Source organism: Herpailurus yagouaroundi, unplaced genomic scaffold, assembly GCF_014898765.1.
Source record: "Herpailurus yagouaroundi ecotype Mexico unplaced genomic scaffold, PumYag 188, whole genome shotgun sequence".
NCBI lineage: Eukaryota > Metazoa > Chordata > Mammalia > Carnivora > Felidae > Herpailurus > Herpailurus yagouaroundi.
This window is the reverse complement of record NW_024412419.1, coordinates 20,979,696-21,050,039: the sequence shown is the minus strand read 5'-3', so window position 1 is coordinate 21,050,039 and position 70,344 is coordinate 20,979,696. Positions and strand designations below refer to the sequence as shown.

At 48.2% G+C, this 70,344-nt stretch overlaps 1 protein-coding gene across 2 annotated transcripts; it reads left to right on the top strand.

The window, feature by feature from the left end:
• Window positions 1–15,467: 15,467 nt before the first annotated feature.
• On the top strand, window positions 15,468–53,876 carry KIF3C (kinesin family member 3C). Of its 2 annotated transcripts, XR_005797204.1 has the most exons (9): window positions 15,468–17,652; window positions 37,477–37,578; window positions 38,216–38,338; window positions 39,474–39,592; window positions 40,085–40,201; window positions 50,661–50,769; window positions 50,947–51,119; window positions 51,376–52,415; window positions 53,273–53,876. XR_005797204.1 is itself a non-coding variant. In XM_040496247.1 (8 exons), exons 1-8 carry the CDS (start codon window positions 16,096–16,098, stop codon window positions 51,467–51,469), a joined length of 2,394 nt encoding a protein of 797 aa, XP_040352181.1. In that variant the 5' UTR covers window positions 15,468–16,095; the 3' UTR covers window positions 51,470–53,876. The 2 variants fall into 2 exon arrangements, 1 of the variants encoding a protein (XP_040352181.1); XM_040496247.1 differs by having other exon boundaries at window positions 51,376–53,876.
• The last annotated feature ends 16,468 nt before the right edge of the window (window positions 53,877–70,344 follow it).

Here is a 70,344-nt window from a genome sequence, read left to right as displayed (position 1 = left end):
ATAAATAAACATTAAAAACAACAACAAAAATCGCTCCCATTTCTCTTGAATTTTAAAGTTTTCATAGAGGAGCGCCTGGGCAGCTCAGTTGGTCGAGCGTCCGACTCTTGATTTCGGCTCAGGTCCCTGCCTGGGCCTCTGCACTGAGCATGGAGTCTGCCTAAGATTCTCTCTCTCTCTCTCTCTCTCTCTCTCTCTCTCTCAAATTAAACACACACACACACACGAGAAAAGAGAGACTGCTGCTATGGATGCGGGTGCAAGAGGGCCTGTGGCCGGTGACATTCTCAAACAGGACTCTTGCTTTCTGTTCAAACAGTCTTTCCCATCCCCACACCACCCCCACCCCTCCTGTGCCCTGTGGCCTCCTCCAGACCCCTTACAGGCTTCCCACACTGTCTTGCTGACTCCTTTATCATCACCACCAGCCTGCCCTGCTGGGAGTCCTTAGAAACGTGCTAGCGAGGTCTCCAAGGCCTCTCTGGTTGCTATATCCAGGCCACGATCCTCACCGGTTCATTCATTGTTCATTCATTCATTTATTCAGAGAATATTTGTTAGGTGCCAACCACTTGCGTGGTGCTGGCGATATGATACTGAGCAAGATGAATGAGGCAGAGGTTCTCTGTAGAGACAGCGTGAACCCCTTCCTCCCGAGATGTCACACACTCGTCACGCATGCACACGCATGCACGCACACGTGCATGGGCAGATGTGCTTGCCTTTTCTGTTCAGATCCTCCCCAAACTCTCTGACTGGGGACCCAGCTGCTGGGCATGTGATCTATGTAGGAGACACCAACTGGAGAGGAAGTTAGGCCTGTAATCTAAGGGAACTGGGGAGGAAGACGTCCTGGGGCGGGGGCACCCCAGATTACACATCGGCCACTTGGCCATTTGCTAGTGGCCTGGGGAGTGTGAACTCTTGAGTGGCAGACACCCAGTGGAGAAGAGCACACGGCCAGGATCTCAGGTTCTGGGCTATTTCAGGCAGTCCTTGAGGCAAGGCTCTTTCCAGAAGGCCAGGGAGGGACCAGGGGCCTGGTTCCAGCCGTACATGCCTGCTACATCCTACTCCTTCGCTGAATCCTGGCATTGCTCCTGGAGCATGAAGCTTCTAGAACGCCCCCCCCCCTTTCCTCCACCCCAGAGAGCAGAGTCTCTGGGCGGGACCCTGGTGTCCTATAAATACAAGGAGCCAGCCAGTTAGGACTTCAGCTTGATGAACACGCAAGGGTTTTGGGGATGGAAAGTCCCAGAATTTTCCTTTCTTTCTCTTTGTGGGGAATTATACAAAGTAAATGAAGAAAAAAGAGGAGAAGGAGGAAGAAGAGGGAAGAAGGAAAAAAAAGGAGCAGATAAGGAAGAGGTGGAGAAGGAAAGCATTTTTTAACAAAACACAGATCTGATCACAGTATTTTCCTGCTTTTAGTAACTTCCCATTGCTAATGAGATAACCACAGCCTTCTTTACTCTCTCCCCACCCTCCCCACCCCTTCCAGTCACAGGGGGGCTCTGGGGCCTGCTAGGATGTGCTCACACGTTTTGTGGGAAATTGCCCCATGGAGTTGCAGTAACTGAAACAGAGAACACCATAATGGGCCCATCATAAGGAGCATAGAGAGCTATCACAAGGGGGTTTTAGTCCTGGCTCTGTGACTGTAGGACCATGGGAAAATGGCCCTCCTTTTCTTTACCTGCTCAGTGGTCAGGGAGAATAATCCCTGCCCTGCCTTGCTAGGTTGTTGTGAGGCTCAGGTGAGATAAAGAACCCAGAAACCCTTTGTGAATTATCAAGCACTGAACAAATAAAGGATTGTTCCTACTACTGAGTAAAGTACCTTGAGAAATCAGCGGCCTACCCCTTTCATCTGTCCGCGCTTTTCTGTCTAATGACCCTCATGTCAGTACAAAGCTCTAAGCTTTGCAAAGTAATTTTATACACATTGTGTCACTTGTTCTGACTCCATCCCTGTGCAGTGGCTGTGCAGGACTGCCCCTTGCTGGGCATATCAGGGCACAGGCTCAGAGGGGTGAAGTCACCAGGAGGCCGGGGCACACTGTGGCCGAGCCAGGCCCGAGCTCAGGTTTCCTGACTCGGGCTCAGAGCGTGCTCCGAGCCCTGGGGCCACTCTGCTCCCAGCTCAGAACAGCTGTCGTTCCCTTTAGCTTCTAAACCCGCAGAGGGTACAGGCAGGATCTTCCGAGGGGATTGACGTCCCCACGGCAGTTAGCACCGCCTGTGGGTGGAGCTATTGCCGAGAACGCTTGAGCCTTTGCCGGGAGCGTTGGACTTGGGTTTTGAAAGTCTACTTGCTGTGGCCTGTGCGAGTTTGTCCCAGCTCCTTTTTTGTCACTCCTCTGTGACAGCGCTCAGCCAGCAGGGAGGCCAGAGGTGCGCATTTTGGACCACTTTGGAATCCTTCCTCCAAACACCGTCTGGTGGCTCACTCTCACAGCTGGTGAGTATCGTTCCTGGTCCAGCCACGGGGTTGGGGAGGGGCCGAGAAGTGTACGCATGCTTGCTCCCCTGACCTGCGGGTGCTCACAGCTGGAGAGACAGCATCACGTGAGAAACAGCTAGAAGGATGGTGTGAGTGCCCTCTCAAGGCGGGGGAGGGCGGGGCCCATGACCCTCCACTATGAGAGACACAACCAGCTCAGAGAGAGGCAGAGATCCCTGGGGACGGGGAGGCTCTGAGGAAGCTTCCTGGCTGAGGACACCCGCATCCCCCTCCCCTTAGTTTGTCTCCGTGTCCGGCTGAAACATTGTTGCAGTTTGTGAATCACACCAGGAAAACCGCCCCTGCCACATTCCGGGATGTGAAAGCCAGGACCTTGGCCTCACTGCTGATTGGTGGTGGTGGACCAGGGGAAAGGGCACCAGGCAGGCAGTCTGGTGATGCAGGATTCTGTGCCCTGACCTACACACACCGGTCGGATGAGGCAGAGTCGGGTGCTTTTCCAGTCAAGGTCAATGCCAAAGCGGCCAGAGTCAGGTCTCCTGACTTCCAGGCAGGTACCTCCCGAGTTTGGTGACAATGGTGAGCTTGGCTGACGGGCGTTGGGAGAAATATCTAGAATTCAGGAGAGAGAGCAAGGCTAGAATGTTAGTGGGCAATACCTCCCACCACTTCCTTTCCCCAAGTGCCAGAGGGCTTGGAGGAGGCTGTTCTCACAACGTTTAAAATAGTGTTTGGGGGCGCCTGGGTAGCTCAGTTGGTTAAATGTCTGACTCTTGATTTTGGCTCAGGACATGATCCCAGGGTTCTGGTACTGAGCCCCACATCGGCCTCTGCACTGAATGTGGAGCCTGCTTGGGATTCTCTCTCTCTCTTTGCCTTTGCTCCTCTTCCCCATTCGCACTCTCTCTCTCTCTAAAATAAAAATAAATAAATAAAATAAAAATGTAAAAGAAGTATTTGCAAAAAGAAAAACAAAAAGGTCACCCTAAATGTGCAACAATAGAGAGAATGATCTGAAATGAATTATGATCTGAAAACAGTTACAAAGTTAAGTCATCGTTTAAAACAAGGCTCTTAGGGGCTCCTGGCTGGCTCAGTCAGTAGAATACGCTTGATCTCAGGATTGTGAGCTCAAGTCCCACGTTGGGCATGGAGACTACTTTAGAAAGAAAGAAATAGGGGCACCTGGGTGGCTCAGTCGGTTGAGCGTCCAACTTCAGCTCAGGTCGTGATCTCGCAGTCCTTGAGTTTGAGTCCTGTGTCAAGCTTTGTGCTGACAGCTCAGAGCCTGGAACCTACATCAAATTCTGTGTCTCCCTCTTCTGCTCGCGCTCTGTCTCTCTCTCTCTCTCTCAAAAATAAATAAACATTAAAAACTTTTTTATTTTATTTTATTTTATTTTACATTTATTTATTTTTGAGAGACAGAGAGAGACAGAGCATGAGCGGGGGAGGGGCAGAGAGAGAGGGAGGCACAAATTCTGAAGCAGGCTCCAGGCTCTGGGCTGTCAGCACAGAGCCCAATGCAGGGCTCAAACCCATGAACTGTGAGATCATGACCTGAGCCCAAGTCGGATGCCTAACCGACTGAACCACTCAGGGACCCCTAAAAAAATTTTTTTTTAATAAATAAATAAATAAAACAGTAACGCTTTGAGAGTGTAGGTGACGGTTGAGATTTCACTGTCAAGCTGGGAACCGGAGAGATGCCCCAGTCTGACCCCAAGACGGTGCAGGATCTCACCCAGGTGGTACCGACCCTCCTGCAGCAAAGTGACGACATGGGTAGTCCCAGTGACGATCTGGAGAAAACATTGCAGACCTCGAGGCACAGGCTGGGGTGGAAAAACCGGAAGGTGAAAAACACATCTCTGCCACACCAAAGAGTCAAAGGTTGCTAATTTACACTGAAACCTGGAACACCATGTTTACAAGCCAAGAGAAGACCAAATGGCTTTTTGAAAAAATTGTTTTAATGTTTATTTATTTTTGAGAGAGAGACACACAGCATGAGCTGGGAAGGGGCAGAGAGAGAGGGAGACACAGAATCTGAAGCAGGCTCCCGGCTCCGAGCTGTCAGCACAGAGCCCAACGCAGGGCTCGAACTCACAAACTGTGAGATCATGACCTGAGCCGAAGCCGGATGCCTAACTGACTGAGCCACCCAGGTGCCCCCCAAATTGTTTTTTGAAGCAACTACTACGTGTAGACAGGTTTTCTATGATAAAGTGAGTATTCTTCTTATCACATACTGTATAGTGAGTTGATAGAGTGATTCTCCCCAGTTTCTTGAACATGATAACTTTATATCTTGGATTTCAGTCTGTTGTGCTGTTAAATATTAAACTTTAGTGGTTCTTGCATAAAATTGTCAAACATTTTAGTGTAAAAAAATTTCTTTAAGTAACACTTTTAGAAAATAATATAGGAGAATATCTTTGTGACCTTGGGTAGGGGAAGAGTTTTAAAGCAGAGCACAAAAAGTGCTAACCTGAGAAAGAAAGCTGGAGACGTGTGTGTGCATTAAATTTCAGGAATACTGGCTATAAAAAGGTGCCGTGAAAAGAATGAAATGTCAAGCTACAGAGAAAATGCTTGCAACACATATAAGCCACAGAAGGTTCGAAGCCAAAATATAAAAGAAATCTTATAAAGCAACAAGAACGGGACAGGCAACTCAGTAGAAAAATGAACAAGAGATAGAAGGGGCAATTCACAAAAGAAGATATGAAATGTCAGCCAGCCTATGAAAAGATGTTTAGCTTTACTTGTCATCGGGGAAATCCAAATTAAAACCATAACGAGTTGCCAAGTATCTAAAACTAAGAACGCCAATATTAAGTGTTGCTTCTGACGTGAGGCAGCCGGAACTCTCACAGGCTGCTGTAAGTGCAACCTGTTACACCCAGTTTGGCAAACAGTTTGACATCATCAACTGAAGTTGAAGGCTGCATTCTCTATCATTCAGCACAGGATCATAGAAAATATATGCAACGCTCCTAGGAATATATGCAACAGAAATGGGTCCGGGGTACATGGGTGGCTCAGTCGCTTAGGTATCTGGCTCTCGATTTCGGCTGTCACGATCTCATGATTCAGGAGATTGAACCCTGTGTCGGGCTCCCCGCTGGCAGCATGGAACCTGGTTGGGATTCTCTCTCTCCTTCTCTCTCTCTCTCTCTCTCCCCCTCTCTGCCCCTCCCCTGCTCATGCATGCACTCTCACCCTCTCTCATTCTCCCTCAAAATAAATAAATAAAGTTTAAAAAAAAGAAATGGGTTCAAGGTGCACGAGAAACATAAACGAGAATGCTCATAGCAGCATAATGTGTAATAACCTCAAACTGGAAACAACCCAGATGTCCATCAAGAGCAGATGCGAGGTGGTATAGCCATACAGTGAAACGGTATAGGGTAATAACCCTCCACACAACAGACCAACAGCATGGATGAGTCTATCAAATAAACGAAAAAAGAAAAAAGCCAGATACAAAAGAATACACACTGCACGAGTTCCATAAAACCCCAAAATGGGCAAAACTGGGGCGCCTGGCTGGCTCAGTCAGTAGAGGACATGACTCTTGGTCTTGGGGTCATGTGTCCAAGCCCCACATTGGGCATAGAGTTTACTTTAAAAAAATGGGCAAAACAAACCTGTTCTCTTTGTTTTGTTTTGTTTTGTTTTAATTCACTTATTTATTTTGACAGAGAGAGCGTGCATGATGGGGAGGAGCAGAGAGAGAGAGAAGGTTCATGCGGCTCTGTCAGTACAGAGTCCGACTTGCGGCTCAGACTCAGGAACTGTGAGATCATGACCTGAGCCGAAATCGAGAGTTGGATGCCCAACCAACCGAGCCACCCAGGCGCCCCAAAACCATACTCTTTAGATGGTAAAAGGACAAAGAGAAGCAAGTAAGTGACTATCATAAAAATCAGGAGTGGTTACCTTAGAGAGGAAGGAGAGAAATGCGGTTGCAAATGGTCCCGCAGGGGACTTCTGGGATGCCGGCAATGTCCTGGGTTTAGCCTGGGTGTTTGGTACAGGGATGTTGGTTTATAATAATTCTTCAAGTGGTGTATTCATGTAATGCAACTTTCTGAGTGTGTTTTATTCGACTAAACTATGTGAAGTTGCCAATATCAACCATTTTTAATCTACAAAACGGCAGTTTCATAGGGTTCAACCTAATATTTCACGGTAAAGACCAGTTTACATTAAGCTAAGCAGCCGTTCAAAATGATGATTTTAAGGCTATTAAGAACTGCGTTCACTCATTTATTTATTAAACAAATGTTTCCCAGGGGCTTTGATGAACCAGGCATACTTGTAGGCATGGGGATGGGGAATCAAAATCTGTCGGGGTCGGGGGGTGGGGGGGCTGGGTGGCTCAGTCGGTCGAGCTTCCAACTTCAGCTCAGGTCATGAGCTCATGGCTCCTGAGTTCAAGCCTCGCGTCGGGCTCTGTGCTGATGGCTCAGAGCCTGGAGCCTGCTTTGGATTCTGTGTCTCCCTCTCTCTGCCCCTCCCCTGCTCATGCTCTGTCTCTGCCTCTCCATCTCTCTCTCAACTAAATAAACATTAAAAAAAAAATGTAAAACAGACAAATTCTGTCACGGTGCTCACATTCCCATGAAGTGGAGGAGAGAGGCTGTGCCCAGCCATGGAAGGACCGGTCCGCAGGCCGTGAAAAGAACAAGTGCACAGGCCCTAAGTCTGGAATGTGCTTGGCGGGACTGCAGAACAAGGAGGCCAGCGTTATCCAGTCAGGGTGCAAAAAGGGGAGAGGACGAGCACACGAGACGAGAGGTAACCAAGGACCGATCACGGAAGTCCCACACGCCCGGGAGAGGGACTTTGGATTTTATTCCGAGAGTGACAAGAGGCCGCTGGAAGCCTGAGAGCAGGAAGTGCTATGATTCGATTTATAGTTTGGAAGGAAGAGACCGACTGTTCTATGGAGAAGGGAAGTAGGGAAGCTGAAGCAGGGATTCCTGTTACTGTGATGTCTGGGCACGGGATAAAGGTGGCATGGACCAGGGCGGGGGTGATGGGGGCACGCAGGGTGTCGGAGTCAGAGCTGGTAAATTTTATAGGGAGAACCCAGACCGGATTTGTGGATGGATTTGTGGATGGACTGCATGGAGAGTAAGCAGAAAAGGTCAATAATGTGTATGATATATATTTTTTTAATTAGGATACACAATTCTATAGACAGTATGGTCAAAACTCTTCAAAATGTGTTCTTGGGGCACCTGGCTGGCTCCGTTGGTGGGGCATGCGACACTTGATCTCTGGGTTGTAAATTCTGGCCCCATGTTGGGTGTAGAGAGTACTTAAAAATAAAATCTTTAGGGGCGCCTGAGAGGTTCAGCCGGCCAAGTGTCCGACTCTAGGTTTTAGCTCAGGTGATGATCTCACGGTTTGTGGGTTTGAGCCCTGCCTCGGGCTGATGGCACGGAGTGTGCTTGGGATTCTGTCCCTCCATCTCTGCCTCTCCCCTGCTCATGCGCACTCTCATTCTCAAAATAAATAAATAAACATTAAAAAATTTAAAATAAAATAAGATCTTAAAAAAAAACCATACGTGTTCTTAAAAGTATTTCTGTAATGAGAAATTCAAGTATGGGGAAGTAGAAGAAATCCAGTTGGGGAGACAGAATATTTCTGTTGATGGATGGGGGACACCATTTAAAAAGTTGATGCTAATTGCACATAGTGCAAATGACCACAGGAGATAAGAAAAGAAAGAGACACCGAGGCCTGGAGAAGGCAGGAAAGTGTTTCCTGGGGAGGCAGGAGTTGACATGGGAGTTGAAAGAGGGGGCATGTTAAGAGCTGAGACTCCAGGGGCGCCTGGGTGGCTCAGTTGGTTAAGCGGCCGACTTCGTCTCAGGTCATGATCTCACTGTCAGTGAGTTCAAGCCCCGCGTCGGGCTCTGTGCTGACAGCTCAGAGCCTGGAGCCTGTTTCAGATTCTGTGTCTCCCTCTCTCTGACCCTCCCCCGTTCATGCTCTGTCTCTCTCTGTCTCAAAAATAAATAAAGGTTAAAAAAAAAAAAAAAAGAGCTGAGACTCCGGGCCCAGGACGGGTTGATAGAGTTGGGGACATTTGACATAAGTCCCAGGACTGCCAGGTACCACCTGGATTAATGTGAAAGTTAGATAAAACGTCTGTAATCCGCCTATCAGGTGCTCAATAAAGAGTAGCTACTAAGGACAGTGCTTTTTCAATATTCAGATTTTTTTTTAATGTTCGTTTATTTTTGAGAGACAGAGTTTGAGTGGGGGAGGGGCAGAGAGAGAGGGAGACACAGAATCTGACACAGGATCCAGGCTCTGAGCTGTCAGCACAGAGCCCCATGCGGGGCTGCAACTCGGGAACCACGAGATCATGACCCGAGCCAAAGTCCGACACTTAACCGACTAAGCCACCCAGGCGCCCCGCGATGTTCGGAATTTTAATATTTCAGATTTTTCTGTATTTTGAGGGGAAAGGGTGGAGAGTGGACTCAACTCCCATCTACCAGAAAATACAGCAGAGAAAGGAGAAAATAAACTATTAGGAAAAGAAGAGCTGCGAGTAAGCTGGACGTGGACACAGCATCGGCCCCGGGGGGGGGGGGGGGAGGGAGGGGATTGGGGGGGGGGACTCTTGAGTTAGATAATCTAGGGGCGCCTGGGTGGCGCAGTCGGTTAAGCATCCGACTTCAGCCAGGTCACGATCTCGCGGTCCGTGAGTTCGAGCCCCGCGTCGGGCTCTGGGCTGATGGCTCAGAGCCTGGAGCCTGTTTCCGATTCTGTGTCTCCCTCTCTCTCTGCCCCTCCCCCGTTCATGCTCTGTCTCTCTCTGTCCCAAAAATAAATAAATGTTGAGTTAGATAATCTAACAGCGATGGAGAGCCCAGAGATTTGGAGCTCAGCCAGTGATTCTGTCACATGGTCATGTCTCCCTCTGCTGGCAGAATTTGGTTTTGCAGGGTAATCCCAAGTCTTGAAGAACAAGGGAAAATTTGTAGGCCTCAGGATTGCTAAAGACCTAACTCTATCTTCTTGATATAACCTCATCTTGACTGTTACTGGGACCACATTAGAAGAAGATGCCTGTATGGGCATCCTCTGGGAAAGAAGAACTGTCATTGTCACAGAAAATGCAGTGAGGGGAATTTCTTCCTCCCGCCAAGCCAACGATGAATCTGGACGTCTATGGAACTGTCGTTCAAACCAGGACTGAGAAACAACCATTCTGCCATATCCACAACGAGCTCTTCTTGTGGCGTAGGAGAAAGACCACCAGAGTTGAAGGTTTGGAGTCTGAAAACTGACGGTGCCACTTGATGGTAGGATGTCCTTCCCTGGTCAATTAGCCTGAAACTTGGAGTCCTTTTTTTTTTTTTTTTTTTTTTTTTTTTTTGTGTTTTTTTTTTATTTTTTTAGACACAGAGAGAGAGAGAGAGGCAGAGAGAGAGAGAGGAAGAGACAGTGCAGAGCCTGATGCAGGGCTTCATCTCACAAACTGTGAGATCATGACCTGAGCCGAAATCAAGAGTTGGACACCTAGCAGACTAAACCACCAGGCGCCCTGGAGTCCTCCTTTTTATGGGGATATTAATATCTGGCCCTTTTCTGGGGTTGATGTGACGATTAAGTGAGAAATACATGTGATAATGCCTTATTAACCGTAAATCATTCTACAAATATAAAATTTTTTTTTACTACCGCTTCTTGGTCTTGCCTCCCCATTTCCTTGCCCTGAAGATCTCGGAACATTCATTCATTCATTTGCTTAACAACCGATTTTGATTACCTAACGTGTATACAATATCATGCTAGGTATGGGGAAAGGAGACACAGAAGCAAAGAGCATAGCTCCTGTCCTCAGGGGGCACACATTATGGGGAGGGAGACAGACTCAGTTAACCATAACCCATACAAGGGAACCAGTGATGAGTTCTCTAAGGCTAGTTAAACAATGAGCTATGGAATTATGAGGAACAGAGCGATTAATTAGAATAGATAGAACTAGGAGAGTCAAAGAAGTCTTCCCAGAAAAGGTGATGTTCATACAGGACTTTCACTTTTTCTGTTTATTTATAAAAATATTTATTGAAGCACCTGGGTGGCTCAGGCAGTTAAGCATCCGACTCTTGATTTCAGCTCAGGTCATGATTTCATGGTTCGTGGGTTCCACCTGCACACGGGGCTCTGTGCTGACAGTGCAGAGCCTGCTTGGGATTCTCTCTCTCCCTCTCCGCTCCTCCCCACTTGTTCTCTCTCTGTCTATCTCAAAATTAATAAATTAACCTTAAAAATTTTTTTTAATATTTATTGAGCACATGCTATGTGCCAGGAATTGGACTAGTCATTGTGGATACAAGAGTGAACAAAACAGGCACCTGGCTGACTCAGTCAGTAGAACAAGCAACTCTCAATCTTGGGGGCGTGAGTTCAAACCCCACATTGGGTGTAGCGTTTACTTTTTAAAAAATGAGCCAAACAGAGATGTTATATCTTCACAGAACAACAAAGGAGGGCAAATATTTATTTAATTACAATTATGCTAAGTTTTATGAAAAAAAATACAGGAACAGTGAGAACATATTACAAAGGGGTATAAACTAGGTGGGAAAGTCAAGAAATACACCTATTGGAATCAACATTCAAGCTGAGAGCTGAAGAATGAAGAGCGGGTGGGGTGCCTGGGTGGCGCAGTCGGTTAAGCCTCCGGCTTCAGCCAGGTCACGATCTCACTGTCCGTGAGTTCGAGCCCCGCGTCAGGCTCTGGGCTGATGGCTCGGAGCCTGGAGCCTGTTTCCGATTCTGTGTCTCCCTCTCTCTGCCCCTCCCCTGTTCATGCTCTGTCTCTCTCTGTCCCAAAAATAAATAAACGTTGAAAAAAAAAATTTTTTTTAATAAAAAAAAAAAAAAAAAAAAAGAATGAAGAGCGGGTATCTAGGTAAAGATGATTAGGATAAATGTTTTAGGTTGCAGAAACAGGCCCTATGCAAAGGCCCTGTGGTCTTTACAGGAAGCAAGGTGAAGAGTGGCATGAGATGTGACAGGAGATATGGCAGGTAGCAGACTGCATAGGTCTTTGGAGGCTACATTCATGATTTGGACTTCAATTCAAGAGCAATGAAGAACATCGAAACATTTTAAGCATGGGGAGACGTGATCGGACATGTCTTTTTAATTACTTGTAGGATTACTTGTACAGAATGGATGGGTAGAGGCAAGAGAAGACCTAAGGAGACCAGACTGGAGGCTACTGTGGGGCACCGGGCCAGAGAAGATGGTGGCTTGGGTCATGAGATTGACTGTACAAGGGGAGAAGAAGTCCGTAGATCTGACAAATGTTAAGGAAGTTGAGTTGACAGGATTTAGTGTTTGGAAGGATACATTGTGGGTGGGGGAAGAGCCATTTACAGAGCTAGAGACCATTCTTGGAGGACAAAGTTCGGAAGGGAGAATGATGAGTTCAGTGTGAACAAGTAGAATTTCAGGCACATGGGAGCCATCCAAGTGGCTATGTCCATTAGAGAATTGGATACATGGATTTGGAGCTCAGAGAAGGCAGAACTGGAATACCAATTTAGGAATCACTTAGACATGAACTGAAGCAAGGAACTACGGTGATCATTATAGGGTGACACTGAAAGTAAAAGGGGGCTTAGGATCAAACCTTAGTGAACACCATTTGATGTTGGAGTTGAATGAGGTCAACCGGTCAGGGAGACTGAACTGAGCCACCCAAAACTCATGAGAGCTGTAGGAGGAAAACCAGAAAAGTGTAGGGTCATGAAAACCACAGGAAGTGAGTGAGAGTTTGCTAAAGAAGGATGAGGTGGGTTATGCCAAATGCTCCTATTGAAAGGGGTCCACTAGAATTGGCACCTCGGGGCTTCTGATATCCTTGGTAAGAGAAATCTCTATGGAACAGTGGTAGTAGAAGCCATATTGAGTTGCGGAACGAATAGAAAGTGAGGTGGTGTAGACAGGGACAGTTAGGAGAACATTTCAGGCAGAGATGCAGAGTGAGCAAAGGCATGGAGGCCTGAAAATTTATGGTGTGTTTGGAAAACTTCAAGAAAACCCAAATGACTAGAGACTTGAGTGTGGAACAGGGAGAGGGAAGGAAGAACGGCTGGAGAAGATGATGAAAAGGGAAACACAGGATGTGAACACCGTTGACTACAAAGGACAAAAGGAAGGAAAACTACTATTTTTTTTTAATGTCTTCTACATCCAGGGAGTTTTTTTTTTTTTTAATTTTTTTCAACGTTTTTTATTTATTTTTGGGACAGAGAGAGACAGAGCATGAACGGGGGAGGGGCAGAGTGAGAGGGAGACACAGAATCAGAGACAGGCTCCAGGCTCCGAGCCATCAGCCCAGAGCCCGATGCGGGGCTCGAACTCACGGACCGCGAGATCGTGACCTGGCTGAAGTCGGACGCTTAACCGACTGCGCCACCCAGGCGCCCCAGCATCCAGGGAGTTTTCACATCATCTCTCTCAAAACTCATGTAAACCCTGTGAGTAATGGAAACATTCTTATCTTCACTTTTCCCGCTGGGAAAATAGCTGTTCGGAGAAGCTGAATGATTTACTCAGAATCACACATCTTATAGGCGTTGGGATTCCAGGCCCCCTCCCATAGCCGAGGATCTGAGCAAGTGCCTGGCCAGGAGGCAGTGTCACGTGGGAAGAACAGGGCCAGAATCCCTCTTATCCAGCAGAGATGTAGTGTCAGGTGAGTTAGCCAAAGCAGAGAAAGAGTAGTCCAAAAACCAAAGCCAAGCGCAACAAGAAAATAGTTCAAGAGCCAAATGGTCGCTCCATCCAGAAGTCAGGTTGCCAGAGCCAAGAGAGGTTAGTCTACAAAGCCAAAACCCCACCCAGTAATTGGTCCAAAAGCCAAGTTAATCATAAGCAGTAGAGCTTGATCAAAGAGAGGGCCGAGGAAAGCCAGGAGACTTCACAAGTAGGTGAGCCAACAGCTAAGCCTCAAGCTTCCCGTCGAGCTGACATCAAGGTCCCGGGGATTTGAAGATGGGGAGGAGGTGAAGAACTAAACAATTAGGTCCTCCCGAGAATAGCGTCATTGGAAATGTTTTGTGCAAAGATTCTGCTGGTGCCTCTGTGAAGAAGGGCCATGAAGGTCCAGATAACACTGCCTCCTCAATCTGGATCTCAGAGAGAAAGGACAACTTGGGCTCAGTCCACAGATTCAACTGCTCTCTGCAGAGTGGAATATGGGTAGGGCACTAGCTTGGTCCTTGGGCTTGAGAAATTATACTGATTTGTATCCTAGAGGAAAAATACGAAGACCCCTAAAGAGGAACACTAAACACAGACCTAGTCTATCCAGGGTACTCAAGACAGCAAGAGCTGTAGGGCAACCAAGCTAGGCCACAAGCATCTATTAAGGGCTTGCCTAAAAATAAGTCTTCTCAGGGACATGTGGCTGGCTCAGTGGGCGGAGCATGACTCTTGATCTCAGGATTGTGAGTTCAAGCCCCATGCTGGATGTAGGGATTACTTAAAAATAAACTCTTAAAAAAAAAAAAAAAGTCTTCTCACTGGCACAATAGTTTTTCACTGTTTCATTTGAGCCTTGCAACTACTCCATAGAGTATTATTCACCCCTGCCCCTGGCTCGCCACTCCAATTGTTTAAACAGATGAGGAAGCTGAAGCTAGAGCAAGGTAAGTGACTGCCCAAAGTCACGCAGTTGGATGGAGACCAGAAGTGCAAGTTGAGGGGTTCCTGGGGGGCTCAGTCAGTTGAGGTCCAGTTCTTGATTTTGGCTCAGGTCATGATCTCCTGGTTTGTGGGACTGAGCCCTGCATCAGGCTCTGTGCTGACAGCATGGAGCCTGCTTGGGATTCTCTCTCTCCCTCTCTCTCTGCCCCTCCCCTGCTTGCTCTCTCTCTCTTTCAAAGCAAAGAAATAAACTTTAAAAAAAGGTGCAATTTGAGTTCAAGCTTTGTTTTATGCAAATTCTGTCTCTTTCTGCTCCGGAAAAGAAACTGATCAAGGAAGGCTTCCCAGAGGAGGAGGTGCCTGAACTGCTCAAATGGCAGTCCCAAATGTGAAAGGGTGACAGCACCCTCTGGGCAAAGGCACAAAGATGCAACACAGCACATCCAGTTAAGAACACAAAACATGGTTCTTAGAATGTGAGCTCCTTGAGGACAAGAAGGTGCAGCTCCTAGAATGGGGCCTGGGGCTCCGCAGGCACTGTTTGAAGGAATGAATGTCTGGAACACAGTGTACCTGGAGGTGAGGCTCGGAAGGTAGACCTGTATCAGAAGATGGTGGGGCTTGTAGACAATATGGAAGGCTAGTGGAAGAGGCGAGAAGGGGACCTGGGCGCATGTGCAGAGAACACGTGAGGAGAGAATCGGCTGCAAGGTGGTTCCAGGAGACAAGAGGAAGGCCAGAGGTAAATCAGGCTGGGGTAAAGGAACGACAGAGTCAGGAAACGTTTAGGAGTCAAGGTGCCTGGCACCACTCTGAAGGGGAGGGGTGATCTATACGCGTCTGCAGGCAGAAAGGCAGGAGCAGTGGAATGATGGAGGATGGTACCTGTGGAGGGAACAAGTGTGGGTGGTGGATACCCCCCGCCCCGTCCCCGCCAGGTAGGCTGCAACCTCAGCAGTCACTCCGTAGGTTGCAAGCCAGAGAGGGAGGGGCCTCCCGGACGCGAGAAGGCATCAGCAACCTGCCAGAACCCGGTTAACAAAGGCAGGACTACAATTCCCAGCATGCTCGGGCCCAGTGGGGTGACGGCGGGCGGTGCCTGCGCCGCACCCGCCTGGTGGGCGCGGGACCTGGGTCGGCACCCGAGCCTGTCATTCCGGAGGGGTCCGCGGGGGTGCGGGCGGGCGATGCACCCCTGTCCCCCGCGCTCCGGCCGCGCCGGGCTCGCGCCTCCCGCCCCGCGGCCCCGCCCCTTGCCCCACCCCAGCCGGGCGCCTTAGCTGGGGCCGCAGCGCGGTGGCAACATCACTCTCGCCGCGGCTGCTCCGCCCCATCCCCTTCTGTTTTTCTCTCCCATTCTCCGGTGGCAGCGGCGGGGAAGGTGGAAGCAGGGGCAGCGGCAGCCGCGCTGGCTGCAATGAATGATCCCCCAGCGCGGGGGGAGGACCCCAGGTGAGCCTCTGCCCTCGGGAGGGCCGGGACCCCCGGCCGCCCAGGACCAGCAGCCCCCGCCATGGATCCCTAGAAGAGGAGGAGGAGGAGGAGAAGACAGCTTCGCCGCCCACCCCCATCCCATTTTCCTCTTCCTTTATCTCATTGTTGCCGTAGCTGTTTACGGCAGCGCTCCCTCTGCCCCAGCATGGGGCGGGTTCCGGGCACTGCCGTTCGGCCGGTGCGGCTCCCGCGGCTGCCCGGGGATTCTGCCTAATTCTCCCTGCCCGGCCGGTGCAGCGAGGACCGGAGAGCGGTGGAGGCCCGGACTGCAGCAGCGGCGGGGCCACCTCCCAGCATCCCCACCCTAGGAGGCTGCATGCGGATTGAAGAGCGGCGCCTGGGGGCTGGGCCGGCCAGGCTGATCCGGACCTAGAGAGGACAGCAGGACCGCCCAGGCTGCGGAGGGGCCCTGGGGGCAGGAAGGACAGAGCAGCAAGATGGCCAGTAAAACCAAGGCCAGCGAGGCCCTAAAGGTGGTGGCCCGGTGCCGCCCCCTCAGCCGGAAGGAGGAGGCTGCTGGTCACGAGCAGATCCTGACCATGGACGTGAAACTGGGCCAGGTGACCCTGCGGAACCCCCGCGCTGCCCCAGGGGAGCTGCCCAAGTCCTTCACCTTCGATGCCGTGTACGATGCCAGCTCCAAGCAGGCGGACTTGTATGATGAAACCGTGAGGCCCCTGGTAGACTCGGTGCTTCAGGGTTTCAACGGCACGGTGTTTGCCTACGGCCAGACGGGCACTGGCAAGACCTACACCATGCAGGGGACCTGGGTGGAGCCCGAGCTGCGCGGGGTCATCCCCAATGCCTTTGAGCATATCTTCACCCACATCTCTCGCTCCCAGAACCAGCAGTACCTGGTCCGGGCCTCCTACCTGGAGATCTACCAGGAGGAGATTCGAGACCTGCTCTCCAAGGAGCCTGGCAAGAGGCTAGAACTGAAGGAGAACCCGGAGACCGGCGTCTACATCAAGGACCTCTCCTCCTTCGTCACCAAGAATGTCAAGGAGATTGAGCACGTGATGAACCTGGGGAACCAGACCCGGGCAGTGGGCAGCACTCACATGAATGAGGTCAGCTCCCGCTCCCATGCCATCTTTGTCATCACGGTGGAGTGCAGTGAGCGCGGCTCAGATGGTCAGGACCACATCCGTGTGGGCAAGCTCAACCTGGTGGACCTGGCTGGCAGTGAGAGGCAGAACAAGGCAGGCCCCAACACAGCCGGAGGGACGGTCACGCAGTCCACGGGGAGTGGCGGTGGCGGTGGCGGTGGCGGCGGCGGTGGTGGTGGTGGCGGTGGTGGAGAGAGGCCTAAGGAAGCCTCCAAAATCAACCTCTCACTGTCTGCCCTGGGCAACGTGATCGCTGCTCTGGCGGGGAACAGGAGCACTCACATCCCTTACCGGGACTCCAAGCTGACCCGGCTGCTCCAGGACTCTCTGGGGGGGAACGCCAAGACCATCATGGTGGCCACCCTGGGGCCAGCTTCTCACAGCTACGACGAGAGCCTCTCCACCCTGCGCTTTGCCAACAGGGCCAAGAACATCAAGAACAAGCCCCGGGTGAACGAGGACCCCAAGGACACTCTGCTGCGGGAATTTCAGGAGGAGATCGCCCGCCTGAAGGCCCAGCTGGAGAAGAAGGGGATGCTGGGAAAGCGGCTCCGGAGGAAGAGCAGCCGCAGGAAGAAGGCTGTGTCAGCCCCAGCCGGGTACCCTGAGGGGCCAGTGATAGAGGCCTGGGTGGCTGAAGAGGAGGATGGCAACAACAACAACCACCGCCCGCCCCAGCCTACCCTGGAGTCAGCCTTGGATAAGAACATGGAGAATTACCTGCAGGAACAGAAGGAGCGTCTGGAGGAAGAGAAGGCGGCCATCCAGGATGACCGCAGCCTCGTGAGCGAGGAGAAGCAGAAGCTGCTGGAGGAAAAGGAGAAGATGCTGGAAGACCTAAGGCGGGAGCAGCAGGCCACAGAGCTGCTCGCAGCCAAGTACAAGGTAAGGGCCCCAGAGAGCAGGGGTACTCCAGAGGTCCCCAGAGGGATCTGGGTGACAGGCTTTTCTTTGAGGGTCTGTGCCCTGACCTGAGTGAAGCAAGGTGTCCTCCCTCAGCGCCACACACTGCCCTCTTGCCAGATGCTCCCCTGGAGCAGCCAGGCAAATTCCTGCGATTCCGGGCTGCCAGGCAGAACCTTCCAGGAGCGCCTAGGAGGACAGACAAACTCACACGCATACACACACGAAGCAAAGCAGGCAGGTGATCTTTCAAGCCAGTGAACCCGAGCTGGTCTCACCTACTGCTTGTCCATCTCTGCTGGTGCCGTCTGTGTCAGTCGGGTCCATGGGACGACCAGGTCAGCCTCGTTTGGGTGTGGATTGTCTTGCACAGCCTCCTCCCCTGGGACCTCCTCCCTCTGCAGCACCTTCACACCTCACACCATTTTAACCATATCTGACATTCGGACAGCACTTCCCGGTTGACCAAATGCCCCACAAACGCGATCTCATTTGAGCCTTACAGGAGCCATCCGGGGTCCTGGTTCTTAAATCCCCACCGTAAGGCAAGGAACTAAGTAAGTCTCAGAGAGGTGACATGACCAAGGTTCCATCCTACAAATGACAGAGCTGAGCCGGAATGCCTGGACCTCGGACTCTTTCGGTACTTGGATGGCAAGGTAGGACTAGGGATGGATCCAGCTTCCCATGAAAGCAGTCCACGGGAGCCATGCAGTGCAGAGCCTGGTCCTTGGTAGCATCAGGAGGGAGATTCAGGGATCACAGAGAGGGGACGAGAGAGCACTGGGCTCTACCCTGGAGCCCTGGAGTCTAGGCCTAGCTATTCTATAGCTCATTAAGTGACCTTGTATAAGTTGCTTCCTCCTTTTCTCAAACCTCAGTTTCCCTTTTTGTAAAACCGAGGTGGTCTCGGCGATCTCTGAACCTCTTCCAACCTGAGAAGCAAACTGGCCCCCACACTCAGGCCTCGTCCTGGTCCCAGTAAGAGCTAGTTCCCCATTGCCCTGAGAGCTATCTGGGCCTTCCTGAGCCGTTCCCTTCCCGATGGGGGCCTCCAGGCCCTAGGTGGGGCTAAGCTACAGAGGTCCCTGCCAGGCCAGCCACAGACCTGTTAAATTTCACTGCTGCTGATGCCACAACTCAATGGTCCAGGTATTTCCGGGTCCCTGGATTCCTCAGCACTAGGGGTTGGAGGAAGGACACAGGGAACCATGCGCTTGCTGGTTCACTTGCTGGAGAGAAAAAAACATTGCTATTTTTTATGCCCTCTCAAGAGTGTGGGCTGGGGATCAGGGAACCCAGCCCGCGGAAGGAGAGCGGCAGCTGCTGCTAGACGGGCAGATGAGCTGTATGCCATTGTCTGTGTTTATGGGAATGTGTTGCTGCACCCGCGGCTCTGGCCTTGCATGTTTAATATTTAATTCACCTCCGTGAGCTCAGCAAGGGTTCTGCTGAGGTGCTTCCTCAAAGAACGGATCAGGGGCCCGGCACCTTTGGGGCCATCCTGGGAGAAGCAAGATGTTAACGGCAGAATAGTTACACTCAGCTCTCCCTAGGAGGAAGGGAATCCAGGCAGTCTGGTGCTTTCCACTGGGAAAGCTTACATGGGCAGGAGTCTGTCATTGGTTTCATTACCAAGAGTGCCCCCTTACCCCTTACTTTCCCTTCTCCGTCCTCATGTCCCTTAAGGCTGGGAGGCCGTGGAGGCTGAGACGGTGCAGGAGCACACTTCAGCCCTGACGAAATGGGTAGAGGGGTTGGAGTGAAGGATCCAGTGGATTCTTCCCGCTGGGAACAATGGGATCTCCCATTGTTGGCAACTGACTGGCTCCCTCAGTAAGATTCTTGGATCTCAGGCAGTGTGGGCACAGATCAGAGGACGGTCAGGAGATCAGGGCAGCCAGCGCCAGAATTCTTGCTCTAAAGGCATGGTCCACAGAACCCTCCTTCTTAATGCTGGCAGGGCCTTTGGGAAACTGAGGCCTGGACTTGCCCAGGGCCACACAGGTAAGTTAAGGAAATCCTAGACTCTTTATGCTTGATCTGGCCTCTCCATGACAGCAGCATCCTGATGTTACCTGTGCTGCTTGATAATCAGAAAAATTCACTTTTCTGTAACTCTTTGACGTCTTCACCTCAGGCAACCCCAAGAGATGGGAACTACTTGTTCCCATTTGACAGTTAGGAAAACCAAGGCTGGGGAAGTCGAGTGACTCTCTCTGTGCCCTCAGCTGATAAGCAGTGGAGCCAGGGCTGGGACCCAGGTCTCCTAATGCCCCCAGACCTGTGCTCTTCTCAAGTCATCACGGTCCCTCCATGTTTGCTCACTGTGTGATTCAGGGCAAAGGCCTTCGCCTCTCTAGGCCTTAGGTTTCCGTTCGCCTAATGAGAAGTCCCGCATATCTGACACATCTCCCTGGGGACTGGGAGAAACGGTCATTATGTGCCAGGCTTTCAGACATTAGTGGAGGGGGAGGGGTGGCTGGGAAATTCCAGGAGGGGAATGAGTCCATGTCCTGTGACTTCTTATCACACCCAGCCCGGGACAAACAGCAACAAGCAACTCAAAGTGGAGCCTGGACGGAGGACCCCAAGCTCCTCGTACCTCTAAGGCGCTGGCTGGTTCAATGTTGGATGTTTCCGGGATGGAGGAAACAATTTGAGGACTCTTGAGGGATCACCAGGGCAAAGAGGGGAGGAGCGAGGTAGAGATAATCCCGGGCCTGCCTATTCCACGGGCTTGTGCCAAAGATTAAATGAGATCATTAGTGGGTGGGCATTTGAAATACGTTGAAAGAGCCAAATAAATGGAGGGGCATTAGCAGCCACCGGGTGGCTTCTGTCTACCAAGCAGGGGTCCAGTGATCTCCGGGATTGACATCTTTGTTGTTAGCTTGACTCTTTCCTTGCCGGGCCGTCCCCCACGGCCTTGCCATAACCCTGCAGCTCCGGAAGCAGAGCCGGGCAAGAAAGACGTGGGAGAACTCAGAAGGCTGGGAGCTCGGGTCCCTCCTGGAAATTAACTGAGCTTCTGCTCCCCATCAGCCACACTCTCCTCTGGTTCCCACTTCTGACTTACGGCATCAACTCCCCTTCTCGCCTCCCCCCATTCCCTTCTTCCTGCTCACACCACCCTCTGGGGGCAACTAAGCGGTAGCTGATGCGACCTAGTGCCCTCGTTCACTCTCTGACTCATCTTCCACCTCCAGGCTCCCTGCTTCCTTTGTTCTGTCCTCACTGTGTACAAACACAGTGCCTGTCTCCTTGGAGTCTCCTTTCATCTCTCCTTCTGTGTTCACCGTGGGCCTCAGGGGGTGTTAGGTGTGCAAATGTGTGCTTGCTTGTGATTGCGATTGTGACCAGCGCCTGCGCCTGCTTTCTCACGAATCGAATCGTTAGCAACCCTTATGTAGTACCTCCAGGGGGCTTGATGGCTTCCAGGGCCTATGGGGAAGGGGGCGCAGGGCAAGTCACAGACCCACAACTGAGGCTGTGGCTCTGCCGACATGTGTCTGGGCACAGTGCACGGACTGCGGTGAGCACTGGTGAAAGCATATGGATTGGTTGGGAGAAGGCCCACTTTATTCACGTTTAATTGTGCAAGGCGTTTTTGTTTTTTTTTTTTTTATTTATTTTTTTTAATGTTTATTTCTGAGACAGAGAGAGACAGAGCATGAGTAGGGGAGGGGAGAGAGAGAGAGAGGGAGACACAGGGTCAGAAGCAGGCTCCAGGCTCTGAGCTGTCAGCACAGAGCCCGGCGCGGGGCTTGAACTCACAAACCGTGAGATCATGACCTGCGCCAAAGTTGGTCACTCAACCAACTGAGCCACCCAGGCGTGCCCCGCAGACGTTTTTTAAATGACTACTTTAATTTCGCACTGAGTTGTTTGAGGGATTGGACCAGGTAATGTCTAAAACTTTGATCCTAGGTACTTAAGAGAGAAAACAGAAGTGTGTCTCGGGGAGGTCAGGGCTGCAGATGACACAAAATGAGGGTTCCAGTTAAAGAGAGGAGGGGAAGAGGCATGCCTGTTGGTCCCCACGTAACTAGGTCTGGAGGGAGAAGAGCAGGCAGGTCTTGGCCGGAGCCCAGCTCTGTCTGTGGTGGGTGTAGAAAAGAGACCCTGCAGCAGCCGCTCCCAAAGCCAAAGGGATGAGGTCATTGCAGAGAATACAAACTGCACTGAATTTTTATTGTCCACTTTGTAGGTCCCTCTTCTCCCCCTCCCCACCCCCCCCACTCATGAGCACTGGGATTAACCACGAGAAGCTATGCAAAAAGGGAGTTTCAAGCTCCAGAAATAGCAGTGATCACAGTAATAATGCCGTTTACTTAACACTTGCTATGTGCCAAGCACTATACTACATAGTGTATTATAAATTATGCAACTTAATCCACACAAGCACCTTCCAAGAAAGGTGGTGTCACTCTTCCCATTTTATAGCTGTTAAACCGAGGCCCACGGAGGTTAAGTAACTTGCCCAAGGCCTCATATTTTGCATGTGGCAAATCCAGTCGAGCCCGGGTCGGTTTAACACAAAATTTGATCCTCTTTTATGCTTAAAGAGTTAGGAAGATCAGCAACCTGGTTGCTAGGAAGGTGGTGGAAAATGGCAGGAGGTTGTGTGGCTGCATTGAACTTGAGGTGACAAAATCCAATGGGCAGCTAGAGATGGATCGGTGTAGTTTAAGAGGAGGCACAAGACCAGAGATGGAGATTGGGGGCCCGTCTTTAGAAGAGATCTTAAATGGGACCCTCACCCTCTGTTCTTGACACTCTCTCCCTCTGTGTAAATGACTCCCAGACTGGGGTCTCCCGTCCTGGTCTCTCTGCTGACCTTGTTCTGTAGCGTGCTGTATTCAGAACAGGTGCATCAGACACAGACCTGAGTTTAGTGACTTACTAGCTCTGAGACCTCAGTTACCTCATCTATAAAGTGAAACAATAACAGTACCACTACGTCAGTGCTATTGGGAGGATTAAATGAGATAATCAGCGTTAAAGCACTTTGCACAGTTCCTGGCATGGAAGTGTTCGGTAAATAACAACTGTTTATTACTGCCTCGTGGACAGTGTCTCCTGGCTTCACCTTCCTGATAAGTCAGACACACCATGTTTTAGTCTGGCATTCAGGGCCTGCCAGTGGCTGGCTGCCATATATCTCCTCAATCTTGCCCACCCAAGCCAGCTACTCCAGTGGGAGAACCTCACAGCCAGCTGGCCTACCCCCATCTTTTGAACCTAATAGGCACCTCACTTTCTGATGATTGCACCATTTTTTGTTTTTTTTTTAATGTTTATTTATTTTTAAGTCAGAGAGAGCCAGTATGCGCAGGGGAGGGGCAGAGAGAGAGGAGACCCAGAATCCACAGCAGGTTCCAGGCTCTGACCTGTCAGCACAGAGCCCGATGTGGGGCTCGAACTCACAAACCGTGTGATCGTGACCTGAGCCGAAGTCGGACGCTTAACTGACTGAGCCACCAGGCGCCCTGATTGTCCTGTTTTTATATCCTAGATTGTCCTGGTGGCCAGAGGATGGGAATTACAGGAGCAGATTAAAGTCAATATAAAAAACTTCCTAACACTTAGAAATGGGCTGCTTCTAGAGGTAGTGGGCTCCAATCCCTGGGAGGGCTCAAGGAGAAACTGAATGTCAGAGGCGCTCAAAAGGGATTTATGTATCAGCAAAGCCATTGAACTCGATGGTCTTTAAAGTCCCCTCCTCCTCCTAAAAGTCCTTAATTGTTGGAAATACTATTTTTTAGAGCAAAATATAAAATACTCAGTTCATCTTTTTGAAAATTCAGATTAGGGGTGGCTGACTCAGTCAGAAGAGCATACAATTCTTGACCATGAGTTTGGTCCATGAGTTTGGTCCATTGGTCCCCTACCATGTTGGGGGTAGAGGTGACTTAAATAAATAAAACTTTATATTATTATTACTATTTTTTCTAAGTAGGCTCCATGCCCAGCGTGGAGCCCAATATGGAGCCCAACGTGGAGCTTGAACTCATAACCCTGAGATCAAGACCTGAGCTGAGATCAAGAGTCAGATGCTTAACTGACTGAGCCATCCAGGTGCCCCAATAAATAAAACCTAAAAAAGAAAAAAGAAAAAATTAAGACCAGAGGGTTTAAGTTTTAATGTATGCATTCAATCAATAATAAACAATAATTTTCAGTTCTCTATCGTGGCCAGTTAGAAAAAGACGATGAAATGAAGAAAAGAGAGAAGAGAACGGGGAGAAAGACAGGAAAGAAATAGAAGGGGACGGTGAAGACGGGAAAGAGAAGTGGGGTCATCGGGGCGCCTGGGTGGCGCAGTCGGTTAAGCGTCCGACTTCAGCCAGGTCACGATCTCGCGGTCCGTGGGTTCGAGCCCCGCGTCGGGCTCTGGGCTGATGGCTCAGAGCCTGGAGCCTGTTTCAGATTCTGTGTCTCCCTCTCTCTGCCCCTCCCCCGTTCATGCTCTGTCTCTCTCTGTCCCAAAAATAAATAAACGTTGAAAAAAAAAATTTAAAAAAAAAAAAAGAGAAGTGGGGTCATAAAGGCAGGGAGAAAGAAGGAGAAAGTGGATAAAGGGGCGAACAGCAGGACTTCTGGGGAGAAGGAGCCCCAGGAGGAGAAAAAGTGCTGTGGAGGGGGGGAGTTAAATACCCAGTATCGTTCCGCTCTCTGGTCTTCATGTTGGTCTCTGAATAGGGCTGTTACCAGTCTCTGGAGAGACTCCCCAGTAATCTAGGAAGTGTCTACTTCCCCAAAGCTGATCTGGTGCCTTCCACGTCCCCCAGGACACCAGTCCCATGCCAGACACTCGGATTTACGGGGCTGGGTCATCAGGGACTATACAACACACCCCCATCTCAGCTAAGTCCTCCACCATCCTTGAGAGAAGCCTCCTGATAAAAAGTGATGGGTGCCCCGAGCTGCGTCTGACATCTAGGTCAGAGTCCGTGGCCTCTTGGCATTGATGGGATCCGTGTCTTCTCCTCCTTCCCATCCCTGGCAGCAGTGTGATCATTTAACAGAACTACCATGAGCTGGGGCATTTTATAATATAAAGATTTGCCTGGCAAGAAGCATTTAAGACTCATACATTTCCATCAGATGTTTTGGGCTTCGAGTTATGTCGAGGCTCAGCAGGCCTTTTGGTCCAGTGTTGGGTTTCTCCCTACGTGTGTTGACTGGAGGACTGTATTATTGCCCTTAGTCATTTCCAGCCCCCAGATAGCACAAGATTGCATCAAGTGGCTATGATAATGTTCTCATTGTGCTCTGAGGACTAGAGGCAAGTCCTGGAATGCAGCTAGAGAAGGGCACCCTTCTCCTACCATGCCCTGCCAGCCTGTTGCACCTGGCCAGTCTAGGCCGCTTCTGGAGCCTTCTTGGCCTGAGAGCTGTTGAACCAGGTAGCCTGAGGAGATAAGAAAATGGTCCCTCTTCCCACAAAGCTAGCCATTCTGCCATGCAGCTTTGCAAGGCAGATCCCTTTTCCCAGAGTTCAGAGGGCACCTGTTCTTGTGGTTTGGTATATCTAGAATTTGTGATATGCTGAGAAATTCCTGGGCATTAACTCCTGGTCATATTAGAGTTATTTCTCAGTCGTCTCCCTTTCCTGCCAGATGTACTTAACAGAGGAGTACCAGGTCCTGGGCTGATCTGTTTCTATAGCACTAGGTGACGGACCTGCAGGCTTTCTCCTTTCTTGAGGTGAGCCAGCAGAATAATAATGACAACAATAGTAATGATGATGATAGCTACCGTTTCTTTAGTGCAGGTTTCGTACAGCCAAACACACTGCCTGTGTTCTTTATGTGCATTGTTTTTCTTTAATCCGCACATCAGCCCCGTGAAGTAGTACTATTTTAATCGCCACGTGACCAGTGAGGCTACCGAGACTCCTTAAGGAAGGAACAACCCAGGGTCACTTGCCTAGGAAGCGTTAGGGCCAGAACAGGAGCCTCCGTCTGCCTGTCTCCAGAGCCCACGATCTTTACCTCCACACTGTAACACCAACTCAGATACGGAAGATTCATGCCAGATCCCGGGCTAATAGGCCCCAGCGGGAGCTCTTATCTGGCGAGATGCTTAACTCAACCCATCTCTGGCCTTCCGTATGATGCAAACCCCCAACCCCTAACTCACCTGGCTCCATTCATTCGTATCATCAACAAATCTTTTTGAGTACCCATGACCAGGAGCATGTATCAGTAGGTATAGTTGAGTAAGTCTTTAAATTATTTAAATTTCTGGAAGGAATGATAAGAATTCACTAATAGTGGTTATTTCTAAGAATTTTAATGGGGAGGGAGGCTTTCATTTTTCAATTTATACTTTTTTTACCTTTATCTTTTTATTTTTACTGCAAGCATATAGTACTTTGTTAAATAAAAACTAATCTAAAAATTTTAAGGGAGGAAAAATATATAAAAGAAATGTGTTAACACCTGGTTGGAAGATTGGCTTAAAAACAATGAATAATTGGGGCGCCTGGGTGGCTCAGTCGGTTAAGCGTCCGACTTCGGCTCAGGTCATGAGCTCACTGTTCGTGAGTTCAAGCCCCGCGTCGGGCTTTGTGCTGACAGCTCGGAGCCTGGAGCCTGTTTCAGATTCTGTGTCTCCCTCTCTCTCTCTGGCCCTCCCCCGTTCATGCTCTGTCTCTCTCTGTCTCAAAAATAAATAAACGTTAAAAAAAATTATTAAAAAAAAATGAATAATTGAGGGAGATCCGGGTTGATAATCATTCTCAGTGATATTCAGTTATTGGTAATCCTGTGACCGTGGACAAGTCACTTCCCCTCCCAGGGACTGTAAGACATGATCAGTAGATGATTCCTTGCTTTCTATACTATTTGCTGATTCACCTCAGAAGCAGCAGGTCAGGAGCCCAGGGTTAGAGGTCAGCCTGAATCATGGGCAGTGGGGACTGGAGAGGAATGACCAAGCATTGCCTGGGGGCTGGAGGCTGTATGACCCCAGTGACCCACCTAAGCCCTTGGCCCTGTGCCCAGGCTGTCAAATGCTGAGTCTGCCCTTTATGCCTCCTTAGGTCTCATCCAGTTCTGACATTATAGCGTTCTGTAGTTCACTTGCATCCCTGGTGCTGGAGAGACACCCTCTAGAACACTACATGCAAACAAGGGAAGTAGGGGAGAAGGAGGAAGGTAGGGATCAGATGTGAGGTGTTTGTGGTTTTCTGACTGAAGTGAACGGGCTGTTTTTTTTCTTCCCGCTTTTCTCTGAGGGGCATCCATCCCCTGTCCAACACAAAGCTGGGAGCGGAGTCCTTCTCAGTTCACTCCCCAGCCAATATGCTTCCCGATCGCTAATTTTTTTCTTCTTGATGGGAGAATTCCTAGCATTTGAGAGACCAATCCTTTCTGTTGTGTTTTGGGCCATCCAAGGAGACTCAAGGCAGGAAACAGCCTGAGTCTCCTGATTTCTGTCCCCCGGGGCAGAAAATCACTGCAAATAGCACGGTGCTTCCCTTTACTGTTGTCTTTTGGTTTCTTTTTTTTTTCTTTCTTTCTTTTTTTTTTTTTTTTTTTTTTCCTCTTACTGCTATCTTCTCAAGATCTGTAACGAGGGAGCCACAGAAGGAGAAATAGGCCTGTGACAGTAGGAGTGGTGGTAACAAGAGATTTGAGCAAGGACTGTTCCACTGATTGTTTTGTGTTGCTCTTTGTGATGAGTAGACACTGATTGACAAGTAACTGCTGACATTTGATTGTACTTTATCACTTACCAAGTACTTTCACGTCTGTTACCCAACTCACCGTTCTTACCCAAAGCCTGCAAGGTTGGTGGTATTCTCTTCTGTTTTACAGATAAGGAAACTGAAGTCCAGGGTCTGATGCCCTAGATTTCATAGCAAATAGATTGTAATAGATTACATAGCAAATGTACCAGCATTCAGGCTCCCTGACATACCCAGTGCTGTTTATATCATTCCTCTGTGGAACTTGGGAGGTGGCCTTTCCCATGAACATTCCAGGGGTTAGCCTCTCTCCGGGATGCTAGTGACACTGACAGCCTCCCCCCAGGCATGTGGTTAAGACTCTAACCCACTCATCTCAGAGGCCCCCAGAAGATGCCTCAGGCAAAAGCATCTTCAGCAGAGATCTGCCTGTTTCGGCTCAGAGAGAAAGAAATGGCGCCCTGAGCTTTCCTGATGGTTCCCGAATTGGCAAAGGTTCAAATACCAAATGCTGCTTCTCTCCTAGGCTCCTTCCTTCCTGAACCCAAGAGAAAGCTGTGGAACGGGGAAAAGGACGCCAGTGGAGTTAGGAAGCTGCTGTTCAAATATCACCTCTGCCATTTACTGGCTCCATGACCTTGAGCGAGTCTGTTTACCAGTCTGAATCTCAGTTTCCTTTTATGTCAAGTGGCAATCATTCTTGTTATCTCAAATGGGATGATTAATCTTAAAAGGACCTAGCCTGGCCACAGGCACATGGCAAGTTGCATCTGTGATTCCTGTCGCCCTCAGAATGTCATAGATTAGCTGGCGCTGGCAGGGCAGAGCCTGTCTGGCTTCTGTGAAATCATACCTGATCGTATCTTCTCAGAAGAGTGGCTCTCTGGGCCTGGCTGTCTCCTGTCTTTCCAGATCGGCGCTTAATGAGTACTGAGGCCTCCTTCCTCTTCCTTCTGGTCTTGCACTGGACCCTGCACAGGAAGGGGTGAACCTCTGAATATCCCAAGCTGGGCCTGAAGGCTGACATGGTCCCTGTGATGAAATGGGCTATCAGTTGTCACAGCAGCCGCCTCTAATGCCTGGAATCAAGACCCTGGTCAAATTGGGAAATTATCTGGAAAGAACATAGTCAATGTAGGAGCAGATTACACTTCTTTATTTTATTTATTTTTTAATGTTCATTTCTGAGACAGAGAGAGACAGAGCATGAGTGGGGGAGGGGCAGAGAGAGAGGTTAGACACAGAATCTGAAGCGGGCTCCAGGCTCTGAGCTGTCAGCACAGAGCCCGACAACGGGGCTTAAACTCACCGTGAGATCATGACCTGAGCCGAAGTCGGTCGCTCAACCAACTGAGCCACCCAGGCACCCCCAGATTACACTTAAAATTTCCTGGATTATGAGACTCCAGGCTTAGACTACTCCATCTCTGTTGACACATCTTAATGTCCCATCTGTAAAGCAAAGGGGGTGGGGTCCATGATTTGCTGAGGTTGCCTTACTTCTGCCGTGATTTGTATCAGTCTCTCAAGAGTCAGACCATGGCCCTGGAGCGCCCAGCCCTGCCTCTTCCACCCCCACAGCCTCTGCTGGCCTTTTAGTTACACTGGACTTATTTAGAACCAGTAGGACCAAACCCAGTCCTGTCCACAGGCCCCACCCACCTGTCTTTTGCCTTGAGAGATCACAAAGGCAGCATTAACTAGGGCAGCTAAGAGCTCCAGGGAACTGTTCCTGGGGACTAGGAACCCTGTATTCCCAGCCCCTCTGTTTAGTAAATCCCAGTCTGAAGTGGGCCTACGGATTTGAGGCATCCCTGTCCCTCCCTGTCCTCCATAGGTGATAGTAGGACAGAGATCTGAAGAAAAGGAGGAGATGGCAACCCGGTACCCCCCGAAAAAGGGGGGGGGGGGGGACATAAAAGTAAAAGCAACAAAAAAATCCCACCCATGTTTCCAAGCAAAGAATTGAAGTCATGCATGACATATTTCAGAGCGTGGGGGCGAAGCAGACAGCATGGGTTGAGAATGGGGAGAAGGTGGGGGCTGAGACCTTGCACCTGCCCACAGATGTTGTGCCAGGACCAGCGCGCCCCCCCCCCCCACCCCCCCTTCTAGCATAAGACAGGCTCTGTCAGCCAGGCTTGGCTGACAGCGTGGGCTGGACAAGTGGGCAAGACTTGGTGAGTCACCAGAAAGGCAAATTCAGTTGTCATTCAGACCACGTCTGTGCTGGGTTTCGGCGGGGCTGGCAGAGAAGCACAGGGGCTGTGGACAAATGGGAGTGGGGTGATAACAGACAGTCAGACATCATCCAGAATTCTCTTCATAGAGCCCAGGGCCCAGCCAGAAGGAGAGATCCTGAAGCAGAGTTCTAGATCCAAGGAGGAGATGTAACATGAAGGCCAATTAGCAAGAACTGACAGAGAAATCAGTCCTGAGAGTCCTATTGTACGGGTAGGGGAGGCTCAGAACCTGGGGGCCCTGGTGGTCTTGGCTGGAACAGCAGATTCCAGGCCTGATTGGCAGCTCAAAGTCTGCCTGACTGTCTAAATGGGTATCTTGAATCCATTTGGACATTGTCAGGCAGAATTTTTTTTTAATGTGTATTCATTTTTGAGAGAGAGAGGGAGAGAGAGGGAGGTGCAGAGAGACAGGGGGACAGAGGATCTGAAGCGGGCTCTGCTCTGACAGAGAGTCCAATGTGGGGCTTGAGGTCACAAACTGCGAGATCATGACCTGAGCCAAAGTCGGACACTTAACCAGCCGAGCCACCCAGGCACCCCTGTCAGGCCGAATTTTGAATGAAGAGAGCAAAGGACTAGGTGTGGGTAGCTGGAGAAAGTGGAGGCTGAACAAAGAATTGTTTTGAATCAGAGGTCTGTCTCCTTACTTAAAGATCACCAAGAAAAAAAAAATAACTTGAAAAAAGCGTAAAAGGATATGTTGTGAAAGGAGAGCTCAGCCCTCCACAAGTCCACCTGAAAGGTATAGAGAATATAAAATAAATGGGAAGGCTCAATTTTATATCTACTATTAGAGCAGTTTTTAAAAATAATGATAATACTTCGTGCCTATGACATTGTAATAAAAGCAGCTCCATTATTTATTGCTGGCAGTAGTTTAAGTGGTTAGAACTTGGCAGTATGTTCTAAGATAGACAAAATGTTTTTTTTTTTTATTTAAAAAAAAATTTTTTTTTAATGTTTATTTATTTTTGAGACAGAGAGATACAGAGCATGAATGGGGGAGGGTCAGAGAGAGATGGAGACACAGAATCTGAAACAGGCTCCAGGCTCTGGGCCATCAGCCCAGAGCCCGACGCGGGGCTCGAACTCACGGACCGCGAGATCATGACCTGGCTGAAGTCGGAGGCTTAACCGACTGAGCCACCCAGGCGCCCCTAGACAAAATGTTTATAATCCTTTGTCCACTCCTGAAATTTCCTTCTAAGAAAGTCATCTAAAAAAACCAAAAAATTTTATGTACAAGGATGTTTGTCATAAACATTGTACACAACCAAAATATCTTTTTTAAAAATTTTTTTAAATGTTTATTTTTATTTTTGAGACAGAGAGAGACAGAGCATGAATGGGGGAGGGTCAGAGAGAGGGAGACACAGAATCTGAAACAGGCTCCAGGCTCTGAGCTGTCAGCACGGAGCCCGATGCAGGGCTCGAACTCACGGACCGTGAGATCATGACCCGAGCGGAAATCGGACGCTTAACCGACTGAGCCACCCAGGTGCCCTAACACAACCAAAATATCTTCTAATGCAAGTTAATGAAATATATTTAAATTAGCTGCTGTATTATGCAATCATCAAATTTATAGTCATAAACCTTAGTGAAGTAACAGGAAATTCTGGAGAGATTTGGTTAAATGGAAATAGCAGGACATGAGTGTATATTTATACCTTGCCCGTTGATGTGAAAAAATGATGTGTGCATATGGAAAAATCTGGAAAAACAGGGAAAATAAAAGAAGCTGAGTATGTGAGGAATATGTTTTTTCCTAATTTTCTTTTATTTCTGTGGTTATTCTGATATTATTGCTTTTTTTTTCCTGAAGGGAGAGAAAGACAATAAAAGGTTAAATATGTGTGCTCAGGAGGGCACCTGGGGGAGTAGAGCAACTCTTGATCTCGGGGTCCTGCGTTCAAGCCCCACACTGGGTATAGAGCTTACTTTAAAAAAAATGTGTCTTTAGAATCCCTTAATAAACTGTTAGATATTTAAAACAGTCCTCCTGAGATAACCAATTTCATAAATGTATCACCTTTTATGAACAGTAGAACTTCCCTTTCTGTGTCAAAAAAACCCAAAGTATAAGTTCTTCCTCTGTGTACCAGGACTGATTGGAAAAGCCTGGATCTTTCCTTTTCACACCTATTTTAATTTAATTTTATCTTTTAAAGGGAACATTTTTTTTTAATGTTTATTCATTTGAGAGAGAGAGAGAGAGTATGAGCAGGGGAGGGGCAGAGAGAGAGGGAGACAGAATCCAAAGCGGTCTCTGTCACACTGTCAGCACAGGGCTCCCTCCACCTGATGAACCACAAGATCACGACCTGAGCCAAGGTCAGATGCTTAACTGACTGAGCCACCCAGGTGCCCCTATTTTATTATTCTTTTTTAATGTTTATCATTTTAAGAGAACGTGTGCCTGAGCGGGAGAGGGGCAGAAAGAAAGAGAGAATCCCAAGCAGGCTGTGCACGTAGCACAGAGCCTGATGCAGGGCTCGATCTCACGACCAAGAGATCATAACCTGAGCCAAAATCATGAGTCAGACACTTAACCGACTGAGCCACTAAGGTGCCCCATATTTTATTTAATTTTTTTAAGCAAGCTCTATGCCCCAGCCTGGGGCTCGAACTCACGACCCTGAGATCAGGAGTCGCATGCTCTACCGACTGAGCCAGAGAGGCACCCCCACACCTATTTTGATCGTATAGTTTCCAGGTCTATCCTCGTAACCTTTCTTTGTCTTTGCAGACTAAAGAGTCCTAATTTTTAATAGCCCTTGGATGGTTTTAGCTCCCTTCTCTAGATCACTCTCTCCGTGTCCCCAGAGACGCAGTGAGGGAACTACACACAGTGCTCCAGATTGAGCTGCGTCACCATTTTATATTAGGGTAGAATGATTTTTGTTTTGTTTCCAAAAAAGCCTTCATGATGGTGCCTGGCCAGATGCTAGTGGCTTTTTTAGCTGTGGAAGCATATTAAGCCAATGTCTTCTGGGAACAATAGAGAATTACTCCCCCCTCCCCCACTTTTTTTTTTTTTAACTCATAACTGATTGCTCACAGCTATCATTTAATGAGTAGAGCTAGGATTACTTTTTCCCAGAATGTAAAACTGTAATTGAAGCTCATCTGACATTTTTTTTGTCAGCTCACACGGCCTAGAAATTCTCTTGGACGTTACCACTTACGAAGCTCTGGGGGCATCTGTGGAGCTGGGTATCTGGCCAGTGCTCTCTTTCTTGTGTGATTTCTAGTGGAGATCAGTCCTGTCTTTTAACATCTGAACAGTTTTCCATCCAGAGAGATGCCTGTTTCTGTTTCCTTTTCCTAATCCACCCCCCTATTACGAGAATATACTTCCCTTCTCTGTCTCCTTACCCCCCCCCCCCCCCACCGACCCCAGACCCCCTATCTAACTTAACCAAGGCAGGGGTATTTTAACCTCTAACGTTCTGGCCACTGGCTTCCCCATGTACCGGAATAACCATGGGGATGAGTCAGACACGATTTTCTCCTGATAGAAACGTGTTGCTCTTCTCTTAGCAGGTTCTGCTTCCTAAAACACTGAACAGAATGTCTGGAGTAGAAAGAGCATGGGCTTTGGAGCCAGGCCGACCTGGGCCTGGATTTTCCATCTAAATTTAATGGCCGTGATGTGACTGACGGTGGATGGAGAACTTAACCTGTCGGAGCTTTCGTAAGGAAAATGATGGTGCTAACAGCCCCTTAAAGCATGTCACACGGGCCACCTGGGGATCTCCTTACAAAGCAGATTCTGATTCACTAGGTCTGTGTAGGGCCTGAGATCCTGCATTTGTAACAAGTCCCCCGGTAATACTGATTCTGGGGGGAACCTCAAAAAGCAGTGATTCTGGGGCGCCTGGGTGACTCAGTCAGCTAAGCGTCTGACTCTTGATTCTGGCTCGGGTCATGATTTCACGGTTCCTGAGTTCAAGCCCTGCATCTGGCTCTGCACTGACGGTGTGGCGCCCACTTGGGATTCTCTCTCTCTCCATCTCTCTCTGTCCCTCCCCTGCTTGTGCTCTCTCTCTCTCAAAATAAATTTAGGGGCCCCTGGGTGGCTCAGTCTGTTAAGCATCCAACTTCGGCTCAGGTAATGATCTCACATTTCATGGGTTCTAGTCCCGCATCGGGCTCTGTGCTGACAGCTCAGAGCCTGGAGCCTGCTTCGGATTCTGTGTCTCCCTCTCTCTCTCTGCCCCTCCCCCACTTGTGCTCTGTCTCTTTCTCTCAAGGATAAACATTAAAAAAAAATAATTAATTAATTTAAAAAAAAAGGCAGTGATTTTTAAATATGAACCTTGAAAAAACACCAATGCCCAGACCTCATGGCTGGCTCTCCTGCCCCTTTCCAATTTGATTGACCGTGGGGTGTAGCCTGGCCCTAGTAAAAGCTCCCCAGGTGACTCTAATAGACATCAAAGTTTAAGACCCAATTCTTAAAGGTTTAGTAGGAGAAGTAAATATGGAACAACAGCTGACCAGCAAAGAAAATAATGGTTTTCTTCCTCCTGGTTCCCCGTCCTGTTCTCTCTCAACCCGGGTCCCCGTCCTTAACTCCATCAGGAAAGCCGGGGCATCAGCAGTTGCCCCGCGCCTTCCTTACCAGACTCTTCCACGGAGCACCTGGCTTGGGAGTTCTCACGGCCGGTCATGAGCCGAAGGGCCCAAGATTATAATGCGATGTGGCCCCACAGTGGGAATTTGAAAGGCTCCCCAGTGACTCTAATATAGCAACCAAGTTTGAGAAGTCGTGTCTTTATGAGGTGGCAAAGAGTGAAGGACACTAGAGTCACGTAGAGTACCACGGGAAGTGCGAGGACTCAGGGCTGGAGTGTTCCAGAACGGGAAGCCAGGCCAGACACCAAGTCCCCCAACATCTCATTACCCAGTATTTGGAGGGATCAGTTATCCATGGCCCCAGCAGGAGGGGGTTTCCTCCGCATATGACAGAACTGCTGCCTTGTCTCCTTCCTGCCTCTTCACACCCGTCCCATCCCTCCTGCCAGGCTTCCCAGATTCTCAGACCCCACTGCTCTGCCCTTTCACCCTGCACCAGTGAGTGTGGGCCAGTCAGTTGAAGTAGGAGAAGTTGCCAGAAAGGGCCGGTTCTATTCTGGATGAGCGGGCCCAGGAAAAGGACCTAGAACCCCCCTCTGGGACCACCTCAGGGATTCCTTTCAGTGCAGCACACATTTATTGAGCACTTACTATGTGCCGAGCACCAAGACACGATTCCTACCCTGAAGGAGCTCACAGGGGAGACAGGATATCAGCAGTAATGGTCCATTCTGGGAAAATGGTAGGGACGTGTCCCAGTTAGGCCCAAAGGAAGAAATGTGCAGATTTGAGGGAATCAGAGAAAACATCCCAAGGTTCTCAAGGTGGGTCTTGCAGGATAAGGAGCGATTTTCCAGGTGGACGTGGAGTGGGAAGAGGAGCCCGGTGTCGTGGAAAGGCACAGCACATTCCAGGAGCTGGAATTCTTCCTTTTTTTTTTTTTTTAATCAAAAATAAATTTATTCTTTGTTTTTCAGAAACAAATTTAGTGATTCATCGCTTACATATAACACCCAGTGCTCATCCTAACCGGTGTCCTCCTCGATGCCCCTCACCCCTTCGGCCCTTCCCCCCACCCAACATGCCGCCGGCAGCCCTCAGTTCTCTGTATTTAAGAGCCTCTTGTGGTTTGTCTCCCTCTCTGTTTTTATATTATTTTTGCTTCCCTTCCCTTATGGTCATCGGTTTTGTATCTTAAATGCCACATCTGAGTGAAATCATATGATATTTGTCTTTCTTTGACTTAGTTCCCTGCAGGAGCTGAGATTCTTTGGGTGGAACTGGAGCACAGGGCACACCTGGGGAGTAGGCAGCCAGGGAGGCTGGGGGGCTGGGCCAGCCCGCAGGGCAGGGAGCTGCTGCCGACCTTGGGTTTTATCCTGCGAGAAATGGAGGCCTGTTAAATACTTCGCAGCAGAGGAGGGGCAGGCTCAGACTTGTGTTTTTGGTGACTGCCCCTGGGTGTCATGCGGGGGGTGGATGGAAGGGGAAACTGAGGCAGCAAGGAGTCCATGGCAAAAACCCAGGTGAGTCATGGAGACCGCAGTGAAGTCAGCAGGTGTCGGTCGTGAGGATGAAAAGGTGGGAATGGCGCGAGCCCTAACAAGGCAGACTTGAAGGGGTCTGATGACTGGCTTGGTGTAGGGGAGGTGGGGGGTTGCACTCAGGGCAGGGCCTGGGGGGAGGAAGCTAAGGTGCCTGGGGCACAAGATTTAAGGAGTCACTCACGGAAAGGATAGCCGCCTTGGGTGAGAAGGAAGAATCTAGGCTGAGTTTGTGCCTGTGGTGGGGGGTGGGGCGGGGGTGGGGGAGGCTGGGTGGTGAGATAGTAACTCACAGCAAGGCCTGGAGGGGAGGGGCAGTAGCCCAGCAGGTGGCAGTGGTGTGGCCTTGAGGACAGGCAGCTATCCGGGGCCCCTTGCTCTGCGGCAGCCCTGCCCTTGGCTTCGGAGGCTGTGTGGGGCCGCTCTGACTGGCCTGGTTTTGCTCAGCGCCCAATGGCATCCTCACACAGCTCAACCTCTGACCCCCAAAAGCAACCCTTAACCCCTGTCCCACTTTGTCCGCGGTGATGGGGCTCTCACAGGTGGCAAAGGGTCTTCCTTTCTCCCACATTGTGACAGCACCGTCTGCTTTGAGAGCCCTCAAGCAGGTCAACCGGTTCCACTGGGAAAATTTCCAGTGGGGAGGCAGCCAATATCTTCTGGTGGCTCAAGGTGATTTCAACCTTCCGGGAAGCCTGGGATGAAATCAGAGGACAGCTGGAGTGCCCTGGGGCAGCACCCTCTGACTAGCAAGAATGAAAGTGCATTTTATGTAGTCACAGGTTACCCAGTTTATACAAATGCATGACCAGTTAAGCTTCAGAGTCAACCAGCACCCCTGGCAGGCGTGTGCCTAGCACCGGGCTGGGGGCTTTCACCCAGCACAGGGGCTCACGGACTGAGGGTGGCGGGTTCAAATCTTCCCTCTTTGTTAACTAGCTGCAGGACCTCAGGCTGATTACTCTCCGTTTCTTCATTTGTTCAGTGGGGAAAGCAATAGCACCTTTCTCTTAGGGTGAGGATGGAGATCAGAGATGGTGTTTGTTAGGGGCTTAGTTCAGCCCCTCGCACGCAGTACCCAGCAAATGTTTGTCGGCCTCCCTGGAACAGAGCAGTTCCCGTGTTACGGATGTGAGAGCCGAAGGGGGTAACTTGGCCAGGGCCTTGCATTTAGTGGGCAGAACCCGAGTCTTTCTGGAGCTCTCCAGGACTCATGCCGCTTCTGGAACCTCATATTGCCCCTTAGTGCTGCAGAGTCTTCCTTTTCTTTTGCTTTCCGTGTCAGCTGAAGATTACACCTGTGTTGAGAGCCCTCTTCCTGAGTCAGGAGCCAGTTAGCTAAAGAGCTGGGCTGCCTGTTGACTGGAGCCTCTGCTCGCCACTCTTGAACACTGGCTCCAGCCAAAAGCCAGGATTAGGATGCCTTCTGCACGTCCCTCCTAGGCATGGTTAACGAACCTTCCATCTGTATCCAAAGCAAACAGATCAGGTGTCTATATTCCCCGAGAGATGCCCTCTCTTTGCCTCCCCTGACAGTCTTCTTGACAATGGGAGCCTTGGGCTGGAGCCCAGGAGGCTGGAGGGGAAACTTTGTTCTCAGTGAGGACCACAGGCCCTGTCTGGGATACATCTTTTGTCCACCCCCGGAAGGACCGTGGAGCAGGGAAGCCAAACCTCTCAAGCTGGTGATGCCGTGGCCATTTGAAAAGCCCCTCACCTAATCCCTCTGTGTCCCCAGGCCATGGAGAGCAAGCTCCTCATCGGGGGCAGGAACATCATGGATCACACCAATGAGCAGCAGAAGATGTTGGAGCTGAAGAGGCAGGAGATTGCGGAGCAGGTAGGGCTGGGGGCTTCAGGTCTCATGAGGGTGCATGGCCTTGAGGTCTTGTCTGGAGGGCATGGGGCAGTGAGCCATCATGGACTCAAGATCCCTGGAATACAGTGCTAAGAACCTAAGACCCGATGCCCTGGATCCCATGGGTCCACCAGCCCAGGAGCCTGCCTGTGTCCGGGGCACTGCCCGCCGACGGCTGAGAGGAAGTGGCAGTTCTCCATGACATCAGCCTCTACGGGGCATCTGGTGTTAATTCCTGCCACAAGGGCGAACGTTCTTTTCCATCTGTATGACCACATCTGAAGTCTTCAAGAACCACAATTTGTTGGTCCTTCCGGTCATCGGTGACACCGCAAGGGGAGAGGGTGAGGAAGCTGGGAAGCCAGTATGATGGGAATCTATAGCTGCTGGACACCCCTAGAATGTGCCAGCTATATGAGCCAAGAAGAAGGTTCAAAGAGGCTCCACTGAGGTTGGGGTAGAAGCAGGGGCCATGGGACACTGTCTTCTCCCCCCTGGCATCTGTGGTCACCATGCAGCCAGACCCCATGCGAGGCAGGATGCACCTGTCCCCTGAACTCCCTTGGCCCTCCCCGGTACACGCTGCCCCACTGAGCCCCTGTTCCCTGCCTTGGCCTAGAAACGCCGTGAACGGGAAATGCAGCAGGAGATGATGCTCCGAGATGAAGAGACCATGGAGCTCCGGGGCACCTACACGTCCCTGCAGCAGGAGGTGGAGGTCAAAACCAAGAAACTCAAGAAGGTGAGATGCCACAGGCGAAGGGGTCAAAGTGTGTGAGGGCCCGGCAGCCTCTCCCCAAGATGGTCACCCTCCCGAGGGGTATGTGTCGTAGGGCCCCTTCCCCACTTGGCTTGAACTGCTGAAGCCCCGAGTTACTTTGCCGGGGCTGCCGGGGTGAGGGGTGGGGAAGGCAGGGGTCTGGGGCTGGAGTGGAACAGAGCCTTTGCTCCTGGGCCAGGCAGGGCTTGAGAGGCTCGGAAGGCCTTCACTTCCAGTCTCCAGTTGCCATCCTCACGGCGGTGGGTAACTTTCCCCTGTGCAGTGTCATCAGTGAGTCACAATTTGGGTAGCCAGGCCTGGGACAGGGCCCGGAGTGTCGAGGAGACCTGAGGAGACACAGCCTGGGGGAGCTCAGGAAGGGAGCCAGAGGCGCCTGTGGACACGGGAAGGGCTGAGACTGCTCTCCGGGACTCTGCCAAGTCCTTGGCCAGGGAAGGGCATGTATAGGGACAGCAAACTCCGGCCCGGATTCTGGGAAGAGCCTGGAGAACCCTGAGGGTTGTCAACGTGGCTGCCCCAGTGCCGGCCAAGCTGCCCAGCCACAGTGGCAGTTTCCAGGGACATACCTGGCTCTTGGTGGGTTAGGAGTGGGACAGCAGGCTCTGTGCTGCCCTCCACACCCCCATTCGTGAGAGCCCCTGGAGAGGCAGGAGTGGGATGGGTCACCTTGCAAACTGGCTTAGGCCCCCTTCCCCTCCCTGGACCCTGCACCAGCTGTTGTGTACTTGGGTCCCGATTCTGACTCTTCTCTTAACTAGTTGTGTCACCTTGAGCGTCTCTGTGCCTGAGTTACCTCTTCTATAAAAAAGAGGGTGTTGGATTAAAAGGTCTCGCGGGTCCCTTTCAGTTTGAACATTCCACAATGCTGCCAGCAGCTGAGAGGGAGCAGGTAATGGGCCCTAATGTTGGGAGGGACAGGACAGCCCTTTGAATAACTTGCCCTGATTTGTGACGGGGCAAGAGGGAGATTCAGACTTGGACCTCACCCCGAACTCAGCTGGTAGACCCTGAGCCTGCGTCGGTGGGGCCCAGGCTGGGTCACAGGGCCCTCGCTGCCACACTGCACAGCCTCTGAGCTGCGCCTGTCTCCACGCAGCTCTACGCCAAGCTGCAGGCGGTGAAGGCAGAGATCCAGGACCAGCATGATGAATACATCCGCGTGCGGCAGGACCTGGAGGAGGCACAGAATGAGCAGACCCGGGAGCTCAAGCTCAAGTAGGGCCCCCTCCCCTTCCCGGTCCTGGTCCTCATGGCCGTGCCTCACTCCCTGGCCTCTCCCTGATGGGCTTAATTCCTTCCTGAAGGCCTCATTCCAGCCGTCTGCTCACCCAGGAGTCCACGTCCCTTAGGAAGAGAATGTGTCGAGGGATGGGGACGAGGTCTAAGTTCTAGAGTTGCTTATCAACCTCCTCTCCTTGTTTCCTTCTCTTTCCTCTGCTCTGCCTGTATACGATCAGTCCCCCAAAGTGCATGCTGGGTGCTGGCCACGGGTCACCCCTCAGGCCCTGAGCTTACAGTCCTTGCATTGGAAGCAGTGATTTCAAGCTCTGTGACTTCTGTAGGGACCCTCTTCCTCCAATTCTCTGCTTTCTCCTCTGTTCCCTCTGCCTCTTTGCTTCTTGCTTCTAATCCTTCAACCTTCACATGCGCTGTGTGGTCTCTTACCACCCCCCCAGTTCCCCATCTCTACCTCATTCCTGCTCCCAGGTACCTAATCATCGAGAACTTCATCCCCCCTGAGGAGAAGAACAAGATCATGAATCGGCTTTTCCTGGACTGCGAGGAGGAGCAGTGGAAGTTCCAGCCGCTCGTGCCAGCTGGAGTGTGAGTCTCTCTCCCCCTGGTCTGGGCCTAGGCACTTGCCAGCCCACCCCAGGTTGGGGGTGGCCAGGAGCCTGCGGGAGACAGAGGCTTCTGTGCATTTGGAGAAGGGTGGGGAAAGTTCCGATGGAGCATGGATTTCTCGAGACCTAACACAGAGGTCTTCATGAAGGAAGGGTGTTTTGCCAAAAACAAAGTGTTTTCCTTGGGTGCCCCATGAGGGACCTACGGAGAGGAAGAGCGTCTCAGCCTTTTGGCACTCCCAGTGAATGATAACATTCTGTCAGTTTGGTGAATATTCGTTTTTCGGGTGCCAAAAACAGCGACGATAGTTAATATTTGCCTTACTGTATTTTAGACTCTCCAGACAGAAGGTAAATCCGACACAGAGCTCACAGTCCAGTCTGTATTTTCTGAATACAGAGAAGTAATCAGATCAGGAAATGATACAGGCGTGATCCAATCTTTATAGTTTCACTCAGCTCAGCGTGGTGATTCAGCATTTCCACCTGTTTCCTTGTAGCCCAGCTCTTAGGTACAGTTTACGTCTCCTGGCTGTGTGTGTGTGTGTGTGTGTGTGTGTGTGTGTGTGTGTGTGCGTGCGTGCGCGCGCGTCCCCTGGCTCTGTGTGTGTGTGTGTGTGTGTGTGTGTGTGTGTGTGTGTGTGTGTGGCTCCCTCTGCTGGTGGCCGTGAAGATGATCTTCAAACCTGGCAGAGGGACTGCCTCACTCACCTGGACCACTGTCCCTTGATTGAAAATCTTTAGACAGCGGTGTTTAGGAGGCTGGATACCAAAGCACTTCCCTGGAGGTTCTTTGCTGTCTTTATCTCAGGAATATTAATGCCAAGATAGGGCAGCATTCTCCCCAAAGCTCAGTGGGAAGCTAGCCATAGAGGTCTGTGGCTTCTCACTGGGGCATCTGATGCCCACTTAATCTGTCTACTTTCTAAAAGGCCGATCCTACCCAGGCTGACACTGTGCAACTTTGTAAGAGGCAAGTTCATGAGTAGAGGTCTTTTTTTTTTTTTTTTACTACTTTTTTTTTTTTAAGGTTTATTTACTTATTTTGAGAGAGAGAGAGAGAGAGAGAGAGAGAGAGAGAGAGAGAGAGAGAAGGAGGAGGAGCAGAGAGAGAGGGAGAGAGAATCCCCAGAAGGCCCCACACTGTCAGCTTAGAGCCTGACACGGAGCCTGAACTCTTGAACCATGAGATCGTGACCTAAGCCGAAGCTGTTGCTTAACTGACTGAGCCACCCAGGCGCCCCTTATGGGTAGAAGACTTTTCAGTGGTGTCACTTTGGACTCAAAATGCACCTTTCCACTCTAGGTAGGGACCCATAGTAGTACATCATCTAGCACAGAGGTTCTCACCTGTGATTTGGGTTCCAGAGAGTCTGATTTAAAAGGTCTTGGATGACAGATAGATAGATAGATAGATAGATAGTCAGTCAGTCTGTCTTGGGTGGATCCCAAGGACTTAAAATTTTTTCCGAAGCTTCCAGGTGATTCTGCAAGGAAGCCCCACTTGAAAGCCACAACTCCAGTGCCCTCTGCTGGAGGCAGATGCTGATGAGGCTTCTGGTCTGTAGGGTGACTGATTTTTGTGCTTGGACAGGTTCCTGAATTGAAAGTTTGCAGGTGGGGGAATTTCTTTACATTAAATAGAGATGGGATGAGAGGCTCTGAGAAGTCATGTGTTTATTACCTTTTTATTTTGAAAAATAAGCATTGCAAGAACGGTGCAAAGAATTCCCTTAATATCTTTCATCAAAATTACCAAATGTTAATATTTTGCCACCTCTTGCTTTATTCCCCATCCCCTAACCATTTGAGATTAAGTTGCAGACATCTTGACCCCTTAGCTGTATTCTCTAAGAATGAGCACATTCTTACATAACCACAATATAGTGATCAAATCCAGGAAATCTTATACTGGCACAATACTATTATGTAGGCAATATTCAGTCTTAGCCACTTATCCCAATAGTGTCCTTGAGGGCAATTTTCTGCCTCCCTACCTGAGCTGGGACATGGCATTTAAAGGCAGTGCCTCGTTGGTCTCCTTTAATCTCGACCAGAAAGGATCTTGATTGGACTTTTGTAATTTCATGCTTCAGAGGAGTTTATTCATTTTTCAGAATAGTTTGTATACACTGAAAAATCATTCATAGATTTTTTTTTTAATTAAAAAAGCTATCTTAAGGGGCACCTGGGTGGCTTAGTTGGTTAAGCCTTCAGCTCTTGACTTCAGCTCAGGTCATGATCTCACAGTTCACGAGTTCAAGCCCCACATTGGGTTCTGCACTGAGAGCATAGAGCCTGCTTGGGATTCTCTCTCTCCCTCTCTCTCTGCTCCTCCCCACTTGCACTCTCTCTCTCTCAAAATAAATTAAAAAAAATTTTTTTTAAGTGCTTTAAATACTTTTTTTTTCTTTAAATACTTTTTAAAAATAGATGCTAGTAATAACTATTAAAAAGAAAGGTGGCTCGGTCGGTAAGCGTCTGACTTCAACTCAGGTCATGATCTCACAGTTTGTGGGTTCGAGCCCCGTGTTGGGCTTTGTGCTGACAGCTCATAGCCTGGAACCTGCTTCGGATTCTGTGTCTCCCTCTCTCTCTGCCCCTCCCCCACTTGTGCTTTGTCTCTCTCTGTCTCAAAAATAAACAAACATTAAAAAAAAAGAAATACATTCACAAGCTTTTTCAAAATAATGGTTAAGTATGTTCACACCTTAACCATGTTATTTTATACAGAATGTGTATAACCTGCTCAGAATACATACAAAGTATGTATTTTATATAAAAATACTAAAATATATCTGGGTAAGGATAAAAGGTATTAAGGCAATAATGACATCTTCATAATCTCTACTGTACTTAAAATACAAAGGATATAAACAATTATAGATTTGGCACCTGGGTGGCTCAGTTGGTTAAGCATCTGACTCTTGATTTTGGTTCAGGTCATGATCTCATGGTTTGTGAATTCAAGCCCGGCATCAAGCTCCATACTGTCAGTGCAGTCTGCTTAGGATTCTGTCTCTCTCTCTCTCCCGCTCTCTCTGCCCCTCCCCCTGCTTGTTCTCTCTCTCTTGCAAAATAAATAAACTTAAAAGAATAAATAAACAATTATAGATTTCTCTAAGAAAAAACTCCAATAAATAAATTACTTCAAAAAATTTTATTAGGGGAACTGGGGTGGTTCAGTCAGTTAAGCATCCGGCTCCTGATCTTAGGGTCCTGAGTTCAAGCCCTGCATTGAGTTCCACGCTGGGCATTGAGCCTACTTCAAAAAAAAAAAAAAAAAGAAATTGTTAATAAATACCAGGGGGGAGCCTGGGTGGCTCAGTCGGTTAAGTGTCTGACTTGGGCTCAGGTCGTGATCTTGCATTTCATGAGTTCGTGTTTCATGAGTTAAAACCCTGTATCAGGCTCTGTGCTGACAGCTCTCTCTCTCTCTCTCTCTCTCTCTCTCTCTCAAAATTAATAAAAATTAAAAGTAAATAAGTAAATGCCAAGTGATCAACTATATGCCATTCTGAATTACTAAAAAATTTTTTCCTTTTTAAAATGTTATTTGCTAACCATTTTGCTGTGCGTTTACCTCAAAACTTTTTAAAAAATCACAGAAATTACAGGGGCGCCTGGGTGGCGCAGTCGGTTAAGCGTCCGACTTCAGCCAGGTCACGATCTCGTGGTCCGTGAGTTCGAGCCCCGCGTCGGGCTCTGGGCTGATGGCTCAGAGCCTGGACCCTGTTTCTGATTCTGTGTCTCCCTCTCTCTCTGCCCCTCCCCCGTTCATGCTCTGTCTCTCTCTGTCCCAAAAAAATAAATAAACGTTAAAAAAAAAAAAATTAAAAAAAAATCACAGAAATTACAAAAGTAAAAAACAGATCAAGGATGTGTTTATATGAAACAATTTTTTTATTTACTCTTTTTTTTTTTTTTTTTTTTTTTTTTAGCAGCAGTTGGTGCTTTAAAATAAAGCAAAAACAATTCCCTCATAACTGGAATCCTAGTTGCGATTCTGACTCAGCACAGAGAGCCACAGGGTAGCATCATGGTGCAAGCGTTGCTCATCAGGACCTCACCCTGTCTGCCCCAAACCCCTCATTTCGCAGTGCAAAACTGAGGGTGGGGCGCGGAAGAAGCTGCCTCCCTGGGAGGAAGGGGGGCACCGGGTCTCACTATTTGCAGCGTCATTTCAGCAGGGCTGAAAAACTCTTTTCCCAAAGCCTATTTAATCAGGGCGTTGTTCCTTTTGCTCAATTCACATGTGGAATATTTTGCTTTATGTTGGTACTCTAGGGATGAAAAACACTGAAGGCCACTCACAGGAAGAGCAAAAAAAAAAAAAAAAAAAAAGCGTTGTTGGAAAGAAATTACCTGAAGTCATGTTGTCCCTTTAGAAAACTTTTGTTGGGGAGGGGTGCCTGGTTGGCTCAGTCAGAAGAGCATGCGACTCTTGAGTTCTAGCCCCACGTTGAGTATAGAGATTACTTAAATAAAACTTTTTTAGGGGCGCCTGGGTGGTGCAGTCGGTTAAGCGTCCGACTTCAGCCAGGTCACGATCTCGCGGTCCGTGAGTTCGAGCCCCGCGTCGGGCTCTGGGCTGATGGCTCAGAGCCTGGACCCTGTTTCCGATTCTGTGTCTCCCTCTCTCTCTGCCCGTCCCCCGTTCATGCTCTGTCTCTCTCTGTCCCAAAAATAAATAAATGTTGAAAAAAATTAAAAAAAAAAAACTTTTTTAAAAAAAGGGGTGCCTGGGTGGCTCAGTCGGTTGAGCGTCGAGCGTCCAGCTTCGGCTCAGGTCATGATCTCACGGTTTGTGAGTTTGAACCCCGCGTCAGGCTCTGTGCTGACAGCTCAGAGCCTGGAGCCTGTTTCGGATTCTGGGTCTCCCTGTCTCTCTGCTCCTCCCCTGCTCATGCTCTGTCTCTCTCTCTCTCTCTCAAAAATAAATAAACATTTAAAAAAAAAATTTTTTTTTTAAGAGAAAAGAAGGCTTTGGTTGGAAAAATGGTTTTCCTCCTCGTCCTCCAGCTACAAGCATTTGCCCCTACATGCCCTTCCCAGTGCCTTTAAAAGGTGTTACTCCAGGCAACTCTTGAAACGCGCCCATATCAAGTTCTTTTGGGAAAACCCCCCCTTTTTCTTTTTTCTTCACGATCTCTGTGCCACCACTAGCTGCTACACAGGTGAGGTGCCTTCCACTATCACAATGTTTATGAAAGTTACTTTGAAAACCCATTTTTGCAACCAGCTCCAGCAGGAACTGTTCTACATGTGTGACCTTTTATTTTTAGTTTCTCATAATGGACTTTATTTTTAATTGTATGGATACAAAATTGTCCTCTAAGGGTCTGTATTTGACAACGTCCAGAACCATTGGTTTATAGTCACACAATTCTATTTGTAACTTTAGTTCTTGGGCCTTTGCGACCCCAGCCACCAGAGAGTCTTTTCATTTGTTTTTTTTAGCATTTATTCATTTTTGAGAAACAGAGTGAGACAAAGTGTGAGCCAGGGAGGGGCAGGGAGAGAAGGAGACACAGAATCTGAAGCAGGCTCTAGGCTCTGAGCAAGTGGTCAGCACAGAGCCTGATGCGGGGCTCGAACCCACAAACTGTGAGATCATGACCTGAGCCGAAGTCGGACGGTCAACCGACTGAGCCACCCAGGTGCCCCACCAGAGAGTCTTTTCAAAGGCACCATGGTGCAGCAGAAAGAGACTAGATTTTGGGTTTAGAACATACTGAATTCTAGTCCCTGCTCTGCCACTTGTGGCCTGGAAAAGGTTTTTTTAACCTCTCTGAACTCAAATTTCTTCACCTGTAAAGTCAAGATAGTAAATCGCCCTGCAGGATTATTGAGGTTGAAATGAGGTAATATGGGGGGAGGGGCTCCAAGCCCCAGAGGAGATGATCAATAAATATGTAATCAATAATCATATCAATAAGCCGATATTATAATTACAGGGACTCCAGAAAAGCCAGTTTGCCTTCATCCCTTAGAAGGGCCGCAGGAGGGCAGTTTGGTTTGCTGTTTTTGTTTAAAAAATTTTTTTTTAACATTTATTTATCTTTGAGAGACAGAGCGTGAGTGGGGGAGGGGCAGAGAGCGAGGGAGATACAGAATCTGAAGCAGGCTCCGGGCTGGGAGCTGTCAGCACAGAGCCGGACTCAGGGCTTGAACTCACGGACAGCAAGATCATGACCTGAGCCAAAGTCAGACGCTCAACTGACTGAGCTACCCACGTGCCCCTTGCTGTTTTTGTTTTAGAATTTGATTTTATATTCGGGCGCTCTCCAAGTTTAGAGAGAGAGCATTCCTTGCTCTAAATAGAATCCGGATAGTTAAACAGGTTTCATTACAGAGGCAAAGTTTACCTCAGTAAGAACATTCTCGGCTCTGGGTTGAGTCCCTAGATTTATTCACAGGTCTGTGACATCGGAGTTGAATCTGAAACAGGGAGAAGTTCCGGCCTCCCCAGGCAGGCTAGGCAGAGTGGAGAGCTGGCCTGTGAGGACAGAGGGACCAGATTGCGGAGACAAGTCGGGTTTGCTGTGGCAGGTGATTGGGAAAGACCCAGAAGGAAAACTCACCCTATGATGTTGGATGCCAGTTTTCAGAACAGAACAGGAAAAGGTGTGTGTGTGTGTGTGTGTGTGTGTGTGTGTGTGTGTGTGTATGCGTGTGTATGCTGAGACAGCTGATAAGGAGATTGGGGTCAGTCCCTAAGACAGAGCTGAGCGATGAGATTTTAATATTAAGGGGAAAATACTGTGATGGCAGCCATTGAGAGGGAGGGTCATATGAGAACTCTTAGGATCTGTCCGGCATAGAGTGATTGTGGGTCTCTGTCAGGAGGGGCGGATACATACAGAGCCAGGCCTCCCGCTCTGGGCTGTCAACCACAACCTGCTTACTAGAGAGGGATCAATCATGGAAAGTAGGCCTGGGGCAGAAGAGGGCGTAGATGGGAAGTTTGGTGTCCCAATTACAGACTCCCCTCCCCCAGCCCCCTCTTCCCGCATGTCACCCAGAATAGCGCTGGCATCTTTATTGGGTCAGGCTGCCAGCTCACACGATGCACTGCTCCGCTCGCCCAGCCCTGTCCCCCTGTCCCATTCCCAGAGCCTGCAGCCTTCAGGGCGCACTCCGCCCCAGCCTGCTCCGGGTGTTCTCCTAGAAACAGTACAGCATCCTAAAAAGAGAGTTTGGCAAGGTCCAGTTCGGAGTCTCTTACTAATTGTTTGACCTTAGGCACAAAAGGCATTTTGCTTGTCTGAGCCTCAGGCTCCTTGTCTGCCCTGTCTACACCTCGGGAGATGACTGCAGAGTTCAGATGGGATGTGCAGATGCACCTTATAAATGCTAAGTGGTTATGTTACTAATTTCCCCCCCTCCCCTTGAGTTGTGGGCTCGGCTGCCCACGGGCACAGCCTCCCTGCTCCCCGGGGTTATGCAGCTGCTGAGCGAGCTGGGGCTTCTGTGCTTTCAGGCTTACCTGTTTTCCTCCTTAAAGTGGGGTCCCGCACTCCCTTATAGGCTTGCTAAAATGAACCACAAGAATGCCATATCCCCTCACCCTCTGCCGCAGAAGGGCGGGCCCGGTGCTGTCAGCTCCAAGGACAGGATGTCCTATCTGTGAATTACTCGGCCTGTTTCTTCTCCTCCTCTGTCTTCTGTCTGCCTTTTGGCTTTTTTTTTCATGGCTCGTTTGTATCCCTGCTTGAAATTAGCAAGTAGAATTGAGAATAAATCATCATCACAGCTGCCATGAGTTGAGCCCTTGCTGTGAGCTATGCTAAATCCTTATCGCGCTTAATCTCAGCAGTTCTGGGGGACAGGCAAGAGCTAGCTGAGCCGGGGCGCCTGGTGGCTCAGTCGGTTAAGCGTCCGACTTTGGCTCAGGTCCGATATCACAGTTCGAGAGTTTGAGCCCCGCATGGGGCTCTGTGCTACCAGCTCAGAGCCTGGAGCCTGCTTCAGACTCTGTGTCTCCCTCTCTTTCTGCCCCTCCCCCACTCCCTCTCTCTCTCTCTCTCTCTCTCTCTCTCTCTTTCTCTCAAAAATAAATAAACATTAAAAAAATTTAAAGAAAAAACGAGATAGCTGAGCCTCAGGGGTATTAAGCTACTTCCCAAGGTAATGCAGCTTTAAGGGCAGAGCCAACATTCAAACTCAGATATGTCTTACTCCAAAATCTGTGTTATTTTATTTTAATGGAAATACTTTTCTTGATTTCTTTCCTATCTTCGTTTCTTTGTTTTGAATAATAAAAGTAATACACCACACTCATCAAACTGCTGAAAGTAAGAAGCCTGACATGCTGTGATTTGGCTAGGATATAGAGCAATGGAAGCTTTCACGTATAACCACTTTGGAAAGCAATACGGCAATATCTAGTAAAGTTGAAAATGCACATACCCTACAACGGAACCATTCCATTCCTTGGTATACCCCAGGGAAGTTTCTGAATATGTACTCGAAGATACCTGTACAGAAATGTTCACAACGGCACTGTGTATAGTAGATAAAAAAAAAAAATCAACCTAGATGTCCATCAAAAGAATATGTATTTTATACACAAACACACACACACATATGATGACCTATTGCAACCTTAAAATAGTCGAATAAGTAAACTTTAATAATCTAATCTAGAGGTGCATGGATAAATCTTAAAAAGTTGAGCACACAAAAACGTGGTATGTTCACCACACAGTTCAAATTTTAGAAATAGGCATACAAATACCCATTTAATTGTTTATGAATAGCCACATATAAAAATAACAATAAAAACAGGAATGGCATTAGTGAGCACCGAATTCAAGAGAGTAACTCAAGGGAGAGAGAAATAGGAGTCTTAAAACTGTCTACATTTTCTTGCCTTTTTTAAGCTTATTTATTTATTTTGAGAGAGAGAGAATCCCAAGCAGACTCTGCACTGACATGGGGCTTGATCTCACAAATCTGGAGATCATGACCTGAGCTGAAATCAAGAGTTGGATGCTTAACTGACTGAACCACCCGGGTGCCCCTACATTTTATTTCTTTAAAAAAAGATTTAGTTTAAGTATAACAAAGTGTTAAATGATTTGACAAAGCTGGATGGTAAGCATACGTATATGTTATTTTCTACACTTTTCTGAATGTCTGAGATATTTAGATATAAAGTTATACATTTTCATTGTAAAGTTCAGATTTTTCAGAAAGGCATAAAGATAATAAAAGTCATCTATGATGACACCATCCCAAGATAGTAACTAGTAGCATTTTGTTGAATACCCAGACGTTTTTCTAAGCATGCAAACACGTTTCTTTAAAAACAAAACAGGGGCGCCTGGGTGGTTAAGCATCAGTCGGTTAAGCATCAGACTTCAGCTCAGGTCATGATCCTGCGGCTCAGTGCTGACAGCTCAGAGCCTGGAGCCTGCTTCGGATTCTGTGTCTCCCTCTCTCTCTGCCCCACCCCCCCTTGAGCTCTAGCTCTTTCCCTCTCGCTCTCTCAAAGATAAGTAAACATTAAAAAACAAAAACTTGGGGGTGCGTGCGTGGTTCAGTTGGTACCCTGACAGAAAATCAATTGATTGCAAATATAAGGATTTGTCTCTAGATTCTCAATTCTTTTCCATTGGTCTATATGTCTGTCCTTATGCTAGTACCACACAGCCTTGATTACTGTAGCTTTGTAATAAGTTCTTTTTTTTTTTTTTTGACAGAGAGAGAGAGAGAGAGAGAGAGAGAAGGTGCAAATGAGCGAGGGACAGAGAAAGAGAATCCCAGGAGGGGCAGAGGGAAGGAGGGAGAGAGTGTGAAGTGAGACTCACCCAAAGCGGGGTTCATGTTTTACCCGAAGCAGGGCTTGAACTCATCCAAAGTGGGACTTGAACTCACGAACTGGGAGATCATGCCCTGAGCCAAAGTCAGATGCTTAACAGAGCCATCCTGTAATAGGCACCCTGTAATAAGTTCTAAAACTGGGACGTGTAAGTCTTCCAACTTTGTTCTTTTCCAGGATTGTTTAGGCTATTTTGGGACCCTTGCATTTCAAGCCTGATTTTTTTTAATCATTTTTTTGTACAAACTCCTAAGAAGAAAAATGAAAACCAGAACAACTAATCATCAACGGTTTTGCATAATGTGTGAAATCAGCATATGAAGCTGAGAGCTGAAAGAAGACTGGATTTGCTTTCTTCATTCTAGCCCTTAATCAAACCTTCTTTACTGTGGGGGGAAAAAAAGAACTGAAAAACACAAGAGTAAAGAAATCTATGCTTTCCTGTGTTTTGATAGCGTTTAGTTGTCCAGCTGTATTAGAACAATGAGAAGAAAATTCCTGTGAACCACGGTCTGCGGAGTTTCCTGCCTACTTGAATGATACTTAATTCTTCATGATGTCATTTTCCCCATGTTCAAAAGAAACCCATTCTAATATAGCCTCTTCCCCACAGCAATAACAGCCAAATGAAGAAACGGCCAACGTCAGCCGTGGGCTACAAGAGGCCTATCAGCCAGTATGCTCGGGTTGCTATGGCAATGGGGTCCCACCCCAGGTACAGGGTAAGAAGCTGGGAAATAGAAGGGGCGGGAGGAGAGAGGGTCCAAGGGAGGGATGCTCATAACCCTGGCGTGCTCTACGTACCTCATCACCTTCGCTACACCCAGTATTTACTGAGTGCCTGAGGGATCCGATCATCAGGGCCGCTGCTCACGTCTGGTCTGATGTTCCCACCACAGGCTGAAAACATAATGTTTCTGGAGCTGGATGTGTCCCCTCCAGCTGTCTTTGAGATGGACTTCTCTCATGACCAAGAACAAGACCCCCGTGCACTACACATGGAGCGGCTTATGCGGTTGGACAGCTTTCTGGAAAGACCCTCCACATCTAAAGTTCGGAAGTCCAGGTCCTGGTCAGTACCGCTATGGTCAGGGTGGGCAGTGGACTTAGGAGGCATGGAAACCACGTGGGCTGGTTGAGGCTGAAGAGGGTTTGGGTTGTACCTGAAGGGCATTAAGGGAGGGTGATAACTGGAGCCCTGGGGCGGGGGGGCGGGGGTGGGGGGAGCTCCTACAGCAACAGGATGAGGAAAAGGCAAGTCCTCACTTTTCTGTTTCCTGCCCTTCCCCAACCTCCCCATTCACCTACCTCACCCCTACCTTCTGCAGGTGCCAGAGTCCTCAGCGGCCTCCACCCTCTACCACACACGCCTCACTGGCCTCCGCTGCTCTGCACCCCACAACAGTGCTAGACCATGAGTGACAACCTTCAGTCAGGCTGCCCATCCAAGAGCCTCCTGGGCTGGGGAGCCAAGCCTGGATCATCTCACCTGACGCTCAGTGTGCGTGCGTGTGTGTGCATGTGTGTGCGCGTGTGTGTGAGGGGGTGAGCATCTGGCAGACCGCGTCTCTGCCTGCTCATCTTAGCCTCCTTTATTTAATTAATGTTATTTATTTGTGGAGCTCAGCTGTGGGGGGAGATGCCTTCACCTGAGCCTGCCGTGGCCACTGCATAGCCTCCTTTCCTTCTGACTTTAGACCCCCGCCATGTCAGACCTCAAGCTCCTCCCTGTCAGCTGCTCCCAGAAGGGAAGGTAGCCAGTGCCTGAGAAGAGAGTACTTTTTCTACCTGTCTCTCTCCATAATCTCCATCTCCTCCTATGCCGACGGTGAGCAGTTCTTAAACACTTTCTGGGACTAGAAAAATGCTAGATGTCCACAAAGGACAAGACATGTCCTGACAGTGTCAGGCCGATGCTCCCAGGGAAAAGAGCCCTGCACTCAAGCGTCTGGACCTCAGACAACCTCTGTTGGCCTCTTGGGCTCCTTTTCAAGGACTTATGTGACCTCACCGACACAGCCATGCTCTTTGGCTTTGGCAAGAACTCATGGCTTACCAAACTCTGCTTCCTGGCCACCTTCCCAACCCTTGGATGGGAATTGTGAACCAACCAGTTGCTGCCTGCTCAGGACCTGCAGGAAATGAAACGGTAATGGGACAACATGGACAGTCATCAAAGGAAGTCCCTTCTCTGAGTCCCTTTGTTTCTGTTCCCTCTGAGAAGTAACTGGGGTCAACGAGTGATCAAGCCAACACCCCGTTTTTGAGACGCTGCTCCTTCCTGCTTTGGTCACTTTCCTCCGCAGCTGCCTGGATCCCAGTTCATAGTGGGAGCGATCAATGTCATTCTCCCCCTGGCTAAACAAAGGTATTGGAATCTGTTGCTTCCCCCTTCATTTATCACAGGAGACAGGGACCCAGGCACAATTTATCAACCTTGCCTATTACTCCTGTTTCTGCATCACATTTGTTGAGCACTATTTTGTTGAAAACTGATCCTTTTTCTTTGGCATTGTATAAATTGGTCCCTGGGGAAGTACTCCTCGCCTCCCTTTGTGACATACCAAGATGTCTCCAGGTTATCTCAAATAATAAGTAAATTTCTACCAAAAAAAAAAAAAAAAAAAAAAAACCAAAACAACGAGAGAGAGAGAGAGAGATTAATTTTCATTCATTTACTTTTTAAGTGTGTATTTTGGTGGAGGAGTGAAGAGGCAATCATGAAAGAAACAAGTGGTTTAAGATTTCAAAATGCCCTAACAGGGGGAGTCTCTAGTTCCCAGAATTTGAGGATTTTAGTCATCGGGAGAACAGCATGAAACCGACCGAGCTGCTTGAAATTGGGTGAGGGGAAGGTGGTGGGGTGTGGAGGCTGATTACCTGGTTCTTCTCTTTCCATCAGGAAGTGAACCCTTCTTATACAGTTCAAGTTCTGCTGTAAGGACCAAGCTATGGTTTGGTTTAATCCAATGATGCTGTCATTTCTGCTGTAATTACCGGACTAGCTGGTTTGGCAACTCAATTGCCATTTGCTCCTGTCCTTCAAGGAAATGCCATTTTTCATCAGAGCCCAAGAGATTATTTGAGACTCAGGATTCAGATCAGAGGTTTGGCTGTGTCTGGGATGGGAATTGTGTGTAGAAATGCCCCAGGTGGCCTGGGCACAGGGGGACCTCCATGCCTACGTTGAGTAGCCTCTCCCACTGACCTCTTTCTTGTTTGTAGATGAAACAGCACGTGTCACCCCATTCATCACTTGGACACATCGACTTCGCATTGTCTGGTCACTTGACCCTCACAGTCTTATAGCACAAAATACCCAGTCTCACCAACCCCAGTCTGAGGGCTGGGCCCTAGGTGTGTCGGACGAGGAGCTCCTGCCCGCAGTTTTGTGTACGTGTGTGTGTTTGTGTGTGTGTGTGTGTGTGTGTGTGTGTGTGTTTACCTCCACAGGGGACACTCAACACTCAGTGTAAGACATGCTGGGAACAGGGCCACCGGGGTGGTTGGATCTCAGTCTCTCTGTCTCTCTCCTTCCCTTTTGATGTATCAGACATTTGATTGACAAAGTAAGGGCCTTGACTGGGACCAAATTTCCATGTCTGTTGCTATGGTCTTTATTTAGGACAACAGTTAACGCAGTGGCTCATTCTTGTCACTATACATATGGCTATACAGGACATATGTAATATATAAATATATATAAAAAACATTACCGTCTGTCTCCTTGGCTTCAGATGAGGCCTCTCTGTTGAGCTGAAATGCACCTGCAGCCCAGCCCTGTTCAAATTAACACAGTCGATAATAAAGGAATGAGTATCGTCACCGAGCTGGTTGCCTGCCTTCTCTTTTCTTTGTTCCTGCTTTTACTCTCGTTTTCTGCCTTCTCTCTCTTCCTTGTTTTTCCAAGAGCGGTTCAAGGGTATTTGGAGCCCAGCTGCAGTTCCCAGCACCTTGGGGAAGAACCAGCTGCTTAGAAGGGACTCGTCTGCCCAGTGGGGTTGAGGGGCAGGTCCCAGGCTCTAGTCTGAAGTCCGTGCCGGAACCATGACAGCAACTGTTTGTGTCCTGGGCAAACGGTCCCCACCCAGTTAATTCTGAGCTATTGGCAGATGTCAGCGCGGCCTAGATTCCAGATTAGCTGTCAATATCATTTGACAGCTCTGCTCCTCCATTGATCAGCCAGGAGAAATGAAAGCGGGCAGTAACATGTGTAAAGCGCACAGAGATGCCTGGCCGGCGGCAGGCGCTGAATTAAAAGAGTTTCAAAGAAGAACATCCCGATAGGCTCTCTTCTCAGGGCTTCTTTCCCTCCCTCTGAGATCGGACTATTGCTTCCCCGTAGCATGGGGGTCTTACGGGAAAGGAAAAGTAGTTACCTCTAACAAACACAAGGCCCCTGCCTCCCAGGGGAGCGCCGTGGTTGGCCTGGTGCACGAAACGCAGCAGTGAGCCAGCTGGTTTGGCACAGGTGCTTCTCCCGGAGGGGCTCCCTGCCTGTGCACCGTGCTCCAGCCCTGAGCGCCGGGGCTGGAGTGGCTCTGCTCTTTGGGACTTGCCTGGTGTTGGGTTGGGTACTTTACACGTGCACACTCATTTAGTCCTCCCACGTGGGAGTTATTGTCACTGGGTTACAGACGAGATTGAAGAAAATTAACTGACTTGGGGCACCTGGGTGGCTCAGTTGGTTGAGCGTCTGGCTTGGGTTCGGGTCATGATCTTGGGGTTCGTGAGTTTGAGCCCTGCATCGGGCTCCCTGCTGTCAGCCTGTCAGCACAGAGTCCGCTTCGCTTCAAATCCTCTGTCCCCCTCTCTCTGCCCCTCCCCAAAATAAATAAATATTAAAAAAGAAAAAGAAAAAATTAACTAACTTAGCCAAAGACATGTGGTCAGTGATGAAGCTGGATTTCCAGACTCTAAAGCCCCTGTTTTTTTTTTTTCCTTTCTCTGCCTCCTCTCTAGCCCCTCCACACCTCAGGAAAACTGGTAGGCACCCTGTATGTTTTACAAGTAGTGCAAGCCAGGGACAGAAGAGCAGACCCTTCAGACCCTGAACTTAGAGGTCCTATTTTATTTATTTATTTATTTATTTATTTTTTAATTTTTTTTTTCAACGTTTCTTTATTTTGGGGACAGAGAGAGACAGAGCATGAACGGGGGAGGGGTAGAGAGAGAGAGAGACACAGAATCGGAAACAGGCTCCAGGCTCTGAGCCATCAGCCCAGAGCCTGACGCGGGGCTCGAACTCACGGACCGCGAGATCGTGACCTGGCTGAAGTCGGACGCTTAACCGACTGCGCCACCCAGGCGCCCCTTAAAGATCCTATTTTAAAATCACTCGTTTCTGGGGCGCCTGGGTGGCGCAGTCGGTTGAGCGTCCGACTTCGGCTCAGGTCATGATCTCACAGGTGGTGAGTTCGAGCCCCATGTCGGGCTCTGTGCTGACAGCTTGGAGCCTGGAGCCTGCTTCCGATTCTGCCTCCCTCTCTCTCTGCTCCTTCCCTGCTCGCACGCTGTCTCTCTCTCAAAAATAAATAAAGATTAAAGAAAAATTTTTAAATCACTCATTTCTCCGGTTAGTAGTGGGGTCACTTGTGTGGTTGATGTAAGTGGTTTTCGAGAGCTTTACAAAACAGCCGAGGGTAGGAATTCTCCCTTGACCCTGACCCGGGTCTTCTGTCAACCGTTTGTTGATAAAGAGGCTGCTGTGTTTCACTTCCTCCTCCAAAGCTGGGCACCTGATCTCCAGAGGGTGGGGTGTGTGTTAGAACTCTTGGCTGCTACTAAAGATTCATTTAAGCTGGTCTGAGTGAAATAAGGACACAGAGAAGCGTGCTGATTTCCACAGACATGGAAATAAAGACCCCAAGGGCAAGGACAGAACGAGTCCTCAGGTACAGCTTAGGACTGGAGGCTCAAAACACCACAAAGACCCTCTCCATTTCACCAAACTTCTTTCTGTGTGGGGTTCATGCTCTTTCCTCAGCTGGTCCAGTTTGTGATGTAGAAAATACGTCTGCTAGCCGCTCTCTAGTTACACAATCCAGTCATCCGGAGAGACTCAGAATCTCAGTCCTGGTGCCAAATTCGTGGGAATGTGATGCCAACTCAGTGGTTTGGGTCACGTGGGTGGAAACGTGGTAGATGGACAAGGCCTCCACAATTTCTGCTACTGTAACCATGTATATGGGGGAGGGATGGAAGTAAAGATTTTCTCGAGAAGGGGGGAGGGGTGGAGTGTGCTCTGTACAGCCAACATAACAGAGGTCCATGACCAGTGCATTCATCACCCATGAGGCCTTAAGAAAGTTTACTCTGGGGGCACCTGGGTGGCTCAGTCAGTTAAGCGTCCGACTTCAGCTCAGGTCACATCTCACAGTTCCTGGGTTCGAGCCCCACATTGGGCTCTGGGCTGACAGCTAGGAGCCTGGAGCCCGCTTCGGATTCTGTGTCCCCCACCTCCCCCTCTCTGCCCCTCCGCTGCTTGCACTGTCTCTTGAAAATGAATAAACATTAAAAAAAAATTTTTTTGGGGCGCCTGGGTGGCGCAGTCGGTTAAGCGTCCGACTTCAGCCAGGTCATGATCTCGCGGTCCGTGAGTTCGAGCCCCGCGTCAGGCTCTGGGCTGATGGCTCAGAGCCTGGAGCCTGTTTCCAATTCTGTGTCTCCCTCTCTCTCTGCCCCTCCCCCGTTCATGCTCTGTCTCTCTCTGTCCCAAAAATAAATAAACTTTGAAAAAAAAAAATTAAAAAAAAAAATTTTTAACTTTGCTCTGGGGGTGCCTGGGTGGCTCAGTTGGTTGAGGTCTCGGTTGGTGAGTTCGAGCCCCGCACCAGACTCTGCTGTCAGCACAGAGCCTGCTCCATTTCTTCTGTCCCCCTCTCTCTGCACCCGCTAGAGCTCGTGCTCTCTCTCTCAAAAATAAATAAATAAACATTAAAAAAAAAAAAAACAACTTTCCTCTGGTATCCCAACTCTTAACTTCGGCTCAGGTCATGATCCCAGGGTTGTAGGATCAAGCCCCAAGTCAGGCTCCACGCTGAGTGTGGAGCCTGCTTGGGATTTTCTTTCTCCTTCTGCCCTTCTCGGCAATTCATGCTTGCTCGCTCTCAAAAAAAAAAAAAAAAAAAAAATTTGTTTTGGGTTCATCCTATTATTCTCTTTATTTTTCTTACAACATGGTCCAAGGCTCACGTGCATCAAAATCAACACCCTCAGAGATTCTATTAGGTCAAGGACACATTAATGTGGTAGACACTATAGGTTGCCTTTCCAATATCCACTCTTCTAATTTAAAAAAAGAAATTTAATGTTTATTTATTTTTGATAGAGAGAGAATGCGAGTGGGAAAGGGGCAGAGAGAGAGAGAGAGAGAGAGAGAGAGAGAGAGGAAGCCACAGAATCTGAAGCAGGCTCTAGGCTCCGAGCTGTCAGCACAGAGCCCAATGCTGGGCTCGAACTCACAGTCCATGAGATCGTGACCGGAGCCTAAGTGAGACACTCAACAGACTGAGCCACCCAGGTGCCCCTCTTCCCTTCTATTTTACTTACAAAATAAATTTGTTGAAGGAGGGCAGTGTGCCCAACTAAAAATACTCATATTCCCAGACTCTCTTGCAGCAACAGGTGGCCATGGTTTTGGCTAAGGAGATGTAAACTGAAGTGGCTTAGGAATTTCTGGAAATGTTTTTTGCTTTCCGGTTATAGAAATCACCTGTTTTACCTCTTCCCCTTTCTTCGTCCTTCCTAGAACTCAGGTGTACCTCCTGGAAGTGCATTCCTTCATTGAACAACTCTTTATTGAGCACCTGTTGCCCATATATTCATTCCAGGCATGGTTCTAAGTGTTGGGAATACAACAGTGAATAGAATAAACAGAAGTGGTGCTTACGTTCGGTTAAGCCTCTGACTTCAGCTCAGGTCATGATCGCATGGTTTATGGATTCAAGCCCCGTGTTGGGCTCTGTGCCGACCGCTCAGAGCCTGGAGCCTGCTTTGGATTCTGCATTTCCCTCTCTCTCTCTCTGCCCTCCCCTGCTCGTGCTCCCTCTCTCTCTCTCTCTCAAAAATAAATAAACATTTTTTTAATTATATAAAAAAAGAAAAACACGTTGCATGTCACGTAGTGATAAGTGGGGTTGAGAAAAATAAAGCAGAGAAGGGAGATGGGGCGTTCCAGGTACTGGTTGGGGTGGGGTAGGAGGAGTTGCAGTTGGAAAGCCTTTACTAATTCTGAGCAAATTCCTGGTGGTAAGGAAGTGGACTCCAGGAGAGGAAAAGCAAATGCAGACTTCCTAGGTGAGAATGTGTCAGGCTTGTTCAAGGAGCAGGGGCCATATTGTAACCCTGAGGCAACAGGCACAGCATGTAAAGGCCAATGGAGTGGGGAGACGTGGAGAACCAAGGTCCTGATGGAGTTTGGGCTGCTGCACCACTTCTGGGCTTATAATGGTAGGAGACAGGGGAGTCTGGCTGGCTTAGTCGGTGGAACATGTGATTCTTGATCCTGGGGTTGTAAGTTTGAGCCCCATGTTGAATGTAGAGATTCCTTAAAAATAAAATCTTTATAATTTTTTTATTGTTTATTTATTTTTGAGAAAGAGAAAGAGAGCACGAGCAGGGGAGGGACAGAGAGAGAGGGAGACACAGAATCCGAAGCAGGCTCCAGGCTCCGAGCTGTCAGCACAGAGCCTGACATGGAGTTTGAACTCACAAACTGTGAGATCGTGACCTGAGCTGAAGTCCAAGGCCTGACTGAGCCACCTAGGCACCCCTAAAAATAAAATCTTAAAAAAAAAAGTATAATAATGGTGGCAGACAAATCCCTACAGGTTTAAACCAGTATTAGGGGGATTTGCCAGAAATCTCCATTTGAAATGAGCACCTCCAGGTGGTTACAGGGAACACTTACTAAAGTGTGAAAATCTCCATTTCAGCTATTTGCAATTCCAAGTCCTGGTCACCATGGGGCCTGCCCTTCAACATGTACCAGCACTGGGGCCACCACCTGTGTAGACGCCAGGACCACCCTCAAGGATGATAGAGGCAGAGGGAGGGCACAAAGCCACTAAGCCACTCCAGGGCCCCTTGGAGCCCCTGGAGACCCTGTACTCAGTCACAAATGCTACATTCTTTGGACTAGAAAACCAAAGTGATTATTTGTTCACATTCAAAGCTCCCACTTGACAATAAGGAAAAGTAGACCCAGAAAAGGAGAGTGATTTCCCAAAGTCACACAAATGGTTAGCAGGTGACATGGGCCTAAAAGGCATAAGGATTTCGTAGTCTGACACACTGTTTCTGTTTCTGTTGTGTGTTGATTTTGTTTTTTTTTATGTTTATTTATTTTTAAATATTTATTTATTTTTGAGAGAGAGAGACAGAGACAGAGTGCAAGCAGGACAGGGGCAGAGAGAGAGGGAAACACAGGATCCGAAGCAGGCTCCAGGCTCCAAGTTGTCAGCACAGAGCCCGTCATGGGGCTCGAACTCACAGACCTCGAGAACATGACCCAGGCGCTTAACTGACTGAGCCATCCAGACACCCAGGCACGATTTTATTTTTATTTTTTAAATTATTTTATACTCACGGAACCGTTGTAAGAATTGTACCAAGAAACCCATATACTCTTTTTTTTTTCCTTTTTAAGATTTTATTTTTAAGTAATCTCTATACCCAATGTGGGACTTGAACTCACAACCCTGAGATCATGAGTCTTACTGGCTGAGCCAGCCGGATGCCCCAAGAACACCCATATACTCCTCACCTAGACACTGTGTTCAAGTTTTGCCAACTGTCCCAAGAATTACTTTTATAGCAACAGGATTCTAACCCAGGACCACGTGTTTCACTTAGTTATCATGTCTCTTTGGTCTACTATCTAGAAGAATTTCTTAGTCCAGTTTTTTAATTAAGCTTTTTTTCTTTTTCTTTTTCTTTTTTTCTTTTCCTTTTTTTCTTTTTCTTTTTCTTTTTCTTTTAAGTAACTCTACACCTAACATGGGGCTTGAACTCACGACCCCGAGATCAAGGGGTGCATGCCCCACTGAATGAACCAGCTCGGTGCCACCCTTAGCCTATTCTTGACCTTTGCACCTTTCACATTCTTCGGTATTACAGGCCCGTTAATTTGTGGACTGTCCCTCTATTGAGGTTTAGTTTTGTCATGATTAGATTCAGGTGATGCACAGAAGTGAGGCGGTGGCCTTCTTACCGTATCCCATCAGGTGGCACTTGATGACAGTGTTTGGTTCGATTACTGGTGACATTAACTTTGATCATTCATTAAGGCAGTGTCTGTCAGGCTTGTAGCTTCTCCTTATCCCTTTGTAATTAATAAGCATTTGGGGAGGAGATACTGTGAACTATGTAAATATCCCACTTTTCTACGTTTCCCCGCTAGTTTTAACGTCCGTTGATGTTTCCTGCTTGAATTAATTACTGCTATCTGGTTGCCAAATGGTGGCATTATTTGTTCTGCAGTTGTTAGTCGACATTAACGTGAGAAACCTTTTTCTCTTCTTATTTGTTTGCTTGTTTATATCAATGTGGACTCTTGGATTCCTGTTTTATTTAATGGGTTATATATTCCATTATTGTCATTTTTTTTAATTTAAATTCAAGTTAGTTAACATATAGTGTAGTATAGGTTTCAGAAGAATTCAGTGACTCATCCCTTACATGTAACACCCAGTGCTCATCCCAACAAGGGTCCTTCACCCATTTAGCCCACCCCCCCCACCTCCCCTCCTGCAACCCTCAGTTTGCTCTGTATTTAAGAGTCTCTTATGATTTGCCTCCCTCTGTTTTTATCTTATTTTATTTTTCCTTCCCTTCCCCTATGTTCATCCATTTTGTTTCTTAAATTCCACATGAGTGAAATCGTGATATTTGTCTTTCTCTGACTTATTTGGCTTAGCATAAGTTCTAGTTCCATCCATGTTGTTGCAAATGGCAAGATATCGTTCTTTTTGATCACAGGGTAACATTCCACTGTATATTTATATTACATCTTTTTTTTAATGTTTATTTAGTTTTGAGAGAGAGAGAGAGAGAGAGAGCGCGCAAGCAGGGGCAGCATGGAGAGAGAGAGAGAGACAGAGGATCCAAAGCGGGACTCTACGATGAGAGCAGCAAGCCCGACGTGGGGCCCGAACTCATGAACCACGAGATCATGACCTGAGCCAAAGTTGGTCGCTCAACCGACTGAGCCACGCAGGCGCCCTCTGCATCTTCTTTATACATTCATCAGTCGATGGACACTTGGGCTCTTTCCATAATTTGCCTCTTGTTGATAGCGCTGCTTATCAACATTGGGGTGCATGCACCCTTTTGGATCAGCATTTTTGTATCCTTCTGATAAATACCCAGTGGTGCAGTTGCTGGGTCTTAGTGTAGTTCTACTTTTAATTTTTTGAGGAACTGAATACGGTTTTCCAGAGTGGCTGCACCAGTTTGCGTTGTCACCATAGTTCAAATATCCCCCTTTCTCGAATTCTTGCCAACATCTGTTGTTTCCAGAGTTGTTAGTGTTAGCCATTCTGACAGGTGTGAGGTGGTATCTCATTGTGGTTCTGATTTGTATTTCCCCGATGATGACTGATGTTGAACATCTTTTCATGTGTCGGTTGGCCATGTGGATGTCTTCTTTGGGGAAGTGTCTATTCATGTCTTCTGCCCATTTCTTCGCTGCATTATTTGGCTTTTGGGTGTTGAGTTTGATAAATTTTTTATAGATTTTGGATACTAACCCTTTGGATACGTCATTTGCAAATATCTTCTCCCATTCCATCGGTTGCCTTTTAGTTTTGCTGATTGTTGCCCTCACTGATGTAGAAGTTTTTATCTTGATGAGGTCCCAATAGTTCATTTTTGCTTTTGTTTCCCTTGCCTCTGGAGACATGTCTAGTAAGAAGTTGCTGCAGGCAGGGGCACCTGGGTGGTTCCGTTGGTTAAATGCCCGACTTTGGGCATTGGTGGTTCATGGTTGAGGCCACACTTTGGGCTTGGGTCTCTCATTGCAGAACCCCCTTCGGATCCTCTGAATCTCACAGGTTCATGGGTTCAAGGCCTGCATCAGGCTCCACAGTGACAGTGTGGAGCCTGCTTAGGATTCTCTCTCTTTCCCTATCTATGCCCCTCCCTCACTTGCACTTTCTCTCTTCCTCAAAAAGAAATAAACTTAAAAAAAGAAAAGGAAGTTGCTGCAGTCTGCAGTCGAAGTCAAAGAGGTTGCTGCCTGTGTTCTCTAGGATTTTGATGGTTTCCTTTGTTGTTGTTGTTGTTGTTTTATAGCCAGCTCTATGCCCCCCCTGGGACCCGAACTCACACCCCCAGGATCAAGAGTTGCATGCTCTACCAACTGAGCCAGTCGGGCGCCCCTGTCATTATTTGTTTTGATGCTCAAATTATCCCAGATTTGGTCAGTGGTAGTGCCTTCAAGCTGGCTTCTGTGTTCTTTTGAAATCTTTCCTTTCTTCTATAAGCACTTCCTTACTTTATGGCACAAAAAAATGTTCCAGACTCATCCAAGAAGGCCCAATTCGTTTTAGTGACAAATAGTGCCCTCATTGCTAATGGTAGTCTGTTACTCCCAGGCTCTCTCAGTGGACAGAGCTTGGAAATATACATGTTGCATTCACACACTCGTTCATTCACATACGTTTTACAACTGTATTTACATCTACCTATCTAACCACGAGTGCTCTGAGTGCTCTACTGATTCTTCCATTTTTGACCCAACATCTCAGGGTTTGTTTTGGGGTTCCCATTTTTCATATTTATAACTCCTTTCCCTGACAGTTGAGACCCCTGGCTCCCATTAAACTCAATGTATTTATTTGTTGCCCAATTTCCTTGTATGTGGCCAATTTCTTGACCCCCCACAGGACTGCCACCATTTGTTAGTTGTCAGTTCCCCTCCTCATGTGGGTGCCAGCCTTTGCCAGTCCCTGCTCTGCACAGCCATGCCTGAAGGCTTTTTGACTGAATTTCTTTTTATTTTTATTTATTTATTTATTTATTTATTTTTTAAATTTTTTTTTTCAACATTTATTTATTTTTGGGACAGAGAGAGACAGAGCATGAACGGGGGAGGGGCAGAGAGAGAGGGAGACACAGAATCAGAAACAGGCTCCAGGCTCTGAGCCATCAGCCCAGAGCCCGATGCGGGGCTCGAACTCACGGACCGCGAGATCGTGACCTGGTTGAAGTCGGACGCTTAACCGACTGTGCCACCCAGGCGCCCCCTGAATTTCTTTTTAAAAACTTTCTTTAATGTTTATTTTATTTTTTGAAAGAGAGAGAGCACAAGCAGGGAGGGACAGAGAGAGAGGGAGACTGAGGCCGACTCCAGCCTCTGAGCTGTCAGCACAGAGTCCTACGCAGGGCTCAAACTCTCGAACTGAAAGATCATGACCTGAGCTGCAGTCAGACTCTTAACTGAGTGAGCCCCCCAGGTGCCCCAGCTTTTTGACTGAATTTCTAAAGGAAAGGAGGGGGAAAAGATTGAAGATGGCAGAGACACATTGTATTTGAAGCAGGAATCCTCTATCTTACATCGCTTTCCATGTGCTGCAGCAAATTTAGGAAAGTAGGAGACGAGAAGAGAAGGGATGTGAACTATCCCTACTCCAGGGGTTTATAGATAGAATAGTCCAGAAGAAATTCTTTGTGAATGTTAAGGGCAAAAAGCCAGCATGCTCATCACCCATGCTACTCACACATCTGGCTTCCAGCTGCTATCTGTCCCTGTTGGTGAGGTAGCTATATCAGGGACCCTTCCCTGTGTGCTCCCAGGCAAGTCAGTCCACATCCTGGGCCTCAGGCTCCTCGTAGAAAAGGTCAAAGTGATGACCTTTCCTCTCTCACCAGCAGCTACTGATCATAAGAGACACTAGAGAAGTTTATGAAGAATAGAGAACCCTATAAATGTAAAGTGTTAATTATGGTTGTATTAGTTACAATATAAGATCAGCTACCTAATGGCAATCCAAAATAATTGGGGCTTAAACAAAGAGAAACTCTCGCACATAGTAATATGGGTATGAATGGACCAGCGCTGGCTCGGGACTGTTCCATGGGATTAGAGACCTATGTCCTTGCACATTGTTGTTTCAACCAAGACACTCACGACCACATCTGTATTCCAGTCATCGGAAAGGGAGAAAAGAAGTAGAGGACACTTCCTGTTCCTTTATGGGAACCTGGAAGTTGCATACCCCTGTTGGCCAGAACTTTATCATACCTCCCTTCAAGGTGGAAACCCATGTCTTTATTCTGAGTGGGTAATTATCAGGGATTTTATTATGGTACTATTTTATGTATCGGTCCTGTTCCTGTTCACAGGATATGTCAGGATTCTTTTTTTTTTTTTTTTAAGATTTTATTTTTAAGAAATCTCTACACCCAACGCGGAACTTGAACTCAATCCCAAGATCATGGGTCGCACGTTCCACCAACTGAGCCAGCCAGGCATTCCTGCCCTATATTCTTTGGGCTTTTCATGATGGCCTCTGCAAAGTCTAGGTGGGTCCTTGCTGGGAAGGGCAGAGTCAAGGTCTGCAGGTGTTAGACCTTATACAATCTGGGGGAGAGGGAGAAGAGTCCTTATTAAGAAAAAGAATGAATATTATGAAACAAAATTAGATATCCAAGTCAATATTTGAAGGGCACCTGGTGGCTCACTTGGTTGAGCTTCAGACTCTTGATTTCAGCTCAAGTCATGATCCCAGGGTCATGGGATCTGGTTCATGCTGAGCTCAGAGCTCTCTCTCTCTCCCTCTGTCCCTCTCTGCTGGCTTGCGCTCTGTCTCTCCTAAAAAAAAAAAAAAAAAAAAAAAAAAAAGTTAATATTTGTTTGGAATGAGAAAATAAATCACAACATAGGACACAATTTAAAAGCTGACAAATACCATATCGTAAAATTCAGAAAAATTATACAATATTTTTATTATTTAAACACCTAACAGACCTCTCTAAAACTTTTTACCCTGTATTTTTTTTTCTGCTTCGCATTTTTTGAATGCCTCTGCCTTTGACAGCAATTTTGTAATTGTTTTCTAGCCAAAAAACACAAAAATAATTCTGCCTTTCTCTTATTGAGAGTTTAGAACAGTTTCTTTCTGCTTGAACTCATTATCGGTAATGTCATCTGAATTCTTAGAATTATAGTTAAATTTGGGAAAACCTCTATCAAGTTTTTTCATACAAGAGCTATAAGATTTCAGGGCATTCCAAGTTGTATGTGTGTGCACAGTAACTAACCTCAAATATGATTTGAAATAATAATGCTTATTAACCAGTTTGTTGACAGTGTTCTAATTGTGATGGCTGAGTATGAATTTTTTGTATACCTTTATATGTCAGTATCTGTAGAGATGTAGAACACGTGCAAAGTATACACAGATGTACTAGCTCTTTTCTTGTGGCTACAAGATTGTAAACACAAGAATCCTGATAATTCTCTTGTGTGCAATTTCCATCAAAAAGGGGAAAGATAAGAGGAGTGCCTGGAGGGCTTGGTTCCTTAAGCCTCTGACTCTCTTGAATTTGGCTCAGGTCTTGGGATCCAGCCCCCTGCTGGGTTCCGTGCTGAGCATAGAGCCTCCTTAAGATTCTCTCTCTCTCTCTCTCTCTCTCTCTCTCGCTCTCGCTCTCGCTCTCTCACTCTCTCGCTCTCTCGCTCTCTCATTCTCTGCCCCTGCAGCCCCAACCCGCTCGCGCACTGTCTGTTTCTCTCTAAACAAACATGGGGGGGAATTAATGAATTTTATGTGCCTGATTCTATAGGATGTATCATGTACATTCCTGACAGGGGGGAAATTCCAATTTGACCAGGCACTGATGAGAACCCAATAGTCCACCTACACTGTTTTACACATCTGATGGAAGAAGTTTCGGCCGACTAGCTTCTGTAAATTTCAGACCTTGTCTCTCCTTCATTCCCACCCACATCTGGTGCCAGGCACTGCAGAACTCTTCATTACCAACTTGTAATGTCTGGCCTGGCACCCTCACATTTTGCTACCAGGCGTATTGGGAGAGTGGATGATAGGCATGTTCCTGGCAGCCATTCTCGCACTCGGTGAGCTAGCAACGATTTATCCATGCACGCAAGTGACTGTGAACCACGTAACTATATCCTATTAAAGCAAACTCAAGGTCTCCAACTCAGTGTCTCCTTAGTTGGATCTCAATGCCTGTAGCCATGCCATGAGACACAGTGTTGCGTTTGTTTTTTTTTAAACGTGTCAAAATTTTCTTCATTTTCTTTTTCCTTTTCAAATTTGTATTTACATTGCGGTTAGTGAACGTAGAGTGCAATATTAGTTTCAGGAGTAGAATTCAGTGATTCATCCCTTAACATGTAACACCCAGGGCTCATCATCAAGTGCCCTCCTTAATGCCCATCACACATCTAGCCCCGCCCCCCCCATCAGTCCTTAGTTTGTTCTCTATCTTTAAAAGAGACGGGGTGCCTTGGAGGTGGCTCCGTAAGTTAAGCGTCTGACTCTTGATTTGGGCTCAGGTCATGATCTCATAATTCTTGAGATGGGGCTCCACGCTGACAGCTCAGAGCCTGCTTCAGATTCTCTCTCTCCCTCGCTCTCTGCTCCCCCATCGCTCTCTCTCAAAAATAAATAGACTTAAAAAAAGAGAGAGAAGAGACCGTGGTCTTAAGTGACTGCAGTTAAAATATTACATTGTTAGGGCTCCTCACTGGGCCATGCAAGCAGGAGGGTTCTAGGGTTTAAGCTTCAGTAGCCCCAGAGTAAATTTACATCAGTCCCTGCAGCCATAGCACAGAGCTTTAATGGCAAAGTGATTCACGTTAGGAAGCAACCTTGCATTCCCCTTTGGTACCTTAGCCCTGGTGTTTCTGCCTCCATAGCACTTCACTCCCCAACCTCCATCCCAAAGACTGCTCTCTTCCTGATAAAGAAAATGTAAATAGGCAAGTAAGTATAACCATGGAATTTTTTCTTAATGTGAAATATTTTTTTTAAGTTTTTTTTTTTTTTTTAGTTCTATGCATTGTGGGGTTCGAACTCACCACCCCAAGGACGAGAGTCATGTGAACTTCCAATTGAGCCAACCAAGTGCCCCAGAAACTATTTTTTTTTAATTATAAGATCAATACACGCCAAGTCAGAAATTTTGAAATAAATAAACATACACATACACATGCACACAGGAAATTAAACAATACCTAGATAAATAATTTTAACATTTTAATCTATGTATTTGGGGGACTTTTTTTAAAGTTTTATTTATTGAGAGAGAGAGAGAGAGAGAGGAGGGACAGAGAGAGAGAGGGAGAGAGAATCCCAAGCAGTCTCTGCGCTGTCAGTACAGAGCCCTATGTGAGACAGGAACTCACAAACTGTGAGATCATGACCTGAGCTGAAATCAAGACCCCGAAGCTTAACTGACTGAACCACCCAGTCGCTCCTGTATTGGAAGGACTATTGAGGATGGGTGCTAAGAGCTTCCTCTCCCACTTTGGGACTGTGCCCAGTTCATAGGCAGCTTTCACCGAAGGCTAAGCTCCAGAGCGTTGCTCCTGAGCATGTGGCCGGGGTGGGAGGGTGAGCGTGCACCTGCACTCATGTGCACACACACTCGTGTGCACACACACAGGTACAGGCACACAGCCGTGTGTTTGGTCTCTCTCTCCAAAGGAGAGGAGGAACAATTTCTAGAGCCACATATTCACACAAATGTTCACTTTTGATGCCCAGTCTGGGTGACCTCCCTTTCCTCAACTAGCGCCAACCCTGGAAAGTAGCTGATTAAAGAACATCTTTGTTTAAAAATAGGCATAAAGTCTGATGACACAATTAAATGGCTCCCACAGAAGGAATCTAAATGTATAGAGCTTCCTCCCTCCCTCCCTCCCTCCCTCCTTTCCTTCCGGCCTCCTGCCCTTCCTTCCTTCCCTCCTTCCTCCCTCCTTCCCCACCTATCTGTCTCTCTCCTTCTCTCTCTCTTTTGGGAGCCAGGGGTCCCCAAGGGATAAAATTGTGATTTAAAAACAAAACAGGGTGGGGCACCTGGGTGGCTCAGTCAGTTGAGCTTCAGCTTGGTCTTGGTTTCTTCATTCTTGGTTTCAGCTCAGGTCATGATCCCAGAGTCATGGGATCAAGACGTTGTCGGGCTCTGTGCTGAGCACTGAGTGTGGAGCCTGCTTAAGGATTCTCTCTCTCTCCCTCTGCCCCTCTCCCCCATTTGTGCTCATTCTCTCTCTCGCTCTCAAATACAATTTTTTAAAAATTAAAAAAACTAAAACCAAAACAAAACACGTTTAAAAATAAAAATAAAACAGATTTTTTTATTATCTTTGAGAAAGACTGCTAATATATTTTACTTATCTACATTTTTCATGAGCAACAAAGAACACAGAATGAATAGTTAAATATGTTTTTAAAAAGCCAAAGTTCTGCAATTTGGCTGCTTTTGTATGTGGCTGGTTAAGAGACATTATTAGCCAGACAGAAATGGGTTTGCAGGAAAGGGAAAAAGAAAGGTGTGAGAGAGCCATCTAGAAAGCCCAGTATCCCGAAGGACCGTGCCCGTCAGCAAGGCCACCCTGGGAGACGAGAGCGCGCTCACCGGGAAGCACTCTGCTCAGCTCCACACTGGCCCTCCAGCGTCCTGCCAGCTTAGAGCTGACCTTTGAATCCTTTTGGTGCAACAGTTTCAATGTCACCTCTGCAAAGAAAAATAGTCTTTCTGCTGTTATTATTTAACTTTTGAAATGTATCGCTAAAACAATAGCTTGATGCTAAAACAATGGAATCGTTTAAGCAGGGAATTCTAAAAGTTGGGCCAGCATTTGAAGGAGTGACTTGTGTTTCAGATACTCCCTCCCCCCCCCCCCCACCTAAGCTTCCTCTTTGGAGCCCTATGACAGCTCGCTTCAATCTGCAAAAGCCGCTTGACTCATCTTTGTTCTTGCAGAGATCAGGGCTGTCGTATGCCACAGTACTGACAATTTACAGTTGTTCGTGGCCCTTTCCCCTTGTCAAATTAAATCCATATTTTGATTGCATTTTGTTCTAGCAGGATGAGATGCCGTGGAAACGGTAATAAAAACAGCCGAGTGAAAGTGACTGAGAGGAGTAAATTGATTTTGCCCTGGGTGCAGCAGGGAAGAGTCGTTCGTCACTCCCAGCCTCTCCCAGCAACGGGAGTCCCTGGAGACCGAGCAATGCCTCACACCTCCCAGGGGAATTGCAGAGCTCCCAGGCCGCCCCCACTCAATTTGCTTTACAAAAGGAAAAAGATTCCTAGCGAGCTGTTGGGTTGCCTCCTACCGGGAAGAAGGGGGGTGGGGGGAGGGTAACAGTGACATATTTGAAAAGAGAGCTAGAGAGCGAAGGGGCATATGATAACCAAAAAGATTCAACTAGCACTCACACCCACACCCGCATGCACCTCTACAAAACCCCTGTTACCAACTAGGAAATGGAATCTGGTTTGGGGACTGATGATTTACAGAAGTCTTCCTTTCATCAGTGAAGGATTACAGCCGTGTCATTTCAGAAGGGAAGGGAGCTTCCTTCCTTCACCCATTCCTTCAACGACTACCGGCCGATGCCTACCAGGAACAGAGCACTATGAGGTGTTCCTCCTCACCACTCTGTAGCTCACCATTTCCCTTGCTACCCCCACCCCCACCCAGCAAGAGCCTCCTCCGCGGTCCCTCCGGTCTACCATTGCTTTGACCTTCCCTCCCGCCCCTCCCCCACGGTGCCTTCTTCACACAAAAGCTAAAGAGGCATTTCATAGCAAACGAGTTCTATTTAAAATGCAAAGTGAGGGGGCGCCTGGGTGGCTCGGTCGGTTAAGGGTCTGACTTGTGCTCGAGTGATGGTCGCACGGTTCGTAGGTTCGAGCCCTGCGTCGGGTTCTGTGCTGACCGCTCAGAGCCCGGAGCCTGCTTCAGATTCTGTGTCTCCCTCTCTCTCTCTCTGCCCCTTCCCTGCTCATGCTCTGTCCTCTCGCTCTCAAAAATGGGTAAACATTAAAAAAAAAAATTGAAATGCAAAATGAGGTCATACTAGTCCTCTGCTTAAAAGTCTCCAATGGCTTTATGTCGCACTTCAAAAACTGGACTATTTTCAATGGCCTACAAAGTCCTACCTGATCCAATTCCTGTCTGCTTTTATGACAATCTTGTATCCCTCTACCTCCTTGAAAGTACTCTGCAGCTACATTGGCATTTTCAAGGTCCTATTTTGTACTTTAAATATGCTATGTTTGTTCCCGGCTCAGGGCCTTTGCGCTTGCTTTGT

Bases quoted from the DNA above. Each gene is read 5' to 3' on its own strand.
- KIF3C (XM_040496247.1), top strand. From the start codon at position 16,096: ATGGCCAGTAAAACCAAGGCCAGCGAGGCCCTAAAGGTGGTGGCCCGG. The intron at 40,202-50,660 runs GTGAGTCTCTCT...TCTTCCCCACAG, and splicing joins CCGCTCGTGCCAGCTGGAGT to CAATAACAGCCAAATGAAGA. The intron at 51,120-51,375 runs GTCAGTACCGCT...TACCTTCTGCAG, and splicing joins GTTCGGAAGTCCAGGTCCTG to GTGCCAGAGTCCTCAGCGGC.